This window comes from Quercus robur, chromosome 5, assembly GCF_932294415.1.
Source record: "Quercus robur chromosome 5, dhQueRobu3.1, whole genome shotgun sequence".
Classification (NCBI taxonomy): Eukaryota; Viridiplantae; Streptophyta; class Magnoliopsida; order Fagales; family Fagaceae; genus Quercus; species Quercus robur.
The window spans coordinates 23,457,556-23,529,644 of NC_065538.1; the positions used below are offsets into that span (position 1 = coordinate 23,457,556).

General features: G+C 34.9%; 1 long non-coding RNA gene across 1 annotated transcript; it reads right to left on the reverse strand.

The window, feature by feature from the left end:
- Positions 1-21,045: 21,045 nt before the first annotated feature.
- Positions 21,046-40,728, reverse strand: LOC126725550 (uncharacterized). Its single transcript, XR_007655495.1, has 3 exons — positions 40,453-40,728; positions 38,584-38,697; positions 21,046-21,301 (listed from the first exon to the last, which is right to left on the reverse strand). It is a non-coding gene; the product is annotated as an uncharacterized LOC126725550 (long non-coding RNA).
- Between the last annotated feature and the right edge of the window lie 31,361 nt (positions 40,729-72,089).

Sequence of the window (72,089 nt, forward strand, 5' to 3'; positions counted from 1 at the left end):
AAAAAATAAATAAATAAATAAATTGCTAGTCACTTGATTAGTTTTGATATTGGAGGATCTTAGCAGCATGCCTAAAAGTAATGTCTTTATTTTATTATTTTGAAAGTTAGCAACTACGTTATCCAAAAGGGATCTATAAAATCTAGTGCCTAAGGTAAAGGCCCCCAAACTACATGTCACGTCTCCCACATATGTTATAAAAACCCCAACCTTTACTACTTGCCTTTCTATCTCTCTCACCCTAGCTTTCTCAGTGAATTGAACATGAGTTCAAATTATCAAAAGTCGCCTTCAGGTAAAATATTTAGTGTGTTTGTTTAACCTTTTTTTTCTTCGGAAAAATGCTATGCATAAAATATTTTCACAACAATTTTATAATAAATCTTAAGTGGTAAGTTGTTATTGGTTGTTATGAGTGAGTAAAAAGGTAATTTAAGTTGTGAATTCAATTTAGAACCAATAACAACTCTTTTTGGTGATAGAATAAAAAACTTTATTTTTTGAAAATAAAACTAATAATAACTTACCATTTATAATTTACTGTAAAAGTATTAAGAAAATATTGTGTACAAGGTTATTGGACCGTACAATTGTGACTAATATTGAAAATTTAAAAAGTCCCTCATTGACCATTATATGTGTATTACATTATTGCAAATGTTTGAGTTTGTGCAGAGGCAAAGCCACGTCAAACAAAGAAACTGAGCCCTTCAAATATTTCAAAGCAGGTTACGGAAAACCCTCCTATGGCTGTAGACCGCGATACCTCTTCTGCTTTAGCCCCCAATCACTCTTCTCCTGCTTCATTGATATTTGTTCCTGGTGAAACTAGTTTCTACAAAATATGGCTAAAGAGCCTTAGATCCTAAAAATGTAGTCAAATGTTTATTGAAAAGAGAAAAAAGGAAAAACTATATAGTCAATTCATCTACTTTTAAACAATTTATTAAAATGCCACTCTTTACGATAAATGAATAAAGTAACACTAATTACAAGTTCAATTGTTTCTAAAAAAAAAAGAAAATGATAAAAAAGAAGCTCTTATTGAATTTCTGTAACAAGCGTATGTTAATAAGATAAGTCCTGCATGTATTAGAAAGCTAGCAAATGTGAATTTTAAATCATTCGTTATCCCATTGCAAATTGTCTTTCATATCTAAGGAATTTCTTTTTGGTTTGATGTTGATTTTGTTCTTAAACTATTGGCACCATTGTGCGTGTCAACATATTAAAATTTTAGCAGTTGGCACAGTAATAACCAAATACTAAAAAACCACCTACATCACTTGTTCCAAGTGCTAAAAAATTTGGTTTTGATCTACAATTCCTTTCTATTAATTCTCCTCTAAAAAAATATAAATTGAGCCAGCTAATTCTAGATATTCTAGATATTCTTTTACCTACATGGAATAATCTCATATAAATAAATATATAAATAAATAAAAACTAAATTGGATGGTGGGATAAGGACAGAAGATTTTTTTTACCTAATTGTTTTTAAAAATAGGGGTATAGAAAAACTTGCGGCAAGTTCATTTCGGAAATTAGGGAAAAAAAAAGAGATTACATTATTTGAAAAAAAAATAGTTTTATTTTTATTAAAAAAAATTTGAATTATACTTGACTACTAACATGAGAGAGAAATGTGGAGGTAGGAGAAATGCGGCTAGAAAAAATTTATTTCTTATTTAGCTAAAATTTAGGAGTTTTTAAATTAGTAATTAGAAGTATTTAACCCTATTATTTAAGCTTTACAAATTGGTAAATTTGAGAGTATTTTGGGCATCAAAATTGAGGATCACAAATAAGGAAAACCCCTTAAATAGTAGTAGTAGTAGTATAGATGCATAGTTTTTATATTGTCACTTCATTGTTCTCACTCTCATTTCTCTCTGTTGCTCAAACTGTGTTCTACAAAAGGAATCAAATTCTGTCTTTGTTGAAACTGCAATGTTGATCCCTCAAGTTTGCTCTGTGTGCGCAATTAGTCCCTCAAGTTTCAAAGAAGCACAATTAGTCCCTCAATTTTTAAAATTAAGTTGAATTAGTCATTTTACTAACTGTCGTTAGTGGTGTTATTTACGTGGTTAAAGGAACAATGACTTGGCATTTTTTTTTAATGATGTGGCTTTTTTTTATTGAAAAATTATAACATAAATTTACACGTGGGAAATTCACAAACCAATACCATGCCCTAGCCGCCGCAGGTGACAAGATTGAATTACTGTTTAATGTTTCTGGACTGTTGCTACAGTGGTTGGTCCTTCAAAATTACTCTTTTGCTTCTACATGGCACCCTGATGGACACAACTTTGCCACTGGGAATCAGGATAAGACTTGTCAAATATGGGACATAAGAAAGCTATCATCACCAATTGCAATTCTCCAGGGTAACTTGGGTGCCACCGAATCAATTCACTTCTCATCAGATGGTCAGTTCATGGCGGTTGCTAAACCTGATGATTTTGTTCATGTGTATAGTAAAAAGTCAGATTATCAAAAGCGCCAAGAGATTGATTTCTTCGGAGAGATCTTTGGGGTATCCTTGAGACCAGATGATGAATCCATGTATGTAGGAATCTGGCATCGAACTTATGCAAGCTTGCTACAATATAACAATTTTTTTTTTTTGAATATTTTTTGTGAATTTTCGTGTGTGGGTTTGTGAATTTAGGAAAAATAGGTTCAAAGGGTTTTTTTTTTTTTTTTTTTTTCCTTCTCTTTTTGGGTTATTTATCATGTCGTGTATATGGTTTCCCTGAGATTTTGATTTTCATCAACAGTCTTAAAGAATAGTCATTTGTCAATGTATTCTTTTGTAACCTTATCTTACATTTCCTGTGATGGACGTCACAAGTAGAAGGATTGAGCTTTCCTCATACTTTCTATATTGATTTTTTTGTTATTGTTTTTGTTTTGTTGTTGTCAACTCAGAGGGTAATAAGAGGTTGGTTCTGGTTTTGGATTTATTGATTGTATTCCTTTATATTATCATTTGATTGTAAAATAAATAGCGGAGACATGTTGTGAATCAGTCACAATATTGGTTTTAATTTGGTATTAGTTTGTGAATTTCTCAAGTGTAAATTTATGTTGTAATTTTTCAATAAAAAAAATGTCAAGTCATTATTCCGTTAGCCACGTAAGTAACACCACTAACGGCAGTTAGTAAAATGACTAATACAACTTAATTTTAAAACTTGAGGGGCTAATTGTGCTCCCTTTAAATTTGAGGGACTAATTGTGCACAGAGGGTAAACTTGAGGGACAAATATTGTTGTTTCGCCTTATTTTTTGTTTTTTCGTAAAATTTACGACGTGACTCATGTGTGCTTGTGTATTTAGAGTGGAGCGTGTGTGTGAGTCCATTTTTCTTATTTTTATTTTAGGCGTCGCCACCAATTATTGGTTTTGTATTAGGTGTGATTGGTCACCTAGATGTCTAATTTTATTTTAAGTTAACCAATTAATTAAACCAAATTTTAAAGGTTTATTAATTAAGACCAAAAGTCTTTGAACCAAATATCTTGGACTTGGAAGTTTGGTTATGTGTGGGGAATGTGTTAGGAACCCCACAACCCCTATCCGAAGATGGTATCTCATTTTAATTTATTCCAAATCTTAACTTTTAATGAAAAAAATAAAAACAAACCCAACACAAAGAAAATAGAGAGTTGGAAGAGTAGCACATTGTTGTCATCCACTATTTTCTTATTTTATTCATGCAAAAAGATGACAAAAAGAAACTCATTAGTGCCAAGAAATGTTAGGGACAATGTGAGCTTATAGGGTGTTTAAAGACTCAAGAGGATAAGCGTTGAACACAAATCCGCAAACTATAACCATTCTAAGAAAAGTTTTGGAAATAAAAGTTACAACGTTAACTTTATTATTTAGGAAAATCACATTCTTTCTTAGAAAGTATTTTATTGTGAGGTTTTGAGAAAAAACATTTTCTTTTTTACACGATAAAAGTGTTTTAATTAAGAAAACATTTTCTTTTTGAAAACCCTTTTTTTGAAAACATGTATTTTTTGAACGAAGCATTTTTTGAAAACATATTTTTGTGTATAGTAAAGCACTTTCGGAAAAATTTTATTTTTGAAAACCCTTCCTTAAAAAAAATTTTGAAAAGTTTTGTTTTAGTATTTTTAGGTTTCGGGTCTCCTCTAAAAACATATTTTGATTTATTGTTTTTTGTAAAAAATAAAAACAGCTTTTTTCTTTTCGGAAAACAATTTCTAAAAAAACTGAATTTTGGTTTTGAAAACAGATTTTTATAAAAGAAATTTTTTGTAAACAGTTTTTTTTATTTATTAAAATCTAATTCTGAAAACAGTTTTTATATTATTTTGAAAACAGTTTTGAAAACAATTTTTTTTTTTCATTTTAAAAACAGATTTTATATTTTGGAAACAGTTTTTTTTTTTTTATGAAAGAAAAAAAAAAAAAGATTTGTGTTCCCCTTTTTTTAAAACAGATTATTTTTAATGTTGAAATTTTTTTTAGAAGAGGGAAAGAATTAAAAAAAAAGGTTTTTGTTATGAAAAACTCTTAGAAAGGAAAAGCTTTTAAGAAAAGATTTTTGTTTTGAAAGCTTTTAAGAAGAAACCACAAAAAAAAAAAAAAAAAAACACATCATTTAAAAAGACTCTTTTTGTTCGAAAAACTTCATTTTTTTTTTTTTAGAAAGAAAGAAAGAGGTGGGAATGAGAAAAAAACATTTTCTTAGAATAGTGTGTAAGTTGATTGTTTTACCCAAGCATGTTTATTTTATGTCACATCATTAATGATAAATGTAAAGAGAAAACAATAATAAAGTGAAGAAAATAAATTGAAAGGAAAATAAAGAGCTTGAAATTTAAATGACATTGTGGACTAATGAAGTCGCCACCTAGTTTAGGTATAGGAACCATATTGGGCCCTTTGGGCCAATCAGTTACACACATGAATCCATGTACCAGATTGTGGGTCCGGAGTTTGGGTATAGCCTAGGAAGATGTTAGGCACCCAAGAAGGCCTGGCCTATGGGCCAATCTCCATTATGTGTTGTTAGACCATATTTAATTAAAGATTTTGTTATAAGAGCCCTAATCCTTAACCTAAATATACATCATGTACTTAAGGAAAATAAAACACACAACATGTTAAAGATCACATCACAACATAAAAGAAAATAAATAAAACACAATAAAAAAATAAATTAAACATTGCAAGTTGACAATTAAAGAATACACACAAGGAAAAAAATATTTGTACATTTTTAGACCCCTTAAAACACAACCAGATTAATCTAGTTAATTAGCGAAGTGATTACTTAGTCAAATTAATCAGATCTAGGTTAACACACATATATCATTTTATTGTAAAGTGCGAAAAATAAAGAACACAACGATATGATAACCCAGGAAAACCAAACATCACCGCATGTGTGGAAAGAAAGACATACAAACAATAATAATAGAATATAAAAAACAAAAGTAAATTCTGACTCTCCCCCTAAGTTAGATACATCAAAAAGTTTTTACATTCTCCCCCTTTCAAAAACGATTTCAACTCCCCCTAAACAAAACAAACAGGATTCCCACATTTCATTTATTTCTCTTCCTTTTTGTCACATATTTACAAAGACAACTCAAACAAAGAGTAGAGTGACAGTAAACATGAGAGAAAAAAGAGAACCAAGGGAACAAAAAACAGTTTAGCTCTATAAAAAAAAATAGAGGCAACTCCCCCTATGAAGAGCAACATCTCCCCTTATGAACAACAAAGGTTAAAAAAACTTTTCTCCACCTATAAAAATAGGAAAAACAAAACATGTTTTGGAAAAAAAAAAAAAAAAAGTTTTGGAGAAGCTTTAGGAGTTGGGGAAAAAAAACACACACACAAACCAAACTTAAAAACTAAGTTGAGGATACACATGAAGAAAAATATTCTCTCTTTCAATAAATGCAAACTTGACACTATGTGACCATGAAACAGTTGCCTAAGTAAAGAAAATATTTGCACATTGATTATCCATCATATCTCTTATAAAAAATATTTTCTATAATTCACACATAAAAAATAGCATATACTAAACTGTACAAAGGACTCAAAAATTAATCAATCAATTTTTAAATCAAGTTGAATACACAATTTAGCAAAGTGTATGCATGTTATGTGTGAAACAATGAGAGATATGACTGCAAAACTACAAGATGAATACAGAAAATAATGCAATGCATGTGAATCCTAAACATAAATGATGCATAAAAAAAATTTGGTCAAATACTTAAAAACTGAAATTTTTCAGTTTCAATCTATCGAGCATCGATCGACCGATTGAGTCAGGCAAATTCAAACCAATAATTTTTATCAAAATTTCGATCAGTCGAGAAACAGCTTTGATCGATCAAAAATTCGGAAAAATCAATTTTTTTTTTTTTTGAAAACAGAGCAATTTAATGTAGAAACTCCTCAAAGCACAATATTTCATAAATGAAATGCATGAATATGAGATTAAAAGTTTTTCGAAAAACACTTGAATTCAACCCAGATCTTCCAAAAATAAGTTTTTCAATCAATTTGTCTCCAAAAACATTTTGCATCAAAATCCAGGAACATTTAATCTTGAATGACCACAACAAGATCACACACAATATAATGTACCAATTTTAGCAAAGAGTAACTTGTGTAGTGTGTGCAACTAACAAAAGCTTGAAAAACATGTGAGGTGATATGTAAATAGAAATCAATCACAATTTCTACAAAATTCATTACATAGAATTTGAAAGAGACTATCACCAAAAGAGTTACATCATATAACTCTCACATCTCCTAGAAAACAAGCTTGCCATCATGTAAGTTTCTTGATTTACCTCATATTGTACACACCAATTTTTATTTGAACAGAAACTTATTAAAATAGCCGGGATAATATACACACCAATTTTAATATTTAAACCGAGACTACACCTTATGTTCTTTTTGTGCATGTACTACACTTTCTCGAGCACAAAATCTTACGATATGCACTAAGGTGTTCATGATTGGCTAGTAAACAATGGTGAGATGGTTATTTATGCCTTTCTCAAAAGGTTCAAGATCGACAATCAAAAATATGTGACTTCAAAATCAAGATCATGTGATCAAAAACTATAAACATCTTCCCACACAACATGCACTACAAAGCTCAAAATAGTAAAGTGCAATAAAATAAGCTCATCCAAGATAAACAAGGTACATAAACTTGTTATGTAAAGATAATATGGCCAATCATTGATTATAAATCCAAGATGTGAAATACAAAACGCAAAAATCTTTTTGGTTTAAAAAAAATTTATGACCAAAAACAAAAAACATACATTATGCTAAATGAACAATGCAAATGCAATACATGATAGTGCTTAACTAAGCTATAGAGGGTACACAAACAAGACATATCAATTTCTTAATTAACCCATGAGTACATGTACAAACTAATACATACTCACACAAAATCAAAAATAGCTTAGCACTTATATAACACATACTATCCAAGTTTCTCCACAATTTCAAGTATTTTTTAAATCAAGAGAGAGACATCATAATTCATGTAATCCTCAATAAAAATAAAACAAGACTCAAAATAAAATATTTTTGTCTTTTTGAAAAATTTTCAATGTTTTTAGATTTTTTTTTTTTTTTAGAAAAAACTTAAAAAACAAAACAACCAAAAACAGAAACAAAACTAGTCCACAAATAATTGAAAGAATTAAATCAGGGACAAGTCAGCAACACTCACCTTAGAGAATCTTTTCTCATCCATCTAGCACAAGTATTCGGTTTTGTAGGTGAAAATCCATGTGAAGCAGAGTGTATTTAAGGGATTACATCAATCTTCTAAGAAAGACTGAAATCTTGTAAATTCCTTTCACTAGCCAACAAGTTTAAATTTTTCAAAATAATATGAAACAATTTATATGGGCTTATGGTAGGAGAAATATATCATCACATATCCTAGATTGAAACACTGATTGCTTAAATTTCAATTTATGACAATTAGGACGAATGTAACTGAAGACACCACAAAAGTGACAAACAGGAACAAATTTAGGAACATCAGTTTTCCTAACAACAAATCTAGTCTCAGATTTTAGTTTTTGCCTCAACAAAGAACAATTTGGTCTAATATTACCAACAACACCACAAAGGTGACAGGTAGGCACAAAAACAAATTTATTATGCTCTCTAATAGTAGGTTTAGACATAGGTTTAGAAACATAAGCGTCTACATCATAACTTTTACCTTTGTCTAACCTAGCAAAATAGGCCTTTTCTTTATTATTCCTCTTGAAATGAGCAATATAAACTTTCTCAGTTTTAGGCTTAAGAGAAACAGAAACACTTCTGTTATCAAGCGTAGACTTGGTACTAGTCAAATTTTCAATTTTAGCTTTAGATTCAACTAACTCTTGTTCCAAGCTTTTCATCTTCTCATCTTGAGAGGAAATTTGATTTCTTAAAAATTCATTCTTTTTATTAGATTCATCTAATCTAACAACCAATTCCTCTTTTTCAAGATTAGCCAATTTTAACTCTTCCTTGAATTTTTTAGCAATTTTCATAGATTTCAATAATTCCTTATAGAGAGTTTCACAGGCATCAATAAGATCAACAGAAACATGAGCAGAAACATGATCAGAAAAACACTTCAAATTATCTATGACAACAGGGGTCAAGGATCAGCTCTTAGATCAAAAGATCTAAAAACAAAGAGCTACTCGCTCTGATACCACTTGTACATTTTTAGACTCCTTAAAACACAACTAAATTAACCTAGTTAATTAGCCAAGTGATTACTTAGTCAAATTAATTAGATCTAGGTTAACACACATATATCATATCATTGTAAAGTGCAGAAAATAAAGAACACAATAATATGATAACCCAGGAAAACCAAACCTGTAAAAAGCCTGTGGAGGATTTAACCTAGCTATCCTCAAGGTAAAAAGCAAATCCACTATGAAAGAATTGAAGTTTGTACAATAGAACTTAGACCACTAACATTCTATTGCTACCCACCAGTAGAAAACTTACTACCACGATCCCATGATAGCTCCGAGTCCACGGATTACTTCTTTCCTTGGCCTTTGCAACAACACATGCTCACCTGCTTGTGACTTTGAGACTCCACTCAAAGGTTTTGGATCTCCTTAAACATTGATCTTGTATGCAGAAACTTCTACAATACCGGATCTTGAGATTCTTCAAGGAATAACACCGGTAAAATACATAAGAGAGCTTTTCGGTACAAAACCCTAGATCTACAAAAGAGGCACAAGATTCACTCTAATTTCTCTAAAAAACTCTCAAAACCCCCACCTAGGGTTAGCTTATAATGTCTTTTAAATACTGGAAAAAATGGCTCGCGATTTGGGCTTCAAACAGATAAGTGATGGCCTTTTTACGTTTTTTGATTTTGTTGATATGCGATTTTCGATTGATCAAAAATCACTAGCATCAATCAAGTATCAATCGAACCAAACAGCTTGTAACTCATTTGTTTTATCCTGAACTTGAGTTTTTTGTCTTGGGCTTCAATGTAAACCATTCTAAACTAATGAGACTTAGTTTTTGTCATGTTTTGTCATGGTTTGCCAACATTACAAACTCAAAACCTAACAATATCAAACAAACTAAACATGGCAAAAAAATACTCAAACAAACATGGAAAGTAATTAAAGCCAAATAATTAACCTAAAACAGAGTCAAACAGAATCAAGGATTATGTGAAAAATGATTAAAATAAGATTTTACCTTAATCTAGATTCAAGGTGTATGCGCATACTTAACTATGCGTATGCATGGTTGAACCACGCGCACCGCATGCATCCTTTAACATAGATTCAAAAAGTTACCTTTTTAGAGATTTCATCTTTCAAAGATATTAAAACAGAAATCAAACAAGCATATTCGAACCCTAAACAATTAAACAACCTAAAATTAGATTAATACATATCAAACATAATTATGAACATCAAACAAATCCAATAAAATAAATATAAAAACTTTGTTAAGAAACTCATGTGAATCCTATTGAACAAATAAAGAGTTCATGAAAAGAACACTCATCTTGCTTTTGATTATGAGTTTAGAGTTTGTTTAACTGATCCTCAGTGCCTACAACACACAGGTTAGATTGATAGGGCATGAATAATCAAAGAACACAACAATGGTTAGTAATCACAACTTAAGAACTAAGTTTATTTGAAAAAGTTTTGAGAAAAAAAAATTAGAAAAATAGTTTCTGCCTTAGAACTAACTAAAGAGAGGCTTTGATTTTGTAAAAAATCGTTCTAAGGTGCTGCCCTTGGGTTTTGAAAATAGAAAAGAAAAGGTTCTACAGAGATGGAGGCCAAAAAATAACTCTCTCTAGTTAGAGTTTTGATTGGAGAAATGAGATGAGTATTTGTAAGTTAAAATTAAGGATTTTGGGGTTTTTTATTTTTCTTTGGACGTTCGAAGGGTCAATGGACCCGCCCACATCAAAGCATTATGTTTTGGGCCTTCAAAATGTGAACTGCCCAGTTGGCCTAGTTTTAAATAGTCATAACTCACTCAATATGTGTCCAAATTAGGCAAAATTTGTATTCAAACTGAAGCCCAGGATGTCTACTTTCCAATGAAACAAATCTCATTAAAAGACTCTTTGTGGATCAAAATTTATGGTCAAAACAGTGAGCAAATGTCATTTTTCAGTACTGATTTCAAAGCGATTTGAGCACTTTTGAGTTGTGATTACTTCCGAATTTTTGTAAACTCTTTAGTTACCCTTGGTTGACATATGTCAAGCTCATCATTGGGGCTGGGGACCAAAATTTATTAACGGATACAAAATGTGGTGTCTATACCAAAAAAAAAAAAAAAAAAAAATTGGAATTTAAATGACATAAAAGTAAATAGCTTGGAATATTATAAATATTGATTAAAATGTTTTTTTTCTCTCTTAAATAGATTTTAATCTCTTTCAAGCCTTATAGATTCTTTAACTATTCAACATAAAAATAAAAATAAAAATAAAAAAAGGGAGCTGTAAGCCATCACCATTCTTATGAGACATACTCATATTGTGCTCTAATGGAAGTTTAAATACCATTTAAGAGAGATAGTAGAAAATCTATTTTTTTAGTTGTCTATATATATGTGTGTGTGTGTGTGTGCATGTGCATACACTCAATAAAATAAAAGGGGAGAGGGACTGTGCAAGAAATTAAATAGGATGGCATAAAATAAAAGGGGTAGGGATTGTTTGAATGTAAATGGGATGGAATGAATTAAAGGGGATGGGATTGCTTGAAAGTAAATGGGATGACATAAATTAAAGGGCAATAATAATAATATCCCAAGATGCTTAGCTGGGATGTGATTTCTTTTTTTAAATTTTTGGCCCGCTCTTCGCGTGGCTGTTTGGAGGCCTTTTCGAGCTTCATTTCATTCAAAATTTATATGCATGGAAAGCTTTGGATGTCTAGTTTCCAACAGTACTATGGGCCTTGCTTAATTTGGAGCTACAATTTGAGATATCGCACTTGGAAGGAAGGTGACGCAAAGCTGAAATATTCAGGACGTTTTTTCTTGAAAAGTTCATATATATATATCTTCCAATTCAAAACAGATATCGTTGAGCCCTTTTGATGAAAATTAGCTAAGACCTTGTTAGGGTTTTCGGTATTTTGGTAATATCTCATCTATTTTAACTTTGATTTTGGCCTGTAAACTATCATTTCAAATGAAAAAATATGCCCTATGAGACGGTCCAAAATTCAACACAATCCAACAGCTGAATAAAAAAGTCAACATTTTGACCATACTTGATTAGGGTTTTGGTCTTAATTGCAGTAAAATGGATCTTCCAATCATTGTGACTTTTTTATTCGCCATGTTAAGGAAGTTAAAAGAAAAATAGAATTATTAAATGTTAAAATTTTGATTTAAGGGTTGAGTTAAAAGTAAACTTTTAACTATTAGTCTCAACTGTTATATAATGATTACACCGAATCTCAACCCCTTAAATGATACTAGCCTCTAAGCACGCGTGTGAGGCTCTTGTATTTTTTTTTTTTTTCTCTAAACGTTAATGATTTCTATTCATCATAATTTGGAGTTGCTGCATTTCTCAATCTCGAAAATACCTAGAAGTATGATGAAATTTATGTGTTTGTGGGTGAATACGATGCCATGCCAAATACCATTTTAACACATAAGAACTTATTTTTTTTTTTTTTAACACACCACTTTACAATACACAATACACCATACATTAGATATTCTATTCTTTCCTTCAACACAATAAAATAAGGACGAAGTTTAGTTACAAAATTGGTTGTAGGCTTAGGCTACAACCTTATTCAATATCTTTTTATTGGAGGTAAATTTTAACAAATCCACCATTAGTTTGCATCTTCTTCTTATATCTTTCATACTTGCAATTTTTCTAGAAAATTAAAGATCAATAGCTATGTCATCAATAAGTCATTTAAATTACAAGATTTTGTAGTTTAAAATTATGCGTAAAATAAACTTATAGATCATATAATAAATAAAATCTGATTGACACAAAATTCGACATGTGTATTAAGAGCGTAAAGAACATGCAATTTAACGGTTAAATTTTCAAAATATGTAGTAATATTTATTTTATTGAGTAAGGTTGTAGCCTTAGGCTACAACTAATTTTGTACCTAAACTTTATCCTTAAAATAATAAATAAAACACATTAAAATAACCTAAAAAAACTTCTACAATATATATATATATAAATAAATACAAAATTCCCCACCACCCACAAATCACCCCTACCACATTTGACAACCACCAACCACCACACAAAATCAACCATCAACCACCAATATCAGCCACTTCAAAAAAAAAATTAAATAAAAAAAACCACAACCACCAAGAGAGAGAGAGATCTTAAGTAATCGGCAGTGGCTTAGGGAGAGGAGGCTAGGCAAGATCGATGACGGCTTAAAGAGATGGGGTTAGGTGATCAACAACAACTGGTGAGACGCGGTTGGCCAAGGTTGGCAACTTGGCAAAAGTCGTTGGTTGAGACCAGAGGTGATGTTTAAGGCTAATATCGGTAACATGTGATGTGGTGATACCAAAGGAGAGGCAACGATATTAAAGGAGAGATCAACAATGAGATTGAAGGTGAAAGTGAGAGGAGAGGCTGATTCTTAAAACATAGAGGAAGAGAGGCAAAAAGTGAATGAGAGAGGCTAAGGGTTCATCTGGGAACAACTTACTTAGCTTAAGTTTAAAACCTTTTACTGAAAGTGTTGTAAAAAAGTTGAAAAGTAAGCTGAACGATATAATGGGACCCGTGAATAATATCAAAAAATGTAGTGAGACCAATAAATAGTAGCAAAAATTAGCTAAAATTGCAAGTAAATTGAAAATTTCAGCCAATCCCAAACAAACACTAAGAGTTTGAGAATGAATGAGAGAGGAAGAGTCAAAGAGAGAGTGTATCAGATGGGTCATGGCTGAGAGAGGAGAGAGAAAAGTAGAATAAAAAAAATATTAAAAGGTTTTAGCATTTCTATCTATATAGTTCTATTAGAGCACTAGCATTAGGTGTACTAAATGCTGAGTTTTTAGCATTTAGCACACCAAATACAAAAAACCAACCTTCATTAGATGTTTCAAATCTCAAAACTTTTAGCATGAGGCTACAGTGCAATTCCAAATATGAGATGGTACGGATAACAAATGCTAAAAAAATTGTACTTATTTTTTTTTGCTACAGTCCTTTTTTTTTTTTGGTTCAACAAAGCCCTTACACCCCTATATTTAAGTAGAGACGAACTAAAGGACAACACTTTAAATATATATCTCTAACTCTCACCTAAAACATTTCCTACAAAATAGGATTACTCTCCCATTAACCGACTTATTCAAAACAACTATACCTTTACTTTTTATTTAAAAAGAAAAATAAGTTCAAAAAAAAAAAGTTAAAATACCTACAAAAAATAGGCCAACACCATCCAATTACAAATTTCACAAGACCTGTTTCTATCTCTAACTCCCACCGAAGCCAAAAAACAAGAGCCCATTCCCCACACAAAGTTATCGCTAAAGCTACCCACATTCAAAACTACCCTATTAGTTCTTCAGTTTTCTTCTAAAAAAAAAAAAGACGGATCTTCACTTTTGATAGAAATTAGGCCATCCTTATTTCCTCTTCATTAGAATAACGGCCACAAGACTACAACAGTGGTGAGTATTTTGATCCAATTATATTAATTGTTTTTCTGCCACAGGTCTTTTAGAAATCTATTTGTTTTACACTATTACCTATTGTCATTACTATATGGGGACTTTTGCATAACAAGAGATCGACTTGATGAGGGTATGTTATATTTTGTCAAATTTCTCAACAGTGGTGGGTCTCTTATCCTGTTAACACACACACACACACACACACACACACACACACACATATATATATATATATATATATATATCTTTTATTAAACTCCTTTGCATGTCCACTCCATTGGTGAAGTGTTGGTTGTGTAACCATGATTCTATTGTTTTATTTTATAGTTATCTCAATTGTTGTTGTTGCTATGTTTTTTGATTTAGCCGCACAAAACACGCATGATGATCCATCGAGCAAGGAATGACTGGAGGGTGGAAAGAGTTGCTTCCTTCAACATAATCACTAGCTGCTAAGGTAATTACTACTAATTGTATGAATTAGCCTTATTTATAATGTTGTTTGATGTTCAATGTTGTGCCTGATGGTAAAATATTATTATGTTGTGAATATTATTATTATGAATACAAATTTCACTAAAAAATATTAACATGACTACATAATTTTAAAAACTAACCATTAAATTACATGTTCATTATGTTTTTAATACACATATCAAATTTCATGTTAATCAGATGTAATTTCTATTCGATTTATAAGATTTTTTTAATGCATAATTTTATACTACAAAAACTTAAAATTTAAATATTTGATTAATGACATAGTTATTGATCTTTGATCATTTGGAAGATTTTTAATTATGAAGGACATAAAAATAAAATGTGTTCCAATAGTAGATTTGTCAAAATTTACATCCAATAAAAAGATATTGAATGAAATTGTAACCTTATGCTATAACCAAATTTCTTACCAAAATTAGTCAAAAGAAAAAATTTGTTCAGTAGTAGAGAAATAGGACAAGAGTGACGCACGTTTTTTGAGAAAGCTTAACAAAATCTGCATGACTTATCCATGTTACAAATGACAACGTAGATTTCAGGTAGGCTAATATGGCAACAAAATTTTGTCAACATTTAATGCCAAAATGTTTTGATTCCAAGTGTAGCCTTCTAATTAAATACTGATGGTTTCTGTAGAATTTTACTTCATTATAAATATGTCACAAAAATTGTACTTACCATTTCTCTTCTTAGTGTATTCACAGTTCTTTACTCACATTTTCTCGTAGTTCTTATTTACATTTCATCTTTTGTTTTTCTCAAAAAGAAAAATAAAAATTCAAGTTCATTTCTTACCAATGGCTGTCAACATACCAGTGCAAATTATGCCCAAGAAATTCTCAATGAAAGTTTGAAATCTTTAAAGTCAAAAAAGTTTCCAAACCTCCACCAATCCACAAACACCAACAACTTTGCCTTTGATTTTGCTTCCTTTCATCAACCTTTAGCCAATGATGATGTAATTGGTTTTGTTGACATGTTGGAACACATGTCAACCAACAAACAACTCCCTTTATTAACCATTTTTTCCCAGAAAAGCCGATTAGGGAATTCCTTGCTCCATGAGGCAGCAAGTTTTGGAAGTACTAAGATCACAAAATTCATTGTTGATCAATTCCCTTTCCTTCTTACTGAGAAAAATATTCTAGGGGATAGTGCAGTTCACATGGCCACAAAAAATAAACATCTAAGAGTTTTAGACGTCCTCATTAATAGCTCTACTGTAGAGTTGTAAATGAGGAATAGTATAGGAAACACCGCTTTACATGAAGCTATGTTTTTTCCTATTTGTTATGAAGCCATCAATCTTTTATTTTGGGGAGATCCCAATGTGGCATATATTTTGAAGGAAGACGGAAAATCTCCTTTGTGCCTAGGTACTCCCGATAAGCAAATTGTTGGGCTTCTATTACTAGTGCCATATGGGAATCATGGCCTCATTGGAAGGTCTTGACCTGAATTATCATTTTATGTTGCCATAAGGATGGAAAGATTAGGTATATTCCTTACTTTTATTTTATCAATTTTTTATTGTCATCCTATTCAATTCTTTTTAATCTTATAAACAATTGAGCATAATGTATATTTGGCAATTTCAATAATAAATAGGTGCCATCTAAAATTATTCCTAATTTGCATAAGATTTGTGTAATAAAATAAAACATAATGCATTGCACGTTTTGTATAACACTTTGTATTTTCAACTTGGTTTTTTTTTTATTCTAAAAAAAAAAAAAAAAAATTCTTTGTATTTTCCACATTGATTGTAACAAACATATTGCATACCATGCATGTTCTAAATTAATATATTCTAGTTAATTCTTTCAAATGTCTTTCATGTTTAAAAAGAAAAATATATATATATATATATATATATTTTGTTAAATTATATATATTAGAGGAGATTTTTAGCAAGAACCCATTACTCTTCTGCGTAAGAGACCAAAAAGGGTAGAAGCGCAGCCAATAATTACATTGAGGGCATTCAGTTTGTAAGGTTGAATTTAATCAACCATTTTATTGGCTTTATTCCATGCCAAATTTGCTTTTATTTCAGCATTTAGTAACCCTGTATTTAGGTGGGTTTGATGTAAGGATAGTGAGTGAGATAGAGTGTTGATTGCTCAAGAGTGTGCAAGAAAACAGAGACTCGCGGCTTCAAGTCGCCAAACGCAGCACACGTGCCAAGCGTGCCAGAAGGTAAACAGTCATGCTAGCTGAAGCATTACAGGACAAAATAGGACAACTGGGCATACGGTTATCTCGCGACTGGATCTCGCGACTCAGTCAAGTCGCGAGGCCAAGTCGCGAGCCACCCCTGTTTTGTAAAACCCGACGTTTCACATTCTTTTCTCACTCCAGTATAAATACCCCATATATCCACAAATGTATGAGAGCTTCTAGAGAGAATTTTGAGAGAGAAACCCTAAAGAAAAACAAGATTGATTCACCAATAATCTATACATTAGACTCTCTTCAAATTCCTCAACTCTCTTCCTCTCCATTGTCAAATCCTTGAGAGGCTTTTTACCAAAACCTTGTTCTCACCATATTCATCACTATGAGAGGGCTGTTTGGTGTGCTGGGAAGCAGTTAGGAAGGAACCAATCTACATTGGTTGATGCTATGGTCTAGTAGCGGAATCTGGGAAGCTAGAAAAGAAAAAGGTTCGGCGCAACCTCATTGGAGCAAGAAGCTTGGAGGGCTTAGGTGCACTGGGTAGATTAGGCTTGGAGGGTCTATTGTTGTCCTTGTATCCCAACTACATTTTCTAGTGGATTGTTTACCGCTTGGAGGGCGGCGGAGAGGTTTTACGCTAAGGGCTTCGGTTTCCTCTTCGATAACATATCGTGTGTTGTCCTTGTGTTTGCATCTTCCTTCCTTTTATCTTTGCCTTTTATTATCTGCTGTGGGTTGTGATTTTAATTTGGCTTAGATAGTTTATCCAATTCTATATTATAGCTTATGTTCATTTTCCGCACACTAGTTGTTTGACATAAAGCTTGAATTGGTTAATTTGTAAATTTGGGGTCTAAACATTCAAGGGTGTTTATACACATATTTGAACTTTCACAGTTCATTTTAACAAAATTCAGACAACATGCCCTTGTGAAGAGCCTAAAGGGTGACCTTCCTATCCATATATCAAGCAAGAAGGGACACATTAAGGCTGTTGAAATATTTTTTGGACAGTAATGGCACAATCCATCTAAATTATTGAACAGTTTAGGTCAAAATATATTGCACGTTTCGGCAAAGCATGGGCAAGACATGTTGGTGAAAAACATATTGTCAAACCCAAGGTTTGAGAAGCTTCTAAATGAAAGGGACAAGAATGGACACACAGCCTTGCATTTGGCCTCTATGAATTTTCATTCAAATGTTGTGTGTACTCTCACGTGGGATAGGAGAGTTAACTTCAATCGGCTAAATAAAAAAGGTTTGACAGCTTTGGATATTGTTAGACAAATGAACGGACAACGAGACAGGTATGACCTTATCATTGAATATTTATCTTGTTTTATTTTAGGAGTTTGTCTCATAATATATCAAATGCATAACATACCCTTTAATAAATAAATACATGTGAACGACAGTAGCGAATTAATGTAATTGTCTCTTACATTCTACATTTTAAATTGAAGTACTACTACTGTCAATATGTGCTCTTCTAGTTCAATATCAACTTCCTTTAAATTTTAACAATGTTTCAAAAAGCTTAATAAAACATTCCTAGGAAATTTTCCATTTTGAGAAGCCTAAAGATTTTGATCTTGATGAAATTCAAAATCAATTTTGAAGTTGGTGTACCAGTTGTGAGAGAGAGAGAGACACGTTATTTTTCCAAAAATGATTTTTAATTACTTTTCAAAACTGTTTTTAATTACTTTTCTTAATTATAAAAATTAATACCATAATTGGGACTTTATTAATAGTAATTCTAATTTTTAATTAAATAAATTTGAAATTTATTAGAAAACTCAATTGTACTAGGTAGTTAGAGGCATAAAATAAATTGTAGTAAAAAATTTTAAGGTTGTGTTTTACATTTTTGCCAAATTAATATTACTATTGCATGTCAAATTAATATTACAGAGACAGTCAATACTCAACCAAATAAAAACATTATGTATCTAATAGATCGTTATATCAATTTAATTTTTTCTTTTCTTTTTTTAGAAACTTATTAAATTATTAGTATTGGACTTGGGCTCGGGACGGGACCAAGTATTTCTTGTAATTTTTAATTTGTGTGGCAATATAATATTTCTTTCTTGTAATTGTTAATCTGTGTCACAATTTAATATTTCCTAGGAGTGTTGTACACAGTCGAGTCCAAAATTAATATTTAGTGTGTTTGTTTAACCTTTTTATTCTTGGGAAAATGCAATGCATACAATATTTTCATAACAATTTTATAATAAATCTTAAGTGATAAGTTGTTATTGGTTGTTATGAGTGAGTAAAAAGGTAATTTAAGTTGTGAATTCAATTTAGAACCAATAACAGCTCTTTTTGGTGATAGAATAAAAAACTTTATTTTTTGAAAATAAAACTAATAACAACTTATCATTTATAATTTATTATAAAAGTATTAAGAAAATATTGTGTACAAGGTTATTGGACTGTACAATTGTGACTAATATTGAAAATTTAAAAAGTTCCTCATTGACCATTATATGTGTATTACATTATTGCAAATGTTTGAGTTCGTGCAGAGGCAAAGCCACGTCAAACGAAGAAACTGAGCCCTTCAAACAGTTCAAAGCAAGTTACGGAAAACCCTTCTGTGGTTGTAGACTGCGATACCTCTTCTGCTTTAGCCCCCAATCACTCTTCTCCTGCTTCATTGATATTTGTTGGTGATCAAACTAGTTTCTACAAAATATGGCTAAAGAGCCTTAGATCCTAAAAAATGTAGTCAAATGTTTATGGAAAAGAGAAAAAAATAAAAACTATATAGTCAATTCGTCTACTTTTAAACTATTTATTAAAATGCCACTCTTTACGATAAATGAATAAAGTAACACTAATTACAAGTTCAATTGTTTCTAAAAAAATGAAAATGATAAAAAGGAAGTTCTTATTGAATTTCTATAACATGCGTATGTTAATAAGATAAGTCCAGCATGTATTAGAAAGCTAGCAAATGTAAATTTTAAATCATTCGTTATCCCATTGCAAATTGTCTTTCATATCTAAGTAATTTTTTTTTTTTTTTTTGGTTTGATACATGCTTAAAGCCGGTTAACTCAACGACTATGAATTCTCTAGCACATTCTTTTATTGTCTTTCACTATCAGTAAAAATTTCTCTCTTTCACCAACCTTCTAGACAAGTTAAAAATTTGTGGCCGAGATTAAACTATGCGGGGAAGCTCCAGAGAATTATGGAGAGAGAGAGATTGAGTGAGAAACTCTAGAAATTTCTAGAGAGAGGCAGTGTTAATTTTTAACAGCATTTGCCTTCAATTAGTCTAAGAAGTATGAACACAAACACGGACATGACATGGATACTCAGGGCAGGTAATGAGCTATGTTGCCTTCAGTTACATGGCTGGCCTGTAGACCTTTCAAAATATGGGTACTCCGAAGAAAGTAAATTAGATCTTCTATTGGTTGAGTATATCAACACAAAGTTGGGATTTGAGCACAATGTAAAAACTTATGAACTTTTAGTTTTAGTGTTAGATTTCACTTTTGTATTTTTTTATTAATGAGAACAAATTATGCACGCTTATATCAATTTTGTTATGGCTAGGGGATGTGTAAGATGGGATGAAGCTAATCTTGTTGAAAATGAGGCAAATAGACCTGTACGGAAAAATATTTCTGAACCCAAGACACCATTTCACCGAATGATTGAGAAAGATGGTGAGGACTAGGGTGGTTTTTTTTCTTCCCTTAAAGCTCTGTTTTGAGAATATTTTGAACGTTATAATGCTAATGAAATAATTATTAACGGTTGATTCTTGTAGATACACCATCCGCTATACCGGATTCTGTTGCAAGTGTTGGTTATGCTGCACATGCTGAAGCTATAAGAAATGCTTTAAATTTGGTTTCGACTCAAAAGCATTCTGCACCTTTAGAGGGATGTGAGGATGACGTTGATGCCATGGAACAAGATGAAGGTACTTGATTTATCTTAATTACGATAGGTCTAATGATTGTGAGTGAAATATTATGCTAGTGACTTTTTTTTTTTTTTTTTTGCTTTTTCTCTACCCATTTACTATTTTCATGTTGCTGTTTTTGAATTCAGCATATAGCTCATTGTCTTCTGTACCATTCATTCTGTTGCAACTTTTATCCAATTAAACTTAAGCTCAGAAAGCCAAATGATTCTCACGAAAACATAAATTTCCCTTCACCTAAATAAGCAATTAGGTTCAATGCCTCACTTTATTAGAGGTTTTTGTCTTCTCAGGTCACGAACAATGTAGTCTTAGAATTTTACCCTATCTCAGCAACCAAATTTGACATAGGTTTACGAGTCCACGTTGCACAGCATCAGGTTTCACCATTATATAAGTCTCCTCAACTTGTTCCTGCATACACAATGACACCAAGAAAGACAAAAAAAAAGTACAAAATTTTCAAATGGGGTTCTAATAAGCTTTGCAGATATAGAATAAAATGAGAGAAGACTCAAATGGGTTTTTGATAATTGAGGTAATAAGTTGAAAAGAAAGAGGGAGAGAAGCAACCAAGTGGGGAAAACTAAAATATGTTTCATAGTTATAAGTGGGTTTTCTGTCTTGTAATGGAAAAACCTACAATATGGAGTATGGACCTAAATTTTTCTTTTCTTTACTTTTCCTGTATTTTCCTGGCTACCAAATGGTTAAATTTTTTAGCTTGCTTCATGGGTTTGGTTCTGATCTCTTAAGTCAATTATTTGCTTGCCCACATAATTGTATTTGGCTCAATTGAGTGATGGTTTGTGTTATGTGTTTTGTTCTTGAATATGGAACACTCTTAGGTATTATGTTTTATGATGATGAATTTGTGGTGGGGTTTTGAATTGACATTGGTTTGGTTGGTTATAGTTTCACCAGGTGGTGGGGAGAGGTCTGCCTTCTGAAACCGGTGAGCATCCAAAGATTTATCGGATGAATCTTTGGGCTACAAATGCGTTCCGTGCCAAGTTGAAGTTTTGGTGAGTGATCTTATCTCTATGTATTATTCTTGCAATCGAAATTAGAATTAAAGTGAATGAATTTCATATGGAGAACCCCTAATTTTACTACTACTAGTGCTAGGTGAAGGGTAGGATTGTGGGTTCAACATCCCTTGGATCCGTAACTTACCAATAAAAAAAGGGGACAAAGTTTAGCTACAAAACCTATTGTAGCCTTAGACACAAACTGCTCTAATATACTGACATATGTAAAAAATGGCACGTGCATGATTATTTAAGTAAACTTAACCCAACTAACCCTAATTAACTAGACTATCTATCCACTGCACACCCTTGATGCGATAATCATTCCACAAGTATAAGTGTTTGTGGGGTGTAGGGGGCAAGGGCCGGGATTTGAGTCTCCAGGAAAGAACTTCACACACATATACACTTAGATTAGGCTAGAGTAGTCTTGTATAAAAAAAAAAACCTACACCACCTATTAAAAAAATAAAAAATAAAAAGTAAAAAACCTCTCTCTCTCTCTCTCTCTCTCTCTCTCTCTCTTATGGACTTCTTTGAAAGCTGTAACCCAAAAACCTAGCTCCCACCGGTCACCCCCAGGCCTTCTTCTTCCTCCACCACCAATTACCTTAAACCCTTCTTTGTCTCCACTGCCAGCCTACCCAATCTCCACAACTCAAAGCCACCTCTTGTATGTTGCTCCGTTTCTTCACCAGTCAAAACTAAATTTCCTTTTTTCCTTGATAACCATAATTCCTTCAAGAACTGAAGTGGATTTGCTAGCTTTTTTTATTTTTTTTTTTTTAAGTTTTGTTGAGGTTTCAAGCTGATTTCTCATCAACTCTCACATTCTTCAATTGGGTCAAGAATGATTTAAGTCTTAAACCCACTATCTCGAATTACTGAATTATTGTTCATATTCTAATTTGGTCTGAATTGATAGAAATGGTTAAGGTTGTTTCACCAGATGATGATGATGTTTTTGAAAGTTTTGTTTTGTGTAGTGAACATTGTCATTAGGCAAAATTTGCCAAATAGCATGTTTTTAGAGAGAAAAAAAAAATTAGGAAAGTAGCATATGGATGAAGTTAATTAGTTAAGTAGACTGTTTTTGGAAGCCCAAACTTGAGTTCCAAAAATAGTCTACTTAACTAATTAACTTCAACCGCATGCTTTTCACCAAAAAGTCTTCTAAAATGGTACTATTCAGCAAATTCTGCCTTGTAATTGGGATCTAGTTATCTTTGATATGCTTATTAAGGCTTATGTGGAAGCCAACATGATAGAACAAAGGTTTTAGGAATTTTAGGAGGTCTATGGAGGTAGGTTTTATCCCTAGCGTAGTTGCTTGAATGGGTTGGTGAAGCTCAAATGTGTTAATCGGTGTTGGGAGTTATATGAAGAAATGGGGAGAATTGGGATACACCCAAAAGCTTATATACATTTAATATGTTGATTAATGTTTGATGAATGGTCTTTGTAAAGAAGGGAAGGTTAGGGAGCTTCTTCATTGAATGGTTCACAGAGGGTTAAGTCCAGACACTATGTCTTATAATACTCTTGTATTTAGTAATCATGTGCAATGCACGTGCCATTTTTTACACATGTCAGTTTATTAGAACAATTTGGTTGTAGCTAAACTTTGTCCTAAAATTAATAATAATAATAATAAAACTAGATTTTAAATAGGATTGACTCTTATATTATGTTTCTGCAAGGCATGTTGAAAGCAGAGCAAACCTGCACTAACAAATTGATATGGAATTTTGAGTTTATTTAGACTAAAATAATCTTGTGAGATTATTTTATCTTTCCTATAGGCAAATGTTTTTGTTAACACTAAGTCATATATGATGATTTTTCAAACTTACTACCAAATGCCCTACTCTTATTCCCTAGGATTTACGAAAAATCATTTTTCTTGTACTTATTTTTTAATGTGTATTTTGTTATGGTAATGAGTGCCATGGTTTAAACAGATTCTTTTTATGTTCTTGACTTTGTTGGCATTGGTTTGCAGATATTTATTCAAATTGGATACCTTCTTGATTTACCTTCAGGGAGTTAGGGAGTTTCTGTCTTTATGAATATCACATGGTAAGGCACCATCTATGAGTTCTCCCTCCTGCCCCCCTTCTTTTCTTTTTCTTTTATTTTTTCCCTTTTTATTCTCCCAAACTTCTTAATTTATGTGTACATGTTTGTCTCATTCTATTTTGTAGTTTATGGTAGAGTTTTATTTCTTTCTAACATATAACTAGAAAATGTTAGGTGTAAAAGCTACTGCATCATCTGCATGGGTTTGCTTGAAATATAACTAGGGTTCCTAACAAAGAGAAATTAATAGGTTATAGTGTGTGTTATATGCTAGTCTATTGTAATAGGGCTAATTTAGACATTTCAGTTTTATTAATTTTTCCAAGATGCTTTCGCATTTTTCCAATTATTAGAAGAAACCCGAGGCAGAATAGTACCTTCTAGAGGCCTTCGTCAAGGGGACCCATTATCTCCTTATCTGTTTCTATTTTGTGCAGAGGGTCTTTCAGCACTTTTTCATCGTGCAGCAGAAAGGCAAAATATCCATGGTGTAGCTGTTTGTCGGAGAGCCCCAAGAATTTCCCATTTGTTCTTTGCTGATGATAGCTTGGTTTTTTGTCAAGCATCATTGGAAGAATGTAATGAGCTACAACGCAAATTCACCGTATATGAAGCAGCCTCAGGCTAGCAACTCAATAAAGCCAAAACTGCCCTCTTTTTCAATAAGAATACTCCACGTGCAATATAGCAAGAAATAAAATCTAGATTCGGAGCCCAAGTCATATGCCAGCATGAAAAATACCTGGGTCTACCTTCGTTGGTTGGGAGATCCAAAAAGAACACCTTCCATGATCTTAAAGACAAACTGGGCAAAAAACTATTGGGGTGGAAGGAAAAGCTTCTATCGAATGCGGGCAAGGCAATATTAATAAAAGCAGTTGGCCAAGCAATTCCTTCTTATACTATGAGTTGCTTCAAACTCCCAGATTCCTTATGTGATGAGCTTGCTGGTATGGTTCGCAAATTTTGGTGGGGACAAAATAATGGGATAGACAAGATGGCTTGGCTTAGCTGGGAGAAGATGTGCACTCCTAAGGAGACTGGCGGTATGGGATTTAGGGACCTCAAGGCATTTAATGTGGCATTACTAGCCAAGCAGGGGTGGCGCCTTCAAACCTGTACTAATTCCCTATTCTACCGTGTCTTCCAAGCTAAATATTTTCCGCATGGAGATTTTCTCTTAGCTATGTTGGGCACAAAACCATCATATGCTTGGAGAAGTATAATTGCTGCACAACAGATAGTCTGGAAAGGGAACCGTTGGAGGATAGGAAATGGAGCCAAAGTTCGAATATGGGGAAACTGCTGGCTCCCTTTGTCTTCCACATATAAAGTCATAACATCATGCCCGAGTGTTGGTGATGAACTACCAGTGGCTACGTTAATTGATTACCAGCAAGGAGGATGGGACTTGGAAGCCCTACAACGAACCCTCATGGCCAAAGATATTGAATCGGCTCTCTCCATTGCACTGAGCCTAACTTTGCCTGACGATCGTCTTATCTGGGCTCTGACTTCTTCGAGGAAATTCACGGTGAAATCAGCATATAGGTTGGCACTTGATGAGAGAGCTGGCCACGACGCTGAGGAGAGCTCAAACTCAACATGCATGAAGGAGTTTTGGAAGTTTATTTGGCGATTGAAAGTCCCTAATAAGATTCGAAACTTCATGTGGCGTGCATGCCAGAATATTCTACCCACAAAGGCTAACCTCTTTCGTCTGAAAATAACGGTAAACAATATCTGTGAGGTATATGGAAATTTTGAAGAAACAATAGGCCACGTGCTCTAGCACTGTCACCGTGCAAAGGAAGTGTGGAAGGAAGTAAGCTTGGATACAAATAAGGTTATGGACAGATGCCCGGAATTCCTGGATTTGCTGTGGTATGCTCGAAACGTAAAACGGTGGCCGGAGGAGGACGTTGGTCTGATGGTAATGACGGCATGGGGTATTTGGATGAACCGGAATGAGGTGCGCCATCGGAAGAGTAGAAAACTTGCTTCTACTCTTGCTCGGTGGACAAAAGAATACTTGGAGAACTTTGTGCTGGCTAACCACTCTACACGGCCATACAAAGACTCCGTGGAAGCAACATGGCAATCTCTTAAGCCTCTATGGTATAAAGCCAACATGGATGGTGCAGTATTTTCTCAACAAAAGGAAACCGGAATTAGGGTGGTGATCAAGGACCATCACGGGGCAGTGGTGGTAGCACTTAGCAAGAAACTAAAAGCTCCGTTGGGTGCTATTGAGGCGGAGGCAAAAGCAATGGAGGAAGCAGTCAGTTTTGCATGGGATATGGGGATCTAAGAATGCCTATTTGAAAGTGACTCCCTTACTGTGGTGAACGCCATGCTGCGACTCACAGACCCTCCCTCATCTATTGCGAATATTATAACTGGGTCCTTGTCCCAACTTTATAAGTTTCGGGAGGTCAACTTCAGCCATGTGGTTCACTCAAGGAATAAGGCTGCACACACATTAGCTCAGTTTGCAAAAGGTGTGTCAGACCAAAATGCTTGGGTTGAGGAAACACCAGGCTGTATTGAGAAACTGGTGTCCCAGGATGTACTGTTTTTGGTTTAGTATAATTTAAAGTAATGAGTTTCACATAAAAAAAAATTTTAAAAATAAAAATAAAATAAAAAAATTAAAGGTAAAAGAGTTGGGTGTTCAATGTACTAGGATTGTGCATGCCCCTTTTACACTTTTTTGAATGAAAAAAAAAAAAAAAAAGGTTATAATCTGTCCTAGAAATTATGTGTGAGGAACATGCGCCATTTTGTTTGATTCTCATTACAACATAAAAAAGGTTATAATCTGTCCTAGAAATTATGTGAAAACTAAGTAGTAGTGTTATTTTTTATTTTTTGGTAACAAGTGTTATTGATTAAGAGGCACTTCCGCGGCACTTCCTCTAGTACACGACGTATAGATGATTTAGTGTTAAAGAATTACAATGAATGAAAGTTACAATAAGGAGAGAAAATCAATAAAATCTACAATAGAACACGTGACTAAAAGTAACTTGTTTTATTCTCTTGTGAAATATGACATCTAGTTGTTTGCCTTTAAATAGTCATGCATAGCTGACAATTTGCCTTCTCTTTCGGATTGACAGCCTCGTTCAATGGGTTTTGCCTGCTGGTGGAAAAACATTCTTAATGTGAGTTTTGATTTTGAAACTACTTGCCTTTTTTCTTTTTCTTATGATGATTGATATTCCTCCAATCAAGGGCAGCTTATGGCCTAGGCTATTTAAGCCTTGGCCTAAAGGCTATTCTCCACTAATAAGTAGCAAAAACTAAAACAACATACCAAATTTTATTTTTTATTGGTAGACAATTTGGTAATTTATAATGAAAATAAAAATTCTAAGAATTTCTCTATGGAGATGGTAAAAGATGAATTTTTTTTTTCTATGAAGATAGTAAAAAGCAAAGATTATTTGATAGATTTATGTGGTTGTGCATTTGGTTCTATTTGGATAATTTCACAAATTTCTTTGCATCTCCACCCTTACTTAGCCCCTCTAAGTTCGACAAAGAGCTCTCCCGCTACTTAGTCATTGTCCCCCACGGCTTTCATAGGAGAGGTACCCCCCCATGGAAAAGTTAGCATTCACATTTATCACAATTGCCCGTAAGCTAAGGCCATACTTTCAAGCTCACATAATAATGGTCCAATCTTGAAGCTACCAACTGATTAGTCTTATACGCCATCGAGTTAAGCAAATTTAACGTGTAGTACCATCTGAGACTATTAAAGCCTTGGCCTTGGCTGACTTCATTACTGAGTTCACAACAAAGAAGGATGAAGGCTAAGGGGTAGCCCCATGGATGGTTAAGACTTATGGCTCGTCCAACCGAAATGCCGAAGGGATTGGAGTGTACTAAAATCTTCGCAAGGGGATGTAATAGAATGTGCAATGCACCTCCAATTCTTGACCGCCAACAATGAGGCTGAGTATGAGGAACAACGAGGCTGAGTATGAGGCCTTGCTAACAGGCATCACTTAGCCAAAGATGCAAGAGAAGTCCTCCGTGGTTATTCATAATGAGTGATTGTTGGGCAAGTCAATGGCAACTATGAGGCCAAAGGTGACATGTAGAAATACCCAAGTCTAGTGAAGCATAGTGTAGGTCGGAACTTAAAGGCCAAGTTCATACCAATCCCAAGGGAATATAGACGCCGATCAATTAGCCAAAGAGGCATCCTCAAAGAGGACATGCGTGATCCTTCATACAATATTTTGCTGCTACTAATAAGGTGGATGTGCATGTTCCCAACATGAACTGAGTAGATGACCCTTGATGATGCACAAAATCGTTAGTGAGTGAATTGTCAACATGTGCATCAAATGTATGTACTTGAAGAACCTACAGAGAGCACCGATGGAGTGTCAGCCAAAGACCATCCTTTGAAGGTTAAGTCAGTGATTGAAGGATCTCCGTATAAAGCTGACCAAGATCCCATGAATGAAGGATCTTTGGGCATGGTGTGCAAGTTCTTTCCATACAGGGAAGTAAGAACACACAAACGGTGTGGAACTAAGTATTATGAGTCGAAGCTCGACTAGACAAAAAAGGCAACATACTTCTTTGGTGACCAAAGGCCCCTTAGAGGCCAAAGACATTTCACAGACCGAAGACCCTTTATAGGCCGAAGACTCTAGGATTTTAGTTGAATTTTTAGGAGTTGAAAATGTTGCTTATCAGTTGCCCCTTATTTTGTGTTTTTCAGGTATGCCCGATGAGCTATAGAATATGACGAGCAATTATGTTCCTTGCATTTAATCTCGGGATCTATGCCTTCCTTGTGATTCGTACAATTCCAAGAGTATAACCGTCTTAGCATTTAATAAGGGGGACACGTGTCACCTTGTGATTAGTCCACATGAACAGTTGCATCACTTCGTTTCTCGTGCTCCGTTGCCTATAAATAGCTCATTCCCTTTCCTGACCTTCCTACTTGCTTATTTTACATTTCAGACCACTCTGTCGTTGGAGCTCTTCATTCGTCAGGATACTCCCATCCGTTTCCTATGAAGATTGTCTACTTGTGTGGGTAAGCTTCTTGTCATTTTAGCTATATTTCTCTTTTTTGAATAGCATTTAAGAGAGTAATTTCTTAGTTTTTATTCATTGCTTGTAGATGTGAGGATGTTGAGTTGGACGATGACCTAATTTCCCAACCTAGATATGAGTCTTTAACCAACAAGCCAACACATTCTTCTACTATGAAGCAAGAGAGGTCCATAACTGCACAACTTTTGGAATCCAACCCTCCTACTCCTCTCCTCTCTTCGTGAAGGACTGAGAGTTTGTGGTGGTGAGGCCCCATTCTTTCATCAGAGATATTGACCTCGACGAGTGTTCTGAGCATGAAACCAACAATCTTGGTGACTTAGGTCTTCATGATCTAACACTTTTTAGCTTGTTTCTTTAGTTTGGCTCTTCCTAGTGACTAACTACCTATTATCTTAGGCCCTGGTGACATTGATAAGATCATTCCATTTAGTAGCACCTTAGGATGGCATAGCCTTAAAGTTAGGGGCAAGGTTCAAACGAGGAAAGGCTTATTATGGGATACCTAGGCACCCAGAGATGAGGAAGGGCGTAGTAAGTGACGAAATGCTTCAGGGAATTGAAAATAAGCATAGATCCAGAGATTCTCGAATAGGTCAACCTTTCGAATTGCTGCTGAATCCATGGGCAGGCAAGAGACAACCTAGCAAACTAAAACATCCTAGTAGCTAAAGGAAAATAAAGCAAAAGCGATTCCCGTAGTAACGTCAAGCAAAATGTGAGCAACCTAAACTGTGAAAATAGGGATAAAGGAGAGCAATACAAGCGTCGTGCTGGGGCGAGAGTCTAATACAAGCGGCGAAGTGGTGAAGTGCTACACCCTAGATAGCGAGAGTCAAATAGCCGAAAGTATCACTAGCTTACGCTCTAACCCGAGTAGCTGGGGCATGTGGAATCCCATGTGAATCAGCAATACTCTTTGGTGACCAATAGTGAAGTAGTATCATGAAGGAAGGGTGAAAAGAATCCCCATTGAGGAGTGAAAAAGAACATGCAACCGTAAGCTCCCAAGCAGTGGGAGAAGCCCCAGGGCTCTGACCGCGTGCCTGTTGAAGAATGAGCCGGCGACTTATAGGCAGTGGCTTGGCTAAGGGAACCCACCGGAGCCATAGTGAAAGTGAGTCCTCATAGGGCAATTGTCACTGCTTATGAACCTGAACCTAGGAAGCTTGGGTGAAACTAAGTGGAGGTCTGAACCGACTGATGTTGAAGAATCAGCGGATGAGTTGTGGTTAGGGGTGAAATGCCACTCAAACCCAAAGCTAGCTAGTTCTCCCCGAAATGCACTGAGACGCAGTAGTTGACTACACATCTAGGGGTAAAGCACTGTTTCGATACGAGCTGCAAGAGCAGTACCAAATCAAGAGGGAAACAGCCTGGATCACCAACTAAGGCCTCTAAATGACTGCTTAGTGAAAGGAGGTAGGGGTGCAAAGACAGCCAGGAGGTTTGCCTAAAAGCAGCCACCCTTGAAAGAGTGTGTAATGGCTTATTGATCGAGCTCTTGCACCGAAGATAAACAAGGCTAAGTGATCTGCCGAAACTGTGGGATGTAAAAAGGAATCAGTAGGGGAGCATTATGCCTTAGAGGGAAGCACTCGCGAGGCTAGCGGTGGACGAAGTGGAAGCGAGAATGTCGACTTGAACGCAAACATTGGGTTCCTCTACAAGGTTCGTCCCCGAAGGGTGAGTCAAGGGGATGGACAACAAGTGAATATTCCTATACTGCCCCTTATTGGTCCTGAGGGACGGAAGGGGCTAGGTTAGCCGAAATATGGTTATCAGTTTAAGGACGCAATGTGCCCCTACTTTTTCAGGGTAAAAAGGGGTAGAGAAAATGAATCGAGCCAATGTTCAAGTACCAGGCGCTACAGCTGAAGTAACACATGCCATACTCCTAGGAAAAGCTCGAATGACCTTCAACACCTTCAACAAAAGGGTACCTGTACCCGAAAATGACACAAGTGGGTAGGTAGGGGCGCGAGACAACTCTCTCTAAGGAACTCGGTAAAATAGCCCCGTAACTTTGGGAGAAGGGGTGCCTCCTCACAAAGGGGGTTGTAGTGACTAGGCCCAGGTGACTTTTTACCAAAATTCTAGTACCAGAAGGTTAAGGAAGTTGGTGGCCCCAATAGCGAAATTCCTTGTCAAGTAAGTTGTTCCAACCCGCACGAAAGGCATAACGATCTAGGCACTATCTCGGAAAGAAACTCAGTGAAATAGACATGTCTGTGAAGATGCAGACTACCTGCACCTGGATAGAAAGACCCTATGAAGCTTCACTGTTCCTTGGGATTGGCTTTGGGCCTTTCCTATGCAACTTAGGTAGAGCGAGAGGGCAAAGAAGAGGGGGCCTAAGCCGTTAGTGAGATATCACTCTAGAAGAGCTAGAATTCTAAACTACGGGCCATGGGACAGTCTCAGGTAGATAGTTTCTACGGGGCATAGGCCTCCCAAAAGGCCGTCAATCTAGTGCAAAGGCAGAAAGGAGCTTGACTGCAAGACCCACCTATCGAGTAGGGACGAAAGTTGGCCTTAGTGATCCGACGGTGCCAAGTGGAAGGGACGTCGCTCAATGGATTACTCTAGGGATAACAGGTTGATCTTCCCTAAGAGCTCACATCGACGAGAAGGTTTGGCACCTCAATGTCGGCTTCGCCATGTGAGCTGGGTTCAGAACGTCATGAGACAAGGTGAGAAGACCGGGAAAGAGCACCTTTGGTGTACCGGTTATCGTACCCACGGTAAACGCTGGGTAGCCAAGTGCGGAGCGGATAATAAATAGTAAGCCCACCCCAAGATGAGTGCTCTCCTATTCCGACTTCCCTAGAGCCTCTGGTAGCACAGCCAAGATAGCGAGACGAGCTCGTTTATCATTATGATAGGTGTCAAGTGGAAGTGCAATGATGTATGCAGCTGAGGCATCCTAACAAACTGGTAGATACCTTGTTCCTACATGACCCGATCAATTCAATTAGGCACCCGCCATCCATTTTCATTGTTCAACTCTTTGACAACACAAAAATTATACAGTTTTGACAACATGAAACAATCAAAAGCCTCTGCCCTTCGATCCCTTGGATAGATAAAGAGGGGGGGGGGGGCAGAGGCCTTTGGTGTCCCCTCCAGTCAAGAATTGGGGCCTCACAATCACTATCCAATATGCTTTTCTCTCATGCCTTTATTCGTTCACGGTTCGATATTCTGGTGTCCTAAGCGTAGAGGAACCACAGCAATCCATCCCGAACTTTGTGGTTAAACTCTATTGTGGTGATGATACTGTAGGGGAGGTCCTACAAAAAAATAACCCTGCAAAAAATAGCTCGACGCCAGGATGATAAAAAGCTTAACACCTCTCATTCTTATTACTTTTCAATATGAAAAAGAAAAAAAAAATGAAAATGTCATCTTATCCAAAACCCCAATTATGAAACCCTTTATCTCCTACTTCACGCCTCAAAACGTACCGTTCTTATAGATAGAGAGGCGCTTTCACATCTTTTTAACCCGAAATGGCTGGGGAGAGGAAAGGTTCTTTTCTTTTAGGGTACTCTAGGGAACAGATCCAATGGAGACAACGGGGTAGGGCCTGTAGCTAGGATTCGAACCCACGGTGTCGGGGGTTTGAATCCCTCCTCGCCCATAACTAGCCAAAAAGGGCCTTTACTCCTAGGGTAGGAAAATCATGATTAGGATAGCGGACCCAAAGTTATGGAACTTGGGTGTGGGTCTTTTGTCGAAATGTAATGGCCTTACTTTTTCTTTTTATTTATCGTTAATTTAATGGTGTATTAATTAAATATAGTATATATACCAGAATCAGCATATTTTTTTGTTTTACGCCCCGTAATTCTTCCTCAGCTGGGCTTGGGCAGAATAGCAGAGCAAGTATACGCAAAAATGCGTTCTTCATCATTAATATGTTTGCTCGTGATAATTGTGGCCTTTTGGGAGAATTGATGACTGCATCAAAGATGCACTTGCTAGTACTAGTAATTGTGGCCTTTTGGCTAGTTGTAAATAACCCTAGACTGTGAACAAAGGATTATCCCGAACCTACCACTGAGCTACTGAGGAACAATGGGAGATTTGATCTTATAGAGTTCAATTCCCGCTCTTAACCCATGACCAATATGAGCTACGAAGGAGTCTCTGGTCACTTTGTTTGAAGGAGTGCCACACCGCCGACGTTGATAGGGTCTCCAAGTTCAAGGATGCATCCAGACTGTTAAATAAGGAGAAGTCTGAGCTGACTTCTGACGAGTCAAGGTTCTGATAAAGAACTTAAGGATAAGGTCTGAGCTAACTTCGCTATGTGAGCAAGTGGAGAATGTTGGTCAAGACTTTTCACAAGTTCAAATTAACCTAAAGGAGCCTCTACCGACAACACCTGGTGCTGGGGAGCCTGTCCCTGATGGCATATTGGAACTCAATACCAAGAAGGATGCCGATGACAAGGTGGTGGCCAACGAACCCAATACTTGAGTTGTAACTAATTTTTTTGTAAGTTTAATACAATTTTTATTTCTATGGGTGCCCCTGTTTTGTCACAAACAGGGTACCCAATGATTGATATGTCGCATGTTACCTGTGCTAATGTTGATGACTAGTTTAGCTCCAGTACTCAATTGTCAATTTCTATCCCATGTCGTAGGCTAAGGAATGTTTTAGTTATTTGTCACTCGTCGGACTTCGATAGGAGGACCTAAGCAAGCGTTCAAGCACTCATCGGTTACCTTGGTTGAGTCCATCTTATAAGTGGGAAGTGTGGATCAGGAACTCGTCATGACCATTAGTCCATTTCGTCAGGACTTAAGTTTAGGTCAGGAACCCATCAGTTTCCGTGAACATCTGTCCATCCTTCAGGTAAGAGGAATTGAGTAGTTGACCAGGTACATGTTGGCTACCAATGTCATCAGTCCACCCCGTTCTTAAGAATAATGCTTTTATTGAATAAAGAAAAAGTACACTAAATAAAGAAAAACTAAAGCATAGTTGTAGAAGGTGTACTACTGGTAATATTTCCTTAAATGCTCGGCGTTCCATGGGTGGTGTAACCCCTAAGTCTCCAATGCTAAAGTGCTGGGCTTGACGTGAGTGTTGTAGTGATTAGCCATGGAGTCTAGGTAGCATGCCAATATCTATTCAATTGTTGCCCTTACTTCGTCTAGTAGGTCCAGGCATAGAGGCCTTCGTCATTCTTCCCTTCTTCATGCTGACTTACTCTGAAGCTGGCAGGCCCCACTTCTGCTTGGTATGATAGTTTCGCTTCCAAATGCAAGCTTTAAAGGTGTTTCACATGTAGGGGTCCGAGTTATTTTTTCGTCCAACCATATCCCCCTTTACCCCCCCTTTAGCCGAGTTTGTTAGCTCGAATTGATAGTTGGCTTGTGGGTGGACAGGTGACAAGTAGTCTCTAAATGTGTCGTTGTCGAATTGTTTTCTGTTGTCAAAGATGAAGACCCTTAAAGTCCCTAAGCGGTAGACAATGCTCTTCTAGACAAAGCTTTGGACATTCTTCTCGGTGATGGTGGCCAATACTTCACCAAATACTTCACCCATTTGGTGAAGTAGTCAAATGCCTACCACGAAGAATTTAAGTTATTGTGCTATTGTAGGAAAGGGTCTCATTATGTCAAGTCCCCATTACATGAAGGGCCATGAGACTATCATTGGAGTTCGCTATTCTGACAGCCTTATGACATTGCTACATGGAAGGCCAGTACTACCTTGCTTGCATAAGCTTGTAGGCTAAAAGATCACCCCTGAGTTAGTTTCTACACATGCCTTCATGAACCTCCCTCAAGACTAGGGGTGTGCAGTTAACCCATCAACCTACCAAAACTGACCTGACCCAACCCAATCCGTCGGATTGGGTCATTATGAATAACCACCACAAAGGCACAAGGCTTCATACTTAACCTCATTGTTGATCGTCGGGAACTGGAGGCGCATATCACATTCTATTACATCCCCTTCTTGAGATTGTAGGACAACTCCAATTCCTCTAGTGTATCGGTTGGACGAGTCGTCGGTCTTCGTCCTCCTTTGTCATGAACTCAGCAATTAAGTTAGCCAAGGCCTAGGCTTTAATGGCTATTCTCGGATGGGTTTGTTTGCATGTTAAATTCGCTTAACATGATGGCCCATAAGACCAATTGTCCAACAGTTTTAGGATTGTTCATGGTCTTTTGCAAGGGTTTGTCTATTAGGTCCACTATTGTGTGAGCTTGAAAGTATGGGGGTGTACCTTTCTTTTGCTCCCTTCAATGCTCTGCGGTCAACTAAGTTTTAAACAATCTTTTGCTAATAAAGGTATTCACCAACTCTATTGTGTACAAACGCCTTAAAAAACTCAATTGTGGAAAGAAAACATCAACCCATTCTCAATGTTGCTCGAGCCTTAAAATTCCAAGCTTCATTGCCTCTTAGGTTTTGGAGTGATTGTATTCTCATAGCTACATACTTGATTAATAGGTTGCCTATCTCTCTCCTAAAGGGAAATGCTATATCAGAAATCACCATCTTACTCACACTTAAAGGTTTTTGGCAGCTTAGCTTTTGCTTGTAGAGTTTGATTCAAGGGCTAGAAAATGTCTATTTCTAGGATATCCATTTGGTGTTAAAGGTTACAAGTTATTGGACCTTAACACTCAAACCATTTTTCTCTCAAGAGATGTCATTTTTCATGAATCTATTTTTCCTTTCCATGTTGATACATCTCTATCTCATATTTCCACTAATGATGCTTTTGTGTTTCCTAAAGTCACTCTTGATCAGTCTAGTTCTCCTGCATCTAATGATAATTCGATATTTTCTTCTCCTCTCCCTGTTGATATTCCAATTTCATATCCACCTGTTGTGTTAGAACTCTCCACTTGCAAATTCTGCTCATACACCTTCTGACCCTTCTGCAGATTCCTATCCACCAGAACCTCCTACTCTTGAAACTATTTTTTACCCTTCTTCTAGTAGTTCTGTTGAGCCATCTATCCCTATACCTGAATTACATGTCCCTCCTCCCTTAGCTCCTAGACATTCCTCTAGAACCCATAAACCTCCTTCTTATCTTAAAAGATTACAAATGCCAATATGTTATTAAGCCATCAGCTGGTCAACCTTATGATATTGATTCCCATCTCACTTATTCAAACCTTTCTCCATTATACTTTAGCCTTTGTCTCAGCCATTGCTCATTCTATTCCCGAACCTGCCTTTTACCATGAGGCCATTACCTCTTGGCAAGTCTCCTACTGGTTGTAAATGGGTATATATATATGGCTCTATAGAGAGGTACAAGGCCAAATTGGTTGCAAGAGGGATTGGATTACACTGAATTTTTCCCCAGTCATCAAATTCATCATTGTGAGGTTGGTCATGAGTATAGCTGCTATGAAAGGTTGGCCTATCCTACAAATGGATGTCAATAATGCCTTTTTACATGGGGATTTACATGAGGATGTTTACATGTTACTGCCACCTGGTTTTCACAGCAAGGGGGAGTCCATCTTAGCCCATAATCAAGGTCCTTTGGTGTGTAAACTTCTTAAGTCATTATATGGTCTTAAGCAGGCTTCAAAGGCAATGGTTTGCCAAACTTTCAGCTGCTATTCTTGGTCTTGGTTTCAAGCTTCTCTTTATGTAGATGACATTTTACTTACTAGTAACAATGTGAACTTTATTAATCATTTGAAGCACCTTTTGGATGCCAAGTTCAAACTAAAATACTTGGGTTCTGTGAAGTACTTTCTTGGTATAGAAGTTGCAAGAAGTAGTTGAATCAAAGGAAGTATACCCTTGAGATTTTACAAGACACAAGAATGTTAGGTGCTAAACCTGTTAAGACACCTATGGAACAAAATTTAAGGCTTTCAAAGTTTGAAGGGAAGTTGATTGCAGACCCTACACAGTACAGGAGGTTAATTGGAAGATTAATGTATCACACCATGACTAGGCCAGATATCACCTATGCTGGCATCACTTAAGTCGGTTTTTTCATAAGCCTAGAGAGCCAAACTTGAAGGCAGCTTACAGGATAATAATTCAGTATATCAAAGGATCACCATGTCAAGGCCTTTTCTTATCTAGTACCTCTAAATTGCAACTTAAGGCATACTGTAATGCAGATTGAGCTGGATGCCTTGACACAAGGAGGTCCTTGACTGGATATTGTGTGTATTTAGGAGATCTAAAAAGCAAGGAACAGTTTCTAGAAGTTCTGCAGAGGCAGAGTATCATTTCATTGCTACAACTACTTGTGAATTAGTTTGGTTGCTTCAATTGTTGGAAGATTTAAATGTGAATCATTCCAAACCAGCACTATTTTACTGTGATAACCAAGCTGCAATTCACATAGCAGCAAATCCAGTATTCCATGAGCATAGTAAACTCGTTGAAATAGATTGTCATCTGATTTGGGAGAAAATTCAAGAAGGAAAGATCCAAAACTTTTCATATTTCCAGTGGTCATCAACTTGCTGATTTGTTTAGTAAAGCTTTAGAATTTACCGTTTTTACAAGGTTACTCAACAAGCTAAGAATGTTGAGTAATTAGAAAGATCATGATGATATATCACTAAAGATCAAGATAGTGTTGCTAAAGTCTCCAAAGCTCTCACAACAACTGCTATCTTGAGGGGGAGTGTTAAGAAGCAAGGAAAACGATGTCATTTAACTAAGCAGCCAACAACTACATCTTCCACACGTGCAGCGACCAACTGATCTTCAACCTTGACACAAGTCTAACTAACTGAAGCACGTGTGAGTTTGTTACCGAAAAGATTGGAACTAATTAGATATTTTCTTGTTAGCTTAGATATTTTCTTGTTAGCTTAGATATTTTCTTTTGATGCTCTGCTTGTAGAACAGAGCTCATTCTTGTAATATTATCATCTTTCACTCTTCATCCTAATCATCAATATGAATAAATTAAAAAATTCATGTGCATAATTGATGCATAATAATCGTGATCATCTATAATTCTTTTACAACACAAAAGACCATTAAAAAAAAAAAAAGACAAATATATTATTAAAGCATTATATATATATATATATATATTGACATATTGATGGTTTCTTAAAATGCTGCTAACAAATTTTCGTAATTCCCAGTTTCCATCATTAGTCCCACTTTCATCGGGATAACCAAATAAAAAATCACATCTGCTAAACAATAGTAGTTCTATTTTTCTGAAATATACAACTAATAAGCATCAGCCCCCTCCAAACCAGAATGTATATATATATATTTAAAATAGAAATGTGAAACCTTCTGACGCAAAGGACAGAGTCTACTTATAATCATACATCATATCAACTGATGCACCTGTTTTTGATACATTTAATTTCATTTAGAAATTATTTACTATCTCAAAGGTTTAATAGTATGAATCAACTAGAAATTAAAGAGAAAAATAGAAGAATGACACCTTATAAGAAAAATTATTTTGCCTAAGGAGCATAAAATGATTCAAGCCAAGAGTCTACTTATAATCACCTGTCTGACATGATGAACAGCAACTTTCTGCTGATTGGCTTCCCTTAGTCTTTCAATAGAATGAAATTTCCCTTCCAAACATTCTTCATGCATAACCATCAGTTTATTGGCTACCTGCATAGTTAGAGAAAGTGCACAAAACCCAACACTTAATAGTAAATATTACCCTCATATTCTAATGAATAAGCAGAGAACTAGTTTAGACGTGCTTGCACAGAAAATTGATGACATGCTTGCATACCAAAACCAATGGGCCAATGCCCCTAATGTAGACATGTTTGATGCAAAACAGATGTTCCTCGCCTAAAATTCACTTTGGAAGTTAATACAAGTTAACTAACTAAGGATTGTCTCAAATCCCGCAACGTCAATAATGACTCTAATTCAGGTGATAAAATGGTTCAGAAACCCTTAACCAATGGAAGATTACTGCAAACCCTAAGATTCTACACCAAACAAAAATGGCCATCACCAAAAATATCCATCCACAAAGAAGAATTCAAGTAAGTGGCATTAAAATTACAGAAATCCTAGCCAATTGAGAAAAGCTTAACAACCATCAACTATGGTGATCTCCTAATATCAGGGCCACCGAAAAGAAAGGCTGAAAGGGAAAAGATTGAGTGCTGCAACAACTTGACTAAGGTCCTAAAAAACATAGTTTCTTTACCATTTTATAGACACTATAACAGGACAGACATCTGAAGTCAAATTGAATAACATAAAAAAAATTCTGAAAAATTATAAAACATGATATACTAATTGAATGTATTAACAAAACTCTATCATCACATACAATTATGGACTCTGCCAATTCAAGGTTGAATAATAAGAGAATTGAAAAAAAAAATCGTCAAGTTGAGCTTCTAAGTCATCAATATAAAGAGGCCCTAGTGGGGGGAAAAAACCAATTTTATCTGTGAAAGAATTGAAACAATAGTTCAATTGGGAAATCCATAACAACGGGGATTAAAGTTTCCTCACCTACATCTTAACGAATGATAAAATTACTGAGATCATAAAGCCCAAACAAATACCAAACCCCCTATCAATCTTAGATTTCTTGAGGAAGTTCATATCATAGAATCCTTATCGATCCCTACTTTTCTTTGCAAAATCAAGTACTCAACTGAATTAATTAAACAATAAAAAAGAATCCAAACTAGTGAACAAGACCCAATCAAACCCCAATTAATTTAATTCCTATACAGACAAGCAAATTAACTATAAAATAAAATAAATCCATTTTCACTACAAAACTTTCTACATTATATATAGATTAAAAAAATCCATTTTCACTACAAAACTTACTACTTTATATAGATTAAAAAATAAAACCCATTAGTTAATAAAACAAAATTAAACCTCTAATTTCCCATGTCAAAAAGAAAACCAATTTTGTTAATTTCGATCAAATTTCCCAATCATATTGTACTCTAATCACAAATTAGCTAATTCCAACCGCACAAAGCCAATCAATAACTATAAAACGACATTTTTTAACCCAAGAAAAAGGGGACCAGGAGACAATATCATGGCCGAGTTTATATACCAAGCTAATATAGAGAGTGAGAGATGCGAAAGATAATAGAAATGTGAATTCAATAAACTAATAAATCACAAACCCAATAACTTTTCATATTGTTCTGGGTTGATAAGCAGGCAAAGCCAAGAAATGTAAATTAAAGTTTAACAAAAAAAAATATTTAAATTTAAAAGTTTAACGAAAGATATGAGATTTTACTTAAAACCAAAATTATTTTCAGTAATCACTGACGGAACTTAGATTAATAATTTTAAGGATCTTAACCTTAATAAGATGTGTAGAACTAACACAAATTAAGAAACACTGAATTGAGAGGAAATTACCAGTTCAAGAATCCATGACCGTGGCAAAAAGCAAAACCCTTTTGCCCCATCACCCTACGGATCAAACAAACAAAGTGAAGCATCTTTATCTCGATCTTTTGAGTTTTAACAAAGGAATACATAAGAATAGAGTCACAGACGCACAGAGAATAATAAGAGAGAGAAAGAAAGAAATAGAAGCAAACGGAGACAACACTCCATTGCTGATCTCTCTCTCTCTCTCTCTCTCTGTGATTTCCGAATCTAAGATTTCAAACAGAGTCTGGCTTCTGTGAGGGATTTCAATTTATAACTATTTGGGGAAAGCAAGGCTGGGGCGTGGCCTCGGATTTTTGACTGTTGCTCAACTCAACGGTAACATTAATTATTTGAAATTCAAATGGGAGAGTTGGACTTGGATCACTGTTCAACGGTATTGGGCCTATACTAGTTTTAATTAAGCCCATTATTATTAAAAAATTTATACTAAAATAAATGATAATATTTTCTAGCCCACTAAAAAAACTAAATTTATTAGTGTGTGTATATATATATATATATATATATTTTAAATCAGTAGTGCTTGACATGAAATCAAAGTTGATTTTTGTTTCCCATAAAAGAAATAAATAAAAAACTTGAATTTTGTGATAAGTTTTACCTTCTAGATTTTGATGATATTTAGTGATCATCATTTATCTATCATGACCAAAAAAAAAATTACAAACATATCACTAAAGTAAGTCTAAATGACAAAGAAAAAATAGTAGATCTATATAAAATAAACAAGTTGTCAATTATAAATTTCTACATAGGATAATTGTAAAAATAGCTGTGGAATAGATTTTAGTTCTTGAATATATAACTCATTTTATTAACTATTTAGTAAGCTCTATCCCCCAAAATTCTTCAATTTTATGTATCCATTTCAAGACCAGTGGATTATATCTAGTCACAATCATCAATCTTTAATATAATATTCTTATCATTCTTCCTTCTTTCTTTTCGGCTAGATATGAAATTTTTATAATAATTGTTAAAAAAAAAACATGTATTGTGCAAGATTTTGTTTATATATGAAACGGGAACTCACATCTATGTGCTTTGTGCCGGAATGGTAAGTAGCACTCTTGCTCAAGTCCATAGCACTTGAACTATCACAAAATACCATATACTCATTTTGCCTTACACCTAGCTCTAGGAGAAATCTCTTCATCCATAGCATATCCTTAGCAGCCTCTGTTGTTGCAATGGCCTCTGCCTTCCTTCCACCCCCACTCTAGCCTGGGAGAGGAAGAGAGGGATGAGTGTTCTCATCGAGTCTCCCAACAATGGACTTAACTATCTCAATCAATCTCTTTTATTGCATTCTAAGTATTAGGAATCTGTTAATATGATGATGTTATTCTCTTCGATCAGTGGACATTGGCATCTCAATGGCTGGAGACTACCTTACTCGTAATAGCCACTTGACCTCCTTTCTTATTGTTAGTGCTATCCCTTCTTTTTTAGTTTTAATTATTCTCAAGATTTACTCGTCCGGCTTCTTATTGTCAGTGCTATCCCTCCTTTCTTATTATTATTATTATTATTTAGCAATAATAGTTTTGCATTTAGCTTTTTGTCATCTTTTACCAAATAAACTATTTTTTCATATAACTATTGTTTAAAAAATAAACTGCTCTTCTTTTTTTCTTTTCTTTTTTTGTCTCACTTAATAAATAAGTTACCGAAAACTAGATGTCAAGCTCACTCTTACCCAAATATTAGTTATCACCATTTTGATTTTAAATTATTTATGATGTTATAATTAAATTTTAGTGTTGACTTCTTCCATGACTTTGCTTGGAAAAATTCAAAATTTATGATGTAATTGTATTCCTTACAAATTAAATATGGCGAAGATGTTGGAAGAAGTGCATCCTAAGAAAGCTCGCTTGAGCGAGATGAAGTCACTCAAGCAGGATGGTAAAACACACTCAAATGAGAAAATAAACCAGCTCAAGAAAAAAATATAAAAATCCAAGAGTCTGGCTTAAGGCTCACTATTAAGAAGCATGATCAACAGAGTAAGGATGAAGCAGTGGTAAAGAAAGTCAGCAAGGCTCGTGTAAAGAAGACTAAAGTACAAAAGAAGATAATAAGTCTAAACGACAGTAGTATTGGTGTTTTGCTAAGAAAGCTACTCGTAGTATTAAAAGGATAAGTGCAGCACGTGAAATGCATATGGGAGAGTTGGCTGAGTTATTAGTAGACAGATGGCTAATCATTATTGGAAGCGTGTAAATAGGAAAATCTGTTAGAGGCGGTTAGTGATCTTCCCGCTCTTTCATCTTCTGGTAGAGTAGCAATCCATAGTATAAATGTAAAGTAGTGCTTTATAATTCATTCACTTCTTGTAATTACAGAAATTAAGCAATAAGAATTTTCTCTCTTACTCAGAAAATTTTCTCTCTAGTTCTTGAAGTCTCTTGCATTTTCTTTGATTTCCTTTGCTTGATTTGAATACTCTGTTTAGTTTCTGATCTTTAACATGGTATCAGAGCTCTAAACAAAATCATATCAGAAAGTTTTCTTTGATTTCCGATTCGAATTTCCAAAATTCATCTTGTTTTCTTCAAGATTCTAAGCTCCGTTAATGGCGTCCACAGAAGAAGCATCCAATAATCAAACTTCTTCCAACAATCAATCTTCTTCTACTGTGAATGAAGATTCTGTCAATCCATTCCTTCTTAGCAGCAGTGACAGTAACACAGTCCAACTTGTTTCTGAAAAATTGGTTGGTGGAAGGAACTATTTTCCATGGGCTAGATCGATGATCATTTCCCTCACTGTGAGACATAAAATTGGATTTATCGATGGTACAATACCAGTTCCAGATCCAGAATCTCCACAATTCATTCTGTGGACTCGATGCAACATGGTTGTTTTGAGCTGGATCATCAACTCAGTTTCACCTGGAATTGGTTCTAGTATCATGTACACAGATAATGCTAGAGCAATCTGGCTTGATTTGCGCCACAGATTTTCTCAGAAAAGTGGACCAAGAATTTTTGAGCTTCAAAAGGAGTCTGCCTATCTTGTGCAAGGCCAATTCTCAGTGGAGGATTATTATACAAAGTTCAAAGCTTTAGTTGATGAGTTGGCCAATTATCAAATCATTCCTCTTTGCAAGTGTTCCTGTACTTGTGGATCTCAAAGGATTGGTTCAGATCTCAGTGACCGTGATCAGGTGATGAGATTCTTGATGGGATTAAACGATTCCTATTCAGCAATTAAAGGCCAAATTTTGCTTTATGAGCCTTTACCAGATATCAACAAAGTTCTTTCCTTAATTTTGCAAGAAGAGAAACAAGGAAGCTTCAAGAATGGTGATTTCTCAAGAGCAGTCACAACTCATCCAATTGAAGCCATAGCATTCTATTCTGATGCAAGATCTGGTCCAAAACACAATGGCAGAGGAAATTTCAAGAAGGACCAATCTGCACTCATTGTGGGAAATCGGGGCATACTGTGGAGAAGTGCTATAGGCTACACGGGTTTCCACCAGGATTTAAGTTCAGAAATAAGTCCATGGCAAATCAAGTTACTCATAATCAAGTACCAGGCTTTGCGAATCAGGTGCCAACTTTTGGGAATGTCACTCATGCTCAAACCAGTGAAGGCTTAAGTTCTTCATTTCCACAACTTCCAATCTCCAAGTCACAATGTGAGCAGCTTTTGGCTTTCTTGAATTCACAGTCTGTTGGTGATACTCAGCATTCGACCTCTCAGCAGTCAGCAAGCTTACCTTCTGGAGGAGCAAGCACTTCACAGCAGCCATTGGCATTAAGTGCCTCTACCTCAAACTACCTGAATAACTTTTCAGGTAAAGTCTTTTGTCCTTCAATCATTCCCATGCCAAATTCCACTGTTTTTAATGCCAAACTAGTTAATAGATCAGCTTTTCACAATAGCAGTTGGATCATTGACACAGGAGCCACTGATCATATGGTGCACTCCATATCAGTTTTTAGCTCTGTCACTTGTGTCTCTAACTCTTTTGTTCACTTACCTAATGGTGAAAAGGCTTTAGTAACTCATATTGGAACTGTACATCTCACAGAAACTTTAATTCTCACTGATGTGTTGTGTGTTCCTTCTTTCACTTTCAATTTAATTTCAGTCAGTCAATTGAACAAAACACAAGCTTACTGCCTTATTTTTCTTGGTTCATTTTGCTTCATTCAGGATCTTGCTCCTTGGAGCACGATTGGTCTGGGTAGAGAGCAAAATGGATTGTACCTGCTGGATACCAAATTCACTAACAAGGATTTGTCTCATATTCCATCTTTACCTTTCTGTCATTCTGTTTGCACTCAGCTTGATCTTTGGCATTTCAGGCTAGGGCACCCTTCAAGTGGTAAACTTGAGTTTTTAAATAAAATTGTGCCTTTTGTACAGTGTAATAAGAATGCTCATTGTGATGTATGTCCAATAGCAAAACAGAAAAGATTGCCTTTTTCTTCTAGCAATAATATTTCTATTTTTCCATTTTATCTTGTTCATTGTGATTTGTGGGGTCCTTTCTCTATTCCTACTGTAGATGGTTACAAATATTTCCTTACAATAGTTGATGATTTCTCTAGATGCACTTGGATATATTTGTTGAAGTCTAAGTCAGAAACACAAGTCCTATTACCGCATTTCTATGTTTTTGTTGAAACTCAATTCAATAAAAAAATTAAGTGCATTAGGACAGATAATGGTACAGAGTTTCTGTTGAAAGACTTCTTCAAGTCCAAAGGCATACTTCATCATTTAAGTTGTGTTGAAACCCCTCAACAAAACTCAATTGTAGAGAGGAAACATCAACATATTCTAAATGTAGCTAGAGCACTTAAATTTCAATCAAATGTGCCTTTAGCATATTGGGGAGATTGTGGACTCACAGCTGTATACCTCATAAATAGACTCCCCTCTTCTGTCCTTGAGAACAAAACACCTTATGAGGTTTTATTTGGTCAAGTTCCATCATTTTCCCACCTCAAAGTCTTTGGTTGCCTTTGTTATGCTTCCACACTTGCACATCACAGGCACAAATTCTCACCAAGGGCAGTAAAGTGTGTGTTTTTGGGTTACCCCCTTGGAATTAAAGGATATAAAGTGATGGACCTTGCTACACATTCAGTTTTTATTTCAAGAGATGTACATTTCCATGAGACTATCTTTCCTTTTCAATCAAATTTATCTTCTCAACACATTGATCCTTTTCACTCAATTTCTCCACTTGTCATACCTATTCCTACTCCCACAGATTCAATTCCCTTACCAAATGAACCTAGTCCTTTTCAATCTAGACCACTTGATACATCTGTTACAGATGTTGTCTCTGCCCAACCTACTGCAACCTTAGACTCTCTTCCTACTCCTACTGTTTTGGACTGCCATATTCCTGATATTTCATCTGTTCAGCTTAGAAAATCTACTAGGCCACATAGACTTCCCTCTTATTTACAAGATTACTCCTGCAACTCCATTTTTCATAAGCCCTCTTCAGGTAGTCCTTATGATATTGCTGACCATCTTTCTTATGCTAACATTGGACTTTCCCATCAATCCTTTGCCCTTGCTGTACATGCTGAGGTTGAACCTGAGTTTTTCCATCAAGCTATGAAGTCTAAGGCCTGGCAAGCTGCAATGGACAAGGAAATTTCAACATTGGAAATGAATCACACTTGGGATATTGTACCTTTGCCTTTTGGTAAATGTCCAATTGGTTGTAAGTGGGTTTATAGAATTAAATATAATCCTGATGGTTCAGTGGAGAGATACAAAGCTAGGTTGGTGGCAAAGGGCTATACTCAACAGGAAGGCTTGGATTATTCTGAAACCTTCTCTCCTGTTGCTAAATCAGTATCTGTCAAGGTCTTGTTGAGCATTGCTGCAGTCAAAGGGTGGCCTTTACATCAATTGGACGTAAATAATGCTTTCTTACATAGGGATTTAGATGAGGAAGTGTACATGTCCTTGCCCCAGGGATTTCACAGCAAGGGGGACTGTTCTGTTGATGGTTCAGTTGCTGGTTCAGATGGTTCAGTTGCTGGTTCTGGTTCTAGACCTCTTGTGTGTAAATTGAGAAAGTCCCTTTATGGTTTGAAGCAAGCAAGCAGACAGTGGCATGCAAAGTTATCAGCCACAATTAGTGAACTTGGTTTTGTACAATCCAAGTCAGATTATGCTCTTTTTGTGCACTTAAAGGGTTCAAGTTTCACAACCCTTTTGGTATATGTAGACGATATTTTGATCACTGGTAATGATGCCCAATGTGTGACAGACCTGAAGAAAATCTTGGATACTAAGTTTGGCATAAAAGATCTAGGTGGTTTGAAATATTTATTAGGGTTAGAAGTGGCTAGAAATGAGAAAGGTATAAGTCTTAACCAACGAAAATATGCTTTAGAGGTGCTGACTGATGCAGGAATGCTTGGTTGCAAGCCTATGAAAACCCCTATAGAGCAGCATGTTAAGTTGTCTAAGGGTGAAGGCAACTTGATTGATGATCCATCCCAATACAGAAGGCTGATTGGTAGATTGATGTATCTAACTTTGACTAGGCCTGATATATGTTTTGCTGTAAATAGGTTAAGTCAGTTCTTAAGTGCACCAAGGCAGTCCCATTTACTAGCAGCATACAGGGTTCTATAGTATGTTAAAGGCAGGGTATCTTCTTCTCAGCTCAATCAGATTTCCAATTGAAAGCATTCTGTGATTCAGATTGGGCAGGTTGCCCAGATACAAGAAAGTCAGTTACAAGATATTGTGTATTTCTTGGAGATAATTTGATTTCATGGAGATCCAAGAAACAAAATGTTGTTTCAAGATCCTCAGCTGAGGCTGAGTACAGATCCATGGCATCAACTTGCTGTGAAATCACTTGGCTTTTCTTTTTGCTTGAGGATTTCAAAATTCAACATTCCAAAGCTGCATTTTTATATTGTGACAATAAGGCTGCCTTACACATAGCTGCGAACCCCGTGTTTCACGAGAGAACAAAGCACATTGAAGTTGACTGTCATTTGATAAGGGAAAAGATTCAATCAGGCATGATCAAGACTTTCCATGTCAAAACAGATATGCAGTTAGCAGATGTGTTTACAAAGGCTTTAGGTGTATCAGCTTTCATGAATTTGATAAATAGATTGGGTTTGCTGAACATATTCAGTAATTGTATCATTTATCCAAAGCCTTTCCAAGACACAGTAGCTGTTTCCACTTCAGAGGCAGCTCTGGTCTTGAGGGGGACTATTAAGAAGCATGATCAACAGAGTAAGGATGAAGCAGTGGTGAAGAAAGTCAGCAAGGCTCGTGTAAAGAAGACTAAAGTACAAAAGAAGATAATAAGTCTAAACGACAGTAGTATTGGTGTTTTGCTAAGAAAGCTACTCGTAGTATTAAAAGGATAAGTGCAGCATGTGAAATGCATATGGGAGAGTTGGCTGAGTTATTAGTAGACAGATGGCTAATCATTATTGGAAGCGTGTAAATAGGAAAATCTGTTAGAGGCGGTTAGTGATCTTCCCGCTCTTTCATCTTCTGGTAGAGTAGCAATCCATAGTATAAATGTAAAGTAGTGCTTTATAATTCATTCACTTCTTGTAATTACAGAAATTAAGCAATAAGAATTTTCTCTCTTACTCAGAAAATTTTCTCTCTAGTTCTTGAAGTCTCTTGCATTTTCTTTGATTTCCTTTGCTTGATTTGAATACTCTGTTTAGTTTCTGATCTTTAACACTCACTCAAGCAAAATTGAGAAAATTATTTTTTTCCTTATTTCTACTTAAACCTTAATTGAGTAGTCACTTAAACCCTACTCTTAGTACCAAACTAAAGTGCTTTGTGTATGATTTTTCGTAAGTTTTAGAGGTAGCAAAACTCAGAGCTTTTAGGAGAAAATATATGCCTCTTCTCTTTTGAATAAATTTTAATTTGTGAATAATTGTAACATCACCTGAATGTTAAGCAAGGTGACACATTTTCGGTACTAATGGTGGAAATAGTTTCTTTAAAATGATTCGCTTATAAAAAATAATTTCTGGAAAAATAACTCGTTTTTCTATATTTGGTTGTGACACAAAAAATAAGATGACAAATGTTTTCCCTTAGTTGGCTTGCAACCATTAACACTTTGTATAAGTTCAAATAATTATTTGAACAAAAATTTTAATTCATAACATTAATATAATGTAAAACAACTAGAAAATCAGCCTAAAAAACAATTTTTTCATGGCTTCGAAAAACAGTTTTTTCTCAAATGGACTTATTTTTCATTGACCATGAGTTTTGTTGTGTTTTAATTTCTATCGTATCAAATACCAAAAAATAAGAAAATCGTTTTTCCCTAAAATAAGCGGCAACTAAATTCAGGGGAAAAAAATCGTTTTTTCCCTAAAACAAGCAGCATCTAAATTTAGGGGTGGAGGGGGAAAGCGGGATGGTGTTACTTTCTAAAACTTATTATTAAATTCCTGAAAATTTAAAATATTATATGAAAATAGATTTATTTTTTCCCATTTTATTTAAACAATAGGTTTATATAAACATAGATTTGCAACTTGTTGAAGTAGTAAATTGTGATTAATGGTGAAAACAATAGTGATTTCATTTTTGAATTTATGTTAAAGCTATGCCCATTGGTAACTTATTTTTAGCAACTTGTAAAAAGAAATACATGTAAAAAAAATATAGTATAACTGTTTAAAGTTTTTTTTTTTTTTTTTAATTTATGAAACATAAACCTGGTTTAAAAATTAAAAGTAATGGAAAAGTAGTGGAGATTTATTTCAAAGAGGAAAAAATAAAGATAGCACAAAAGAAAAAAACACCCCTAGGGTTTGAAACATTTTCAAAAAATACCTGGTTTAAAACACTAATATTACTATTTTTATGTGTATTCTAATAAGTATTACTGTTTACTCAAAAAAAAAAACACTCAATACAACTGTATAGCTATTAATTTTTGCCGTTTTGGTGATAATATCATTTGTAAAGATACGTTAAAAATCATGACATAATATTTGAGTTCCAGTTAGCTGAATTTTTTTATGATTGAATAAAAAATAAAAAATAAAATTATTAGAAGCATAATTACTACTAAGATTTTTTATAATATATACTATATAGGCAGCAAACAACAATGATTTTTTTTTTTCAGTGAGCAAGGATAGAGAGGTACGATCTTATAGAATAGATCCTGTTCAAGTAAGGTCGATTCCATTTTTTTGATGTGTTGACATGTTGACGGATAAACGAGATTAACCGCTATACGTAACCAAATTCAAAGGTTCCCCGCGTTCTTAAAAAATAAAATATAAAAGTTGATGAAAAAGGGGAAGAAACATGTTGGTCATGATATGGAAATAAACACCGGTGTCCCACTCCCACCTGTATAATAACAAATGTGTGTTTATCCAATACTATAATACTTTATTTTTCTTTTCTTTTCTTTTCTTTTTTTTTTTTTTTTTTTTTTTTTTTTTTGTGAATCAATACTTTAAGTCTATAACACTTGCATTGTACTTGGCAAAAAGATAAATAAATAAATAATACATGCACATTTTATGATATATAATTAGTTTGAGATTTTTCTTTTGCTTTTTCAGTCTTTTTTTTATCAGTAATTAAGTGGCATGTGAAAGGGGGATAATTGATTATTGGACCAACTTGCTCCGTAATTAAAACATCATTACCTTCTTCTAATAATAAATTAAAAAAATCATTACCTTGTGATTGATTTCAAATTCACTTATGATACTTTTCTTTATGTGAAATGAAACTCCATTTCTACATCTTTTTTAGGTGCTCGAGACTGGAGCTACAAACGTTGCTCAAAGCTCACACAACCTTTGGGGCCTTGGGCCAGGCAAATTAATAAGTGTTAATAATGGCATCACCGAAAGTCAATGGTATGTAAATGATGGCGAGTCACTCGCAGAGAGAGAGAGAGAGAGAGAGAGAGAGAGATGTGAATTGAAACCCGACGGCAGAGTTGCAGAATTTTATCCAGGAAATGCATTCTCTAGGAGTATTCCACGTAAAGATTTAGCTTGTGACCTATAGCTTTATATATAAAAGAGAGATTATATTTCATTAACTTCGTTGATGTACATCCAGTTTGACTTTTACGCCAAGGATGATCCGGATCATTTCATTTCACTTTAAAATGGAGAGAGTCCATTTCATGGATAGGATTTTTTATGAATAGAATGTGTCATCTCATTTAAAAGACACTACTAAACATAATGAGAGATTAAGAGCATGTTTACCATTAGCTTTAACTTTTAGCTTTTAGCTTTTATGTATAATTTTTTAAAACCTCATTTTTTATCTCATTTTTTCAAGATACAAGTATACTTTAGCATATTTTCAATCTAATGTTTTTAGTAAAAAGTTAAATAAGCTGTTTTTAAATGAAGAAAAAAAAAATTCTTCTAAACTATCATTTAAGTTTACAGAGAGATGGAAAAAAATAAATTAAAATAAAATTTGGCTATAAACTTAGCTGTAGCTTAAGACTATAATTCCTATTAAAAAAATTAACATGACTAAGTATTTTGAATATCTAAGGACAAAATGGGCTTCTGCCCTTTTCCACAAAACTAATTAGCCTTTTGCCCTTCTTCCCAAACTAAATAGGGAAATGCCCCTCTTTTAAAACTCGACTTTTTCAAAATCGAGTTAAACCCTATAGTGACGTTTTTAAGGACCTATAGTGACGTTTTTAAGGACCTATAGTGGCGTTTCGTAACTTGATATCCATAAAATCGAGTTATAGGCAATTTTATTGCCTATAACTCGATTTTGTGAATATCAAGTTATAAAACGTCACTATAGGTTCTTCAAACGTCACTATAGGTCCTTAAAAACGTCACTATAGGGCTTTAGAATTTTTTTTTTTTTTAACTCGATTTTGAGAAAGTCGAGTTTCAAAAGAGGGGCATTTCCCTATTTAGTTTGGGAAGAAAGGCAAAAGGCTAATTAGTTTTGTGGAAAAGGGCAAAAGCCCATTTTGTCCGAATATCTAACATTCGAATTACATATTCTTTATGTTTTTAACACACATATTCTTTATGTTTCATGCCAATTGGATGTTATTTACCATTTAACCCATAAGCATATTTTTTATGCGTAAGTTAGACTTCAAAAACTTGAAAATTAAATATTTAATTAATGACATAGCTATTAATTTTTGATATTTTGGAAATTTTGCAAGTATGGAGTATATAAAATAAAAATGTAATCCAATAGTGGATTTGTCAAATTTTATATCAAATAGAAAGATATTGAGTAGAGTTGTAGCCTTAGGCTACAATCAAGTCTATTGCCAAACATTTTCCTTATGTTTTTTTACTAATGAGGAAAAGTATACTTGTACTTGAAAAAGAAAAATTAAAAAAAAAATGTACGTAAACACAATAAGATAAAAATTAAATAATGATAAAAAGACTCGTATGGCAAATGGACATTGAGTTGGGATTGGTTTGTAAGCAAGGGAGAGATCAGACAAAGAAAATAAATGAAAGAAACAAAAAGAATAAAAAAGAAACCTGTGAATTTTTGTTGCAAATTGGTGAAAGGAAAACTTAATGGCGGTGTGAGAAGCCAACACTTTTTAGTTTTGTCGGACCGTGTGCCTTACCGATCCATCCAATGACTAATTGGTGAAGGATGAGGGGGCACAAATCTTTTATAGCATTCGATCGCAGACCAAGCCCATTGGTATTTGAGCGAATTGTGAAATCCCTCACAATTCCTCCCTCACAATGCGGCTCCAACGACTCAAACCTATGACTGGGCTTTGATACCACTTGAAAGTTCAATTAGTGTATAAAACACTATGAATGTTTAGACTCCCAAATTAAATTACAAATTACCAATTCGAGCTTAATTTCAAACAATTAATGTGGGAATATGAACATAAGCTTAAACAGAATTGATAAACAATCTAAACCAAATAAAATCACATCCATAGCATAAATTAAATGGAACAGATTAAGGGAAAAGAGATGCAAACACAAGGACAATACACAATGTGTTATCGAAGAGGAAACCAAAACCCTCGGAGTAAAACATCTCCGCCGCCCTCCAAGCGATAAATAATCCACTAAAGAATGTAGTTGGGATACATGAACAGCAGAAGATCCTCCAAGCTTAATCTACCCAATGTACCTAAGCCCTCCAAGCTCCTGCTCCAACGAGATTACGCCAAACCTATTTCTTCTTTAACTTACCAGATCCCGCTACTTGACCATAGCATCAACCAATATGAAATTGGTCCCTTCTTAACTGCTTCCCATACACCAAATGGCCTTCTCACAGATATGGGTATGGTGAGAAAAGATTTTGGTAATGTACCTCTCAAGGATTTGATAATGGAGAGAAAGAGAGTAAAGGAATTTGAAGAGTCTTTATGTGAAGATTGTGGATGAATCAATCTTATTTTTCTCTAGGGTTTCTCTCTCAAAATTCTCTCTGGAAGCTCTCTTAATATCGTGGATATAAGGGTCTATATATAGTAGGGTGAGAAGGAATATGAAAAGTCAGTTTTTTCCAAACAGGGTGGTCTGGCGACTTGACCTCGCGACTGGGCTGAGTCGCAAGTTCAAGCCGTGAGCTAACGGCCTCGCCAGCCTGGGACTTTTGTCCTGTAGTGCAACAGTTGGCATGACTCTTCAGCTCCCCTGCATGCTCCACACATGTGCTAACTTTGGCGGCTTGCCAGTCGCGAGTCCAGTCGCGAGTCTCTGCATCCTTGCACAATCTTGAGCATTTCTTCACACTCTCTCACTCACTACCCTTACATGATTCTCACCTAAATACAGGATTACTAATTGCTAAAATACAAGTAAATTTGGTACGGAATAAAGTCAACAAGATGGTTGATATAATTCAACCTTACAAGTTTTATTACAGATAGGCATGGTGGAAAATCAGAGAAAGACTGGGATTCTAGTTTTATCATCTAGGTTTGATTGTGGATGATCAAGGGTTCAATGGTGGTGAAGGGATGAGACCAATGGGTTTAACGCTCAACAGTGGCCAAGAAAAAGATCGGTGAGAAAGAAAGTCAGCAGGATAATGGACAATAGTAGGTTTAAAGATGGCAACTTTTGGCCTCTCACACATGGATTGGATCTAAACAGTGGACAATGATGGTTGTGAAGGGAAGAGAATGGTGGGTTGGCTTGAGTTATGTTGAGGTGTAAATTGTTTTACGCCATATGGGCGCATAAACCAATTTACACTCTTTGAGGCATTATTTTCTGGTCAAATTGAAATTATTTTCAACTTGACCACCAATTTCAGTTGGGCAAACACTTGAAAAATGGAAAATAAAAATATTTTTTTCATAAAATATTTTCAGTCGAAATTAACGCGGCCTTAGTATAATAAATCAAATTACATAATATGAGTCTAAAAATAACAATGCATAAGTTTACATGATAAACTGCAATCTTATTATTCAAGAAAATGTGAGGTTATGGGAAGAAATGTAGAGGAACTACTAGCCATAACAGTGATACAAGGTATACGATTTGCCAAGGAGATAGCAGTGTTGGTCATGATGAGGTCATCATTCTGGAAGGGGAACCAAGCCATATTCTACAAGCACAACGTTGCAAAGAAGAAGACCTAGCTATCAATATATGGGCACCTCACAACTGATGCGTAGAAGAGCTAGATGGTAGATAGGCTTATGGAGATGGGAAATCTAATGCATTAGCAACGACAGCATTCGAGCGGCATTGCCTTTAGCACAAAATGTATGTGGCTGCACACTGATGACCAAATTTCGATTGAGGAGACTATCTACATGAATGTCTATAAACATTATATTGTGTTGGTCTATCAATAAAACATTCTGATTGGTTTAAATATATATATATATATATATATATATAATGTGTTGGTCTATCAATAAAACATTCTGATTGGTTTAAATATATATATATATATATATGTATGTATTCGAGTATGTTAGTGAGACAAAGAGATGAAAAAATTATGGTGTGATGAGCTTATAATATGAGATCACAAATTCACTACAAAACAGTGTTAGGCCGCATTTTTTTAGGCTGCGTTTTTAAAAACACGGCTACAGACGGGATAAAGCCGGCTTTTTAAAAAATGCGGCTTAAGTTATTCATATATAACTGTGTTTTAAAAACATGGCTATAGAACCTTTTCTTTCTTTTTTTTTTTTTTTTTTTTTTGGTAGTGATTGTTATATACTATATATAATAAAAGTTGAGTCTTTAAAAAAATAATTGGGCCGAGTGGCAAAACTTCTTTCGGCAACAAGTTCTTACACACTCTCATTAATTATTAAAATAAATTTTCTAATTTTTTTTTTTTTGAGGTGATTTCAGCCTATAGCATCCGCTTCTGATAATAAAGAATCATCATATCAAGATACCAATCAATTTTTGGTATAGGCGGAAAATTGAACCTTAGATCTCTTATTCAACCATTAAAGACTTTACCAGTTGAGTTAACTGGAACCCACAAAATATCCTTGATTAAATACAACTACTGATAGTTTATTCTAAGTAAAACTCTATTTTTTTTTAGTTTCAATAAATTTAAAATTATACTTCAACTTAAATTTTATTGCCAAAAATTTAAAGTAATTCAAAATAAAATTTCATATTTATTTTACTTATTTTGATTATATATCAAATTTTACATATTAATATATTAAAATTTAAACACTACACACCATGTTTTATGTATTACACGTCTTAAAATTAATTTATTTTTTCTGTTTTACTCATTCATTATGAAGATATTTAATTTACTTTAGATAAAACTCTATTAAAGTACCAAGTGGCTTACAAATTATTAATATCATTTTGATTTATTGACTTATGATTTTTAATAAAACAGTGCATGCTAGTAAATATAAAAGTTAACTCAAAAATTGTGTTGAGGTATAAAATTGGAAGGCATAATTTATGTGGCCAAGTTTTAAGAAGTTAACCAAAAGTCAAATATTTTTAGTTTTATATATAAAATTAGAGATAATAGATATATAGATATAGAAACGGATAAATTATATATAGATTATCCATATAAGAAAAAGATAAATTATGTATAAATAGATGGATTATAGAATATAATATAGATGAAGTATTGATTGATAACATTTTGAAAAAAAAAAATAAGGATTTCGTGAATTAAATAAAATGTGCTTTTGGAAAAATCACTATCTTTGTACTTATTTTCAAAGAGTGCCTTGACTTTAGATATCACACACTCAGAAATAATTTTTAATTTAGAAACAGTTTTCATATAATATTATTAATATAATTTTGATTTATTGATTTATGATTTTGAGTAAAACCGAGCACAATAGTAAATATAAAAAATTAACTCAAAAATTGTGTTGAGGTATGAAATTGGAAGGCATAACTTATGCGGCAAAGATACATGAAGTTAATCAAAAGTCAAATATTTTTAGTTTTATATATACTAGTGAAAGCCTCATGCGTTGCACGGCTTTAATCATGAATTTTCTTTATATATATAATTTTTTGAGAAATAATAACTAAATGTGTTATTATTGCACAATTTTAGAACTTGTTTCTAACTAAAGGAATGATTATGCTTATATAAAATGCATAATTTTGTATATTTTTCCTTATATATAATATCTCTAATTAAATTTATCAATAAAAAATTTTCTAATTTTTTTTATAAGTCCTTATTTATTAATGAAGAGGTCAATTTGACACAAGCTGTTAAATCTTTTCTAATACTTACATAAATAAATTTATCCTAAAATAATTAATTCCAAACTTTTTTTTTTTTTTTGAAAGTAATTAATTCCAAACTTAATTTGAACACCTAAAATAAAATTTTATTTTTAAGTCTTATTTTTATATTTAAATTATTTGTTATAGTGTTGATTTTATTCAAATGGTTAACACCCTAACTTATACAACTTGAGTAACGTCTCTAATTATATTTTCTGATATTTTTTTTTAAATGAAAAAGAAGTTAAGAATAGATAGGCTTTTTATTTTTATTTTTAGAATACAGACCACTTGGCCAAGTTTTATTCCATGGAAAAACTAGAAAAAAAAAATTTACAGTCTTATGTTACAAGAGGAGCCATATCATTAGGGATACATTCGATCCAAACTTGAAGCTCACTGCCAAACTTAGCACATCTGGCCAGGAAGTGGGCAACTGAGTTACCTAAACGTTTGACATGAGTAAACATACAAAAACGAAAATCTGCAGCTAAAGATAGGGTGTTAGTGATCACGTGACCATACTCGGGATGGCTTCCATCTTTTGTCACAAGAGCGTTTACAATAACTTCAGCATCACCCTCAATTATAGAGTCGAAAATACTAAACTCCTTTGCAAAAGTCAGAGCTCTTCTACTCACCAAAGCCTCAACTGTTGCAGCAGACATGGGCATCACTATGCATTCTGATAAGGCACCAATGACTAGTCCCTGTGAGTCTTGGATAACCACGCCCAGTCCTGCAGCTCCCTGCTTTTTAAAGATTGCTCCGTCAAAATTAATCTTGTAATGGGGAGATGTAGGGGGCTTCCATTTTACTGCTCTATGAAGTTTTGTGGCATGCCTAGGCCGAGAGATTTGTGCTGATTTGAACTCCAGCAACTTAGTTTTAGCTTTGGACCGAAACATAGACACCGTAGTGACTGGTTCCCCAGACCTCTCAGCGTTCCTCTGGTTCTAGAACTACCAAACTACCATGGCAAAGAGAATAACATCAACCGGCTGACTTCTGCCATGAACCAACTCCATTAGATCAGTAAAGTAGAGAAATTTGAATCTAAAGCATTTATACAACTCATCATCGGATTCCCAAACAACAAGAAGCCTTTTGCAACTCCATAGCACATGAATAGCATCTTCACTAGCAGGTTTACAGTGTGGGCACAGAATTTTTAACAACATTTCTCCTTAGCAAATTATGGAGAGTTGGCAGAGATTCGTTTACTGCTCTCTAGAGAAAATGCTTTACCTTATATGGAACCTGTAAGCTCCATAAGCCTTTCCACAGTTTATTATTAGCAACATTAGATGAGCGAGAAGGTAGGTTGTTTCTCTGAGCCTTCTCCATTAGTTTGTAGGCAGTCCTGGTAGTATATTCACCGTAAGGCGATGAAAGCCATACTTCCTTATCTGGTATTTCCTGGACACTCAGTGGGAGACCTTGGATAAATTTAGCTTTATGAGGCAAGAACTCCTGCTCAATAAGATCCTTATTCCAAGACAAGGACTCGTGATCAACTAGGTCACAAACTTTGGAATTTGGTGGCAGAATTGCAGGTGGAGAAACAATTCTGGAACCCGCCAACGGAGGCAACCATCTGTCTTCTTTGATGTAGATGGACTGGCCATTACCTACTCTCCACACTATCCCCAGCTCAATAACATGTCTAGCCTGAATAATACTTTTCCAAACGTAGGAGCCCTTACCTGCCGAATCACAGTCCATAATAGAGCAATTTGGGAAAAACTTGGCTTTAAAGACTTTGTGAAAGAGAGTATGCTCATTATTCTTCAGTTGCCAGATTTGTTTTGCCAACAAAGAGTCATTGAACTTACTCAACTCTCAGAATCCCATATCTCCTTCACTCTTTGGTTTGCACAGCTTATCCCAACTCACCCAATGGATCTTACATTGCTCACTCCTATAACCCCACCAAAACTTCCTACTGATGGATTCAATCTCCCTAATAAGTCCTTTAGGAAGTTTAAAACACGACATAGTGTATGTGGAGATCGCTTGTATCATTGCTTTAATAAGTACTTCTTGGCCTACTTGAGACAAGAGGTTTTCCTTCCAACCCTTGAGTTTTTTTCAAATCCGTTCTTTTATGATGCTAAAAGACTTCTTCTTTGCTCTACCAACTAGAAAGGGAAGGCCCAAGTATTGCTCATACCTTTGGATTGCCAGAACACCTACAAATTTTTTTTTTGCTTCTTGGGTTTGCACCACTGTGTTGGAACTAAAAAATAGGCTCATTTTACCTCTATTTATGCTCTGACCTAAAGCCTGTTCATATTTGAACATAATAGCTTGAATCTTCACACATTCCGTAACTGTTGCCTTGTAGAAAATCAAGCTATCATCTGCAAATAGCAAATGAGAAATTTGTGGACCAGCAGGACATAAAGAGACTCCCATAAAGTCACCATCATCTTCTGCCTTTTTAAACAAAGCGTGTAAGAGATAGGGCGATAGAGGGTCACCTTGACGCAAGCCACGTGAAGGTTTAATGAGACCATGAGGCTGACCATTGAGCATGATTGAGTATGTCACTATATGGATACAAGACGAGATAAGACTAATCCATCTATTGCTAAATCCCATTTTTGCCATGATACTCTCCAAATAATTCCATTCCACACGGTCATACACCTTGCTCATATTAAGTTTCAGCGCCATATACCTCATCCTACCTGACCTCTTCGACTTCAAACAATGCAAAGTCTCATACGCAATAAGTACATTATAAGTTATGAGTCTCTCTGACATAAAGGCACTCTGGGTCTTCGACACCAAATCAGGAAGTATGGGTTTTAATTGATTTGCTAATACCTTGACTATCAATTTGTACAACACATTGCTCAAGTTGATTGGTCTGAAATCAATGACCTTTTTGGGACTTTGCACTTTGGGAATAAGAGTTAAAAAGGTGTGGTTTATATTGTCAAGGATAGTACCTGAGTTAAGAGCATTGAGCTCTGCTTCCAATACTTCCTAGCCAATCTTGCCCCAAAACTGCTTGTAAAACAGAGGTAGAAGACCATCTGGTCCAGGGGCAATCTCTAAACCCATCTACTTGAGTGTAGAGTGCACCTCAAATGCCTCGAATGGTTTTAGTAATTCTTCATTTATAGCCTCCGTTACCCTTTACTGAACCCCATTTAAGACAGAGTGGAAATCAATAGGCTTGGAAGTGGAGAAAAAGGATGAATAGTACCTAACTAGCAATTCCCAAATCTGGTCTTCGCCTTCTATCCACTCTCCCTAGGCATCCTCTAACCCCAAAATAAAATTCCTCTTATTTCGCTCTGTAGCTCAACAGTGGAAGTACTTTGTGTTCTAATCTCCATGCCTCAGCCACTCTATTTTGGAGTGCTGATTCCATATACATTCTTCCAATTCCATGAGCTTATTGATCTCTTCCATAAGCACCTGCACCTGATCATGGTCCTTCCCAACCATAGACTCACCTTTGACCTGCATTAATTGTTTCCTCTTATGAGCCAATGCTATTTGAATATTGCCAAAAGTGTTCTTATCCCACAAATGAAATTGAGTTTGGTAATTGCTAACCTTCCTTAGAACTTTACCCATGGGATCACCCTCTGAGCTTATATTTCATGCCGAATGAACCACACTTTCAAACTGCTCATCCTTGAGCCATATAGCTTCGAAGTGGAAGGAATTTTAAGGGCAATGAAAGCGAGATTGGATGTCATCAGACACTAGCCATATCAGCTTATGGTCTGAGGGCAACCTAAGTAAATGATGGAAACGGGCAGAGGGGAATTTCAAAATCCAATCCACCCATGCCAGAGCTCTGTCCAATCACACTCACATCAACGGACCATTAAATCTTCTATTACACCATGTGAAAGGCAAGCTTGTATATCCCAAATCCTTTAAACCACAGAAATCCAAACAGTCGCGAAATTCTTACATTTGTCTCTCAGGTCGAATAACTCCTTCAGATTTCTCATTGACTCTAAGTATTTCATTGAAGTCGCCTATACAAACCCACTGCAAGTCATACTAAGTGCAAAGATGGCGAAGCACAGACCAAGAATCTTCCCGGCTAGTCACTTCAGGAGCTTTGTAAAACCTTGTAAAGTGCCAAGCGTCATCAATTCCTAGGTTTACCACTACATCAATATGGTGAGGTGAGTAGGTTCGGACATGGAGATTCAAATCATTCTTCCATAACAGAGTAAGGCCACCACCCAAATTTCTTCTCAGCACAATAAACATATTGTCAAACTTCAATTTGCACATCAATCTTTCCACATAGGATTTTTTCCTTTTGGTCTCCATGAGGAACACCAGATTGGGATCTTTAGCCCTTACAAGATCTGAGAGCTCTCGAACTCGCTGTGGGTTCCCAAGCCCACGACAATTCCAGCTTATGCAATTCATAATGGGCGGCAAGGCTAAACGCCAACCACCACCGATGAGTCAGGTTGAGATTGAGCTCCATTTGCTACCGCTCCTCTCTTCTTTTGCGATTTTTGGTCAAAGATCTCAATTGATGGACGCTCCCTTTTAACTCAAACAAACAAGTATCATCAATTTCACCTTGGGCCACCCATGCTATCCTAGACCACTTGAAAACCTGTTTGGACTGATCTCCTTCTTCCTAGAAGCATCAAATCTTCCGATGTCTTTGTAAGAACAATAGTCAATTGAGCCACGGGAAAGCTTGAAGATCGGAAAAGCACCCTTTTGAATAGCAAATGAACCTCTGGAACGCCAGAAATAACACAAGAAAAAGTTACAACCAAAATAAATGTGAATAGAACAACTGGCACGCCATAAGACTCATTCTCCAAACGGGACGGGGCCAAGCCTTTAGGTTGTTTAAGTAGGTTGGGTGACAGATCGGCTAAAGAAAGAATCGTAACGTAATCTGGCGCAATACGTGAGAATGTTGTGTAAGTGAATCCTGGAGGAATCGAATCATCAAGTGAACCCCTACCCATCTATAGAGCATTACGAATTCTGCTTTCATTTCCTGCAAAACCTTCCACCAGCAGCCGATTCCTCCTGCTTTTTGGGGCATCTATATAATATATGTATCTTCCCTCTGTCCATCAATCCTCTTCTCTGCCCTTTTTTATACTATGCGTGGCATGCCTCCTGTTCGTATCTTAACTTGGCAACCTTCTCTTGCAAACAATCCCTTCGTCGCTAACACCGGTTATTTCGAAACAACCTCTGCTCGTACATTAATGCCTTCCTCCAAGAGCTAACTTGCCAGCACTTGGCTGAGGCGGGTCCTCCGTTGTGGGTAAACGGGAAACCCGACTCTACCAACCATTACCAAACTAATACCTATTCTGTTTAGTACTTCAGGGGCTTCTGTTGCGTATAATGTAAATCCCGTAGCGGATCAATTCCAACAAGCCTTTCAAACTAGTACTTTTTGTAATCGACTCTATAGCTTCTTCAATAAACGCTGGTTCTTGCCTTTCATTTTCAATTGTTAGAGTAGTCTCGATCCTATTGAACATAAGCTATATCACAGGGAGTAAGTAGATCATGATCGGAGGGGACGACTGGAGAAAGATAAGTCAAGGAGGACCTGAAGAGGAAGGAAGAGCGGTCCGTCCGTCATTCCAGGATTTGCAGTCCAATACATTTCCATTATGTTACCTAGCCAAAGCCCCCACCTCATGTGCTAAAGTCAAACGGTTATTCTTCCTTCCCTGCTCCCTCTTTTTCTACATATGCGGTGGCAGGCAGAGCACTCTATATGACCGGCGGCGGGTTATCAGATAAGAGGGGAAAGCTTCTTTCTCCCTTGCCTTGCTCCATTTTAGTTTTTTGATTGAAAGTAGCAAGCCACTCCACTACTGGTACAGAGGCCAGAAGGTTGCTTCTTCTATATGTTCAGGCAAAGAACATCTAGAAGCTAGCTTTTGTCTTGTAAGCAACCATGCCCATATAATAGAATTTAGCTTACCAGGGAATCTCTCCACCTAGGAAATGCAGCATGAAGCACGAGTGAGCAGCCTACCTGCAGGAACTAAGAGGCAATTAAGGGAAATCCCCAATACCCTTGACTCGGAATGAAGGGAAAGACTGATCATGGATAAGAAGCGAAGACAAGCCTGCTCAGCCAATTCTTTCTCCTTTTCTGAGGAAGCATGGTCAAGGTCAAGTGCCAAAGACTTTGACTTACTTTCAGGATGGAATTAAAGAAAGAAGACGGGCGTTAGCCAATGGCTTTACCGGTGGGTGCTCCCAGTCCAACTGGTATTTTCCTTATGGAATCTTTACTTGCCCTTTGGCCATTCCCCCTAGTAGCTTTGGCCGGACCACCTTCCGCAAGTTTTGATTTGCCTTTTCCTTTGCCCTTCTGTCCTCCCCCTTGATTCATGGATAGAGCAACCATTTTCTCTTTCGGAAATCGTTCCTATTGGGTCGTGCGTGGCAGCTAGTATAGATGAATAAGGGCGGGCCGCTTGAACGGGACCTATTCTTTTAATAGGCGGCAAAGCTAAATAGTAAAGGGGCCGAGCTGACTGATGAGTGCCTTTTTAGCCTTTAGAAAAAGGCTCTCATGTGAAGCTATTTGGTTTGCTTGTAGTGCTCCACTTTCTTTTACCTCTCCTTTGGGCTTGAATCCAAGGGTCATAAGTACTTTCATCTGGGTGAGAGGACTTACTCATCAGCGGGGACAAGTTGTTTTCTCTCTCCTCCTTGCTCTCTGATGACGATCCAATACATTGCTCCACTTTGTGGTCCACTCTACCACAAGAAAAACAGATGGTGTGTAGACATTAATACTCCACTCTCTAATGGAAACGGCCGATTTTGACTCGTGAGATAAGCAGTTTGTTGAAATCGACCTCCACACAAAGTCTTGCGAATTTACCTCTTATCGCATTTTCCCTTGTGGCGTCTACTCTCCCTGGGTTACCGATGTCGGGTGAGGTTCCCTTGCTTGAGGATTTTTCCTAGGGTTCGGTCAGAAAGGATCTCCATTGGATAAAGAGGACTTTTTCCCCTGTCCTTTCTTGCTCGGGTTTGGTTGTCAATCTTTTTGTTGTCTGTAGTTATTTTGGTATAATGTAATTCGCAAAGCAAAGGCCTTAAGTCTTCGGCCTTAACTTTTGGGCTCATCACTTCCACATTAGTTAAATCAGCAAGAGGGGCCCTATCCTTCTCCACCAATGGCCCAGATGGGAACTCTAGATGGGCCTGTTCTAATAAACTAGCTCGTCCATTCGCCATCGGCTAAGTTAACCCATCTTTCCTAATTATACTTGAAACGTGAGTTGTGGGTTGGATTGTAGCAGCTATCGAATTCATGGCAAACTTAACGGCCTCACTCACTTGAATTTCGCCATTGAATTTCCAAAGATCACAATCAATTTCTTGAAATTTTTCCTCAAAAAGAATATCATCCACTAAGTTACCAACTAGAGAAACACCTTCCTTACCTAGAATATTTTGAGTTTCCTCCAATATAGTTGACTGGGGGATATTTGAACTTGGCACTACTGGAACTTCCTTATCAGTACGTGGAGAACGAGGAGGAATAATAGCATCCTCATTAAAGACCACCTCACGTGTATCTATTTCCATATCGGGCACGACAATGGATGTGGGGCCATCTTGTCTCTCCTCTGCTGTGGGTTGGTGGCTCCCATTTGCATCGCTAGGACTTCTGTGCTATGGGAAACCAGCACCTTCATAGTAACTTGAAACAAAAACCACATGTTTATTGTATGATCGGTATGGTGGTGCTCACAGATTATGGTCATACTACTTCTGGTCAGTGGTAAGAGTACCTTTACTGGCTATCCATAAGCTGCAGTTTTTATCATCATGATCCAAACATCCACACCGGTAACAAATGTTTAGGAGTCTTTCATATTTGAGCTTAATCTAGTGTTTCACACCATTCTCCAAAGTCACTAGACGTCCCCTACACAAAGGCAATGACACATCTAGTGTGACCTTCACCCACATAAAGCTCCACCATCCTCATCCACTCCTCCTATTGATCGACATACTGTCCCAACTGTATCATAGATACACTCCGCAACTTCTTTAGTCATGTACCGAACCGGGATGTCATGCACTTGGACCCAAAAAATGGCATCGAAAACTGAAGCTCTTTTGGAGAAATATCTGAGTCATACTTTTTAAGCACCACCACGTGCTTATCAAATCACCATGGTTCACTTTGGCGAATCTGAGCTATATCACCGGGGTTGTTGAAAATAAAAAGAACTATATGATCATCAAGGTTTCGGATTTTAAAACCTCTCGTAGATCACCATAGTCGTCTAAAGGTTCTAACGATGGCTTCGATATTCAGTGCACGTGTTGTTAAGAACTTCGCCACCAGAATTTGGTCAGAGGATCTGAGCTTCTTTTGTAATGTGAAGTTTGAGCCTTCCCTCTCATTGAGAGAGAGAGATTGCTCCACGATTTTTGTAAGTCCCTCCATGAATAAAAAAGTAAAAAGTGTTTCCTTGAATCCCACCAAAAAAAAAAAAAAAAAAAACACCAACAAACTTAAGAAGTAGACTTGCTACCTTAAGAGGACAGACACGCCTTCGAGGGGTACACTTGCTACCCCAGGAGGACAAACATGCCTTTAAGCAAGAAGGGACCAAACTATTCTACTGCCTAAGAGAAGCTAGCCAAAACCAAAGCTTTCTTAGCAACAAAGAAACTTAGCCTTTTGAAGAATAGGCTTACATGGGAGGAATTCCGTATTCTAAGAAATTAACGCAAAGCACCTACAGAATTTTAAAATATAAAATAGATAAACATTAATAAAGTCTTAACAATCAATTAGTAAAAGTAACTTGGAATCGGATTGTACTACAGCACATAAAAGACACATTTTGAATCAAATTTTTTTAGTGACAGTCAATTGAAAAAATCAAAACAATTACAAACTAAACACATAGAACAACCAAAATCTAAAACACACAAAATAGTTCAAAAGTTAAGAAATTAAAATAAAATAAATTTACCTAAGAGAAACCAAGAACTTAAATGGGTGTCCCGTGTTTTACTTCTTTATAGTAGACTTCCTCTAATGTAATATCCATACATGAAAATTTAGAAACAAATAAAAATAAGTAAATGAATTTATTTAATCAAAACTATCATATACAAATACATATGCATAAGTTGCAACTTGGGAAAAAAAAACCATGAGGTGCAGGAAGGATTTTATGTAAAGACCATTAGTGAATATATATAAGTTTTTAAAATTTTGATAACATATTTTTAGTTAGAATAGGATTTAAATTTCTAAAAATTAGATAATAAAGTTTTAGCTAAATTAAATTATAATTAAACCTTATCCCTTGATTTGAGGAAATATATCCTAAAAATTAATAAAATAATTAATAAAACATAAGATGCAACTTGAGGTGAAAAAAAACATGGGGTGTTGTGTGGGATTCCGGATTTTAGTTTAGAATTTATTTATATTTTTTTAAGGGAAGGAAGTTTAAAAAAATTATAATAGACTTTTAGTTTGAATAGAATTTAAATTTGTTAAAATTTAAATGATAAAGTTTTACATAAATTAAACTATTGTCTATCCCATAATTTGAGGAAATATATCCCAACAATTAATAAAAAATTAATTTAATAATTAATGAGAGTAGTTGTTTATTAGGAAAAAAAATTGTGAGAGAGAGAGTATTAAAAAATTTATCAACTCCTATGAATCTATACAACATGTATATTCTTCCAATACAAAGAGAAATGATATGTCCACAATATTTTTACAACAAATTCTAAGTGGCAGGTTGTTACTGGTTGTTATTGTTAGGTTAAAAAAGTAATCTCAGTGCTAAATTCAAATTTGAATCAATAACAACTAATCACCTATGATTTGTTGTAAAAATGTTGTGGACGTAGCACTTTTCCAATACAAATACATATTTGTGCGGGGAAAAAAGAGAGTAGCATGAATTTGATTCTATTCTGGCTTCAGTTACTATTTACTCACACAATTCATTTTTTAGAGATGGGATGCAAGATCAACCCTTTAGTACTCGTCACGATACAATAAAAATGTAAATCTAGTTAAAAAAAACTACTATTGTAATGATTAATATTCAAGTAGGAAATCGTTGAAAAAAGACTAAGTGTTGGTCCTCAGGTTTAGTCCAAGCATAGTGTTACAGATGATTTATCTCTCCTCTCCTAGTTTATGATCATTTTCCCTTTTTTTTTCTCCCTCCTTTGATCCTTGTGCTTCTTGGCTTTATATATCTTAGCCAAGATACATCCGGATCTTACATTTGGAAGGCTATGATCAAACTATCATGATACTTATCCCATCAAGACCTTGCAAGAAGGTTTTTATGCTTGAGTGTAAGATGTGGTAACACTATTCAAGGTCATTTCCTCATTAATGCGGCTAGCTAAGTGGTTACAATGCATTTAATGCGGAGGGGACGACCATCTTGTACTTCCTTTTTCTTCTCTTTCTTGTTCAATACCAGGTTACCCTTGTTCCCCCTCAGGTTGCCCCATGCACCCTCTGACTTTGCCCCTTGACCATCCAAGGTCAGGCAGATGTCCTCCGCATCCTCATCAATTATTGTTGGGGTAGTCTAGGGGGGAGTTACGTGCATACCCTCCAAGGACAATTTGATCATGCTCCTCGAGGCCACCACTATGTGAACTCTGTTAGACACTTGGGTCCTAGTCCCCCCACAATATCCATAAGTCTCAACTAGAAAAAAATACTTTAAAAAAAATGTGGTACAAGAGAGATTCTAGGAAAAGACCATTGATGAATATATATATATATATATATATAAGTTTTGAAATTTTGATAACAGATTTTTAGTTAGAGTAGGATTTAAATTTCTGAAACTTAGATGCATGTGGCATGTTTTGATAAAACACTTCGACAAAGTTTAGCTAAAACCTTACTCAATAAAAAAAACATTATTACATATTTGAAAATATAACCGTTGAATTGCATGGTCTATACAATTTTAATATATATGTCAAATTTCGTATCAATCGGATATTATTTACTATATAATCTAAGTTTATATTTTATGCATAATACTATAAAAATTTGTAATTTAAACAATTTATTGATGACATAGCTATTGATTTTTAATTTTTTTGAAATTTTACAAGCATGGAAGATATAGGAAGAATATGTAATCCAATAGTGGATTTGTCAAAATTTATCTCCAATAAAAAGATATTGAGTAAGGTTGTAGTCTAAAGCTATATCCAATTTTGTAACTAAACTTTGTCCAAACACTTATTATTACTTTATTTAAAGAAATTGATAGGCAAAAAATAAATTGTTGTTTTGATACTTAGATGCATGTTACATGTTTTGTTAAAACACTTATTGTTATTGTTATTTTATTTAAAGAAATTGATAAGAACAAATAAGTTGACTTTTATTATATATATATATATATATATTATAACTTTCCCATAGAAGAAAAAATAAATTGTATATAAATAGATAAATTATAGAATATAATATAGATGAATTATTGATAGATAAAGTTTTGAAAAAAAAAAAAAAAAGGATTTCGTGGATTAAATAAAATATGCTTTTGGAAAAATCATCATCTTTGTACTTATTTTCAAAGAGTGCCTTCGACTTTAGATATCACACACTCAAAAATAATTTTTAATTTAGGAACACTTTTCATATAATATTATATGATTATTCAACAAGCTCGTGTAAAAATTCTTGTCTATTTTAGTATAAGAATCTATTTTTCTATTTTACATTCTTATTTTCCAAAACACCTCACATTAGATTATTTATTTTACATCACATTTTATTAAAATATTATTTTTTCTTGATTTTTAATTTTTTTTTCTCTTTCTTTACACACAACAACCATTATTTATTCATTTTTTCATCCTTGGGATACTTAAAGAAAGAATGAACAACTAAATACGAAATGCATAGTGTATTATACACAGACTGATGTAAATGCTCTAAACTTTCATTTGGTTTAGAATTATTTTTTATTTTTTCTTTTTTATGAATTTGGTTTAGAATTCTTGATTCTTTGAAATAGGAAGTAAATATCACAAACTTATCTATATACATACATATATATATATATATATATAACCGAAATATCTGAAACTCCCACAATTTTCCACATTAGCATTAATTAAAATTAAAAAAAAAAGCATTAATTAAACCGTGAAAAGCAAACCCGATACCCACAAACCCAACTTTGAATCCTCTCTCTCTATTTCTCTACCCTTCTCCCTAAAACCCAACTCTAAATTTCAATCCCAAACACCACCTTCTTCTCCTTTCTCTTCTCTAAAAAGGATACTTCCCCAAAACCTTCTCTTCTCACCTCCCTTGGAAACCAAATTTAATAATCAATCTGTATCTCCAATCTTCCTCCCTAACTCAAACCCTATACCTAAGGCAGCCATCATGCTAGGCCTATGCAGGAGTTTCCTTGGTCTCCACTCTCAGCCTCTTTTCTCCATGGACGAATTTAGCCACAGAGCCAATTAGGTTAAATAATTCCCCCTCTGTCATTCTCTTTCATATTTGATTGATCTGCTTCTTAAGAAATTCTTTCTCTACGATTTTCTCTAAATCTTATTTTTTGAGTTTCGGTTTCAGGTAATGATGATGATGCCAATTACTCAATCCCAACGCCAAGTGAATCCTAGCAGAGGTCTGGTTGCCTTTTGGGTTGTCACCGTTGGCATCACCAGGTCTATCTCTATCTCTCTTTTTCTAATTTTAGATTGTTTAATAAATAATGGAAACCCGTAGTTTTGATAGGTCTTCATTGCATGAGAAGAGAAAAGTGGCCAACCCCATCACCCTTAAAGTGTTCGACAAAATGCTTGGTTTGGAGGCATGGCTTATAAAGATAGCTTTTGACCTTAACATAGTTCAAGTTTGTTTTGGATTGTGTTTATTAGTGAATAACTAATGGACTAAGAAAGCTTAGTTATAATCTATAATCAATTCAATTTAGTAGATTCTTTTTTAATTCTCAAATATAAAGTTTCTTGCTTATTGTCTTCCTTGATTTTGTACTCAACCGTATATGATGGTTTAGATTGATTTTATTGGGTATGCATTTATTTGTTTAAAGGGTTAGTATTTGTAGTTTGAGAATTAAAGAAAGAGATTGAATCACATTTTAATTCTCTATTATTGATTGAAAAAAAGAAGTCTTTGTTTCTTCATAATTTATAAGATCCTTCTGTAGTGGTGGCTATTTCAAGAGATGCTTTAAGTTCAAATCAATATGTGTCAAATTGCCTATTCAAAGCATCCAACAACTATAATTATGAAAAACAATAACTCAACCCTCAAAAAATGTTTGAATTTTGGCAGTGTTTAAATTTTCAATGTAGATTTAACAATGTTTCCTTCTCATTGTAATTTGTGATTTATGTTAATGATGATTTTAGGGTCCTCCAACTCATGAAAGTATGCAAGATTTTATGTCTCTTTCTCATTGTGTTTCTTCCAACCCAGATGGATACAAGAAGAGAGAAGTTTTGACACTAAGGTTGACAGTCATAAGTGAAGAGATTCCTAATCCAATTAAGTTTCCAATATATATTCTCTTTGGATCTGCTGATTTTTCATACTCTACATTGTTTTTGGGCGGTACTGGTAATTGGCAAGTTCAAAATGCTCATTTTCTTTTTTAGTAGCTTTAATCTTGTGCTTTCTTCGTCATAGCTCTCTTCTGTTGTTGACCATTTAGCGAGACCATTTATAAGTGAAATGAACCTTCTTTGTATTTTTGCATTGCCAACACTATGTTAGTTCTATTTTTTCTAGTGTATTACATCAATGTTGGTGTGTATCATATTTCTATGTTTCTAATTTTACTCATTGATTGTTTAGTGAAATATGATATTGATACATTGAGCATGTGTGTGAATTTAATTAGTAATGTATATATGAAAAGTTGATTGTGTAATTTTCTTTTAGTGTTATTAGTTTGTGGTTGATGCATTGCTGTCTATATAAAAGGTTTTAATTCTGCATTGTTTTGGTTTATGACTTTTAATGTCTCCCCCAAACTATTTCTCCCCCAAATTTCGATACTTCCTACCCATGGACCTCTACATTTTTCAAGTATTTTAGCAAATATAGAACCCTATATTATAAATAGTGTTTTTCTAGAGGTTATTTGTTAAAATCGCAATTCACGGCTTAAAATTTGTATTGTTTGATATGTGATTTTACTAATATGCTTTGGCTTTAGGATTTTATTTTTTATTTTTTATGTCAAGTTCTATAAAAGGAGCACTGTGATTTGTTCCTTTGATTTAATTTGTACTTTGTATTGGTTGGTATGTGATTTTACTAATAGGTTTTGGCTTTGGGATTTTTGTTTCTAACATGCATTCGAATCTAAATAAATTAGGCTTCGTATGTCAAGTGCTATAAAAGGAGTAATGTGGGTTTGAAGGTTTTGTCTTGGTTATCTTTGTGTTTGTTCTATATGTGTAAAATTTGGTCTATGGATCGAATTTGTTAAAAGATTTCTTCTTCAAAATGTTATTTTTCTGCACTATTTTACATCTAAAATCTACATTTTTTTTTTTTTTTTTACAACCAAAATTTGCATTGCACTGTTTCATAAAAATATGCATTGCACTGCACTATTTCATAAAGTCTGCATTGTTTCGAATAACTTTCTGCATTGTTTTTAAACAACTTTCTGTATTAAGTACTTTTTAGCACCTATGATATAACCAATTTTCTGTTTCGTATGTCAAGTTCTATAAAAGGAGCAATGTGGGTTTGAGGGTTTTGTCTTGGTTATCTTTGTGTTTGTTCTCTATGTGTTTGTTTAAATTTCTCAGCGAATATGTAGAACATATTGAATGTGTGTGTGTGTGTATAGGGAAAACATCAGTACTACCTTAGATGATCTTAATTTGAGTTCCTTTGACATTGTTTCCTTCATATTCAGAATAAGTAATGATTAGATTACTAGGACTCTCCTCTATGTGTTGGACTGAAGTTTTTACTTTAGCTCACAAATTTAGTAGCAACCCTCAATTGTTTTTGGTATGAAGGGAGGTATTACCTATGTGACTGATAGGAAGTGTTTAGCCATTCCTAACTGTGACTTGGATGATTTTTATGTTCTGAATGCTTTTGTTGTACTTTTTTCTCTACATTTGTAGTTCTTTTTCGACTGCAGTTGGTTTATTTAATCTGTTCTATTTTATTAATGTTTCTTGAATGTTGGCTGAAAATTGGATTTTATTGTTTTGTAGGTAGATATTTGGCATTTTGTTATCTAGGTTATTTGGAACTATGGATCCTTATCTGTGTAAGACTCTTAATACAACAGCAAGATGAGAAAAGCCAGGTATTTACTAGTCTTCTCCTTTATTTTGTATTGTTTTTTGCGTATTTATTGGTAATATGTTTCTAGAAAGAATTTGAAATTAGAATGTGATTTCATATTTAAGTTTCTTTGTTATCTTAAACTTGGTTTTATGTTTGGTTTAATTGTTTAATATAGCAAAATTACAAATTTGATATTTCATTTCTATATGTTGTAATAGACTTCTCAACCTATTCTATTGACAGGCTTACATCAGTGGTATTTCAAATAAATGTGACAACAACTTATCAAGTGAACAAGATGGTGATTCTACAAAGTTTCTAGAAGTTGATGTTGAAAGCAATGTACAACTTACACCAACATCTGTAATCAAGGAAAATAAAAGGAGTTATTTAGTGACTATTGTGAAGCAACAAATGAAGAAAATACAAATAATACTTTAAAGTTGCCTTTCAATTTATTTCAAATATTAATTAAGTAGTTCTTTAAATTTTATGTTTCATATATTTATTGGATAATTGAGGATGTT